This window comes from Lepisma saccharinum, chromosome 20 (assembly GCF_977018435.1).
Source record: "Lepisma saccharinum chromosome 20, izLepSacc3.1, whole genome shotgun sequence".
NCBI classification, from domain to species: Eukaryota; Metazoa; Arthropoda; class Insecta; order Zygentoma; family Lepismatidae; genus Lepisma; species Lepisma saccharinum.
In genome coordinates, this window is record NC_139248.1 from 59,467,133 (window position 1) to 59,539,221 (window position 72,089).

Consider the following 72,089-nt stretch of genomic DNA (forward strand, 5'->3'; position numbering starts at 1 on the left):
GGTGGTGATGTTTTCTCTTGCAAGTAACGGGAAATACATTTACACATCTTAAACTGTACACTTTCGTATTAACAATAGGAATTTCTGTGCATAGTGTTCAATGGCTTAATTGAGAATGTACTGTCGCGTGGAATGCTTTGTATGTCATTTCACCCTAATAGAGAAAATGAGGAAACATTTATCTTATACTTAGCGTCGTCGCCTTGAAATCAAGGGGTCCCGGGTTCGATACCCAATGGAGGCACATAGTGGATCGGATCCCCTTTAAACTGTAGGTCCAGTCCCGATTTGCCTTTCTGTGTATAAAGTGGACTTAAAACAACAATTCAATCAAAATTACACAGTATGTCATTCTACCATCACTTACTATGTCATTTCAGGTGTACTACGTATTTCAGCACTTGAAAAATTGCATCTTGCACTTCAAACGATTATTACTAGTTGTTCTTTGAGCATATATCATTTTAATTATTCTTATATTGTAGCTAAAGAATGTAAGAATGAGTTACAATAAAAACAGCTTTCTAACCTGTAGCCTTGTCCTATTTTTAGGCGTTCTACAAAAAGTATGTCATTTTAGGCCAGTTTCCCCTAAATAGAAGGCATACTCGAAAAAAATTGGTAACCATAGCTTAATGCAGAATTTAATAAGGTAATTTTGATGTAACTCTTTTATGTATGTCTGCTAGTTAATTTTTAATTGAAGTCTAAACTCGAGTATTCATAATGTTTAACCCAAGAGTAAATCTACTTTTGAGATAAAACAACTGAATACGTCCCGAGTTCGATACCGTGGAGGCACATATAGTGGTTTGAATCCCACTTTAAACCGTAGGTCCAGTCCAGATTAGCCTATCTGTGCATTAAGTGGACTTTAAACAAAAACTCAAAGCTACTGAATAACATAAGCCTACGCAAAGAATAAAATCTGGTGCGACTACTTTGTTACAAGGTTATAGTGTGAGACATGAGGTCCGTCTCCACGGCCAAACACGTTAAATCTTTGAGTTGTAGACTCACCGAAGGTTTCGGGCTCAAATCCTAGACTGAACATGGATGTCTTTGTGAGTGTACATTCACCAGTTTGATATAATCCAGGAGTTCCAAAACTTTATGAGACTGCGCCGCCCTTCATATGTCACATTTTCCGAACGACGCCCCTGTACCATTTTTTAAAAAAATATGCCCAAATTCAGTTTGATTTGGTAGTATGTTTTAAGAAAAAAACATCTTGTCCTGTATTTTATGATTTAATTTTAACTTTTTCACTAACTACTAACATTTGAAAATGAGACAGATTGATACATGAAAAATGTTCTGGAAGAACAAAGACATTGAACGTGATATGTGACTGTGTATAATACAAACAACAACAATCACATAAAATCTTTCCCTCTTCATTTGGCTTTCACTTGCATTTAATGAGATGGGTGAGCTTGTTTCTCGTCACGCAAAACATCAAATCTGGGTGCAATGTTCGATACAGCTACGCGGAGCTCCTTCTCGACGTTAATTTTGCTTCTATATCTAGATTTTATTACTGCCAGAGCTGAAAATCCTGCCTCGCAAAGGTAGGATGTGGCAAGAGGGAGAATTACTCTCACGGCTATCTTACTCGGTTCTGGGTACTCCTTTGCCACACTGTTCCAAAACTGTGGCAGAGTCCCGGAAGAGAATTTCATTTTCAATGTGTAGTCTGAAGAAATGTCTACTAACTATTCCTGCTCGGCAGTAGTGAAGGTTGATGGTGGATCTGCTGTAAATGGATCTGTTTGTGGAGGAAAGTATTTGTCAAATTAAACGTGGAGTTTAGACAGATGCTCCAACATCACAGATTTCAATTTCACACTTAATAGAATTCTGTTTTCTTGTATACACTTGTGTAAAGTAGGAAAACACTCAAGATCACCTGAATTTGTATTGTTCTTCTACAGAAGTAACCTTCTTTTGAAAGCCTCAATCTTGTCGGACAGTTGTATGATGTATGATTGTCTTCCCTGGAGGCTGACATTCAGAGAATTCAGCCTCTCAAACATGTTGCACAAATACGCCAACATGAGAATGAAGTAATTATTAATAAAGCATTCAGCACTACTATGTCCTTCTTCTGTGAGGTACAAGAACATTTCATTCCGCAGTTCATATACAAGTTTCTAAAGAGCATTTGAGTCCGGGACTCATATGAAGAGAGCGCTTTCACAACAAGAAAAATTATGTTTTTTTTTTTGTTTTTTTTTTGTTTTTTAAATTCATTCTTTAAAATACATACATTACATGTTGAGATTCACGTTATAGATCTTAAGTTTCAGTTTTTCATTATAGCCGCGACGCCCCGGACCTAGACTGGCTACGCACCAGGGCGTCGCGACGCACAGTTTGGGAACCCCTGATATAATCAATCGTCACTCGTCCTCATCGTCGTTACCAAATGTGGCCGAAAAGCGACGAGAAATAAAAATACTGGGAGGATTCAGCACAACCTTTTCAAGTATTGAGTACCTAATGATACGAAAACGAGGGTTAACAATCAACATCGTAATGTAAATTTGTTTATTTTGGAGAGTGAAATATCAATAAGAGAAAAAATGGTAGCTAGAACGTTGGGCTATTTAGCACAAAGCTGTAAAAGCTAGTGCTGAGCCGATACCGATGCATCGGTATCGGTATCGGTTGGAATTCATATACCGATACCAGCCGATACTTTCCCGGCATATTGGTCATTCACGGGGTGCGCAAAAATGCTGAGCGACAATTTCGCAGTCAAATTATCCTGAAAACTATGCAAAATTCAAACTTTCTTTTTATTTGCACGAAAAACTGTATTTGATGATAATATAGCATCTATTTTAATATTCTAACGTAATTTTTGAATATTCTAAAGCAAATTTCTTCGTAAATGGATGCATATAATTGGAGAAGAATATTTACATTACATACCAATACTGATCAATATTTTGAACAAATTTTAATTATTGCAATTATCAAGTATCTGTATCGGTGGGAATCTGTAAGAGTATCGGCATCGGTTCAAAGTGGTATCGGCTCAGCCCTGGTAAAAACGGAGACGAGAATTCTCTGTTGCAAATTTTCTGTAGTGACCCATCTACTTTTTATTATTATTGGCATTTGCCTCGCTTTTTCGTCTCTTAAGGATAACCGCGATGATGAGAATGAATGGTGATTAAATACAATGGGCCTAGTGAACGAAATGTATTGTAGGTAGGTGGCGAAGCACTCCTGTTGTGTTCCCACGCTTTTGATGAGCATTTCTCCCATTTTCAAATTAATCGGAAACTTCATGCTGAATAGTGTTGCCCACGGGACGAGACGGGACAGGCTTTTAAAAATTCGAGACGAGACGAGATTGACCATGTGTCATAAGACAAACGAATATTTTCGAGAGATTTTCCACGAGGCTCCACGAGACGAGACAGGCCAAAGTCTCGTCTCGTGGGCAACACTAATGCTGAACCTGCTGCTATTATATTAAATTGCAAGTTTAATTTAAACTTAATCTCAGAAATTATGTCGGAACATGATAGATGAATAATCGGTGCTGTAGAAGTAGGGAAAAAAAGCTGATGAGGAACAACCGAAAAGATATCGGAACTTTAAAAAAAAAAAAATCCACAGTATTTGTTTACGTCACCTTCACTTTTCACAATTTAAGAGTTTTATTTGTGAATCCGCTATAATAATTCCGTGCGACTGTAATTTTATTTTCATAGTTGTTATTAAAAACCACAGTGCAAAGTGCCTCTTCCAGGTATCGAACCTGAGCACCTTGATTAGTAGTGATTTCGTGTGTGTGTGTGTGTGTGTGTAGTCCAAATGACGGAGACTGCCTACACCTGAGTGGTAAGTACCAACCATATAAGAACAACAAGCAGTAGTGGAGATTGTGTTCCCCAACTGGGGGGTAAAGGACAGTTTACTTTCCCTTGGTACATAAAATTTAGCATAGTGCGGGCACAAAAGTGGCGAAAAGTGAGGGAAACTGCCCCCAACGTCCCCTAATCGCCGCCACTGACAACAAGGATAACTATGACAAATCTCCCCTTTTATATTTTCCGGGACAATGCATACACGAACCTATCCGTGGTAAGAAGACTCTTCGGTGTGCCTCAAAGGAGTAAAGAATAGTTTATTTGTTTATTAACGCCACAAATTGAGTGCATCCTCAATAAACTAACAAAATTAACACACATCAAAAGAGTTATGCCAGTCGCACACGGCACTTAAGTCCGTCTTCACTTCCTGATCGACTTCTAGCTTCGCTAGATCGGGAAAAAAGTAAAGAGAGAAACAACATCAACAAAAAGAACAGCAGTGAAACAATATGGCCAAAAGTCGTCAAACTAGGTGAAGGCCACTAAAGAAGCAAGCAAGCAGTAATCTGTGACAAGGATAGTGTGGTAGTCTGTGGGTGGGTGGAATACTGTAGCAACAGCAGACGACTCGTCACTTGTTATTCATTCTTGAATTTTGGTTGGAATTTCGAATACGTGTACCATGGCGGAGGTAAGAATATTATAATAATAATATATTACTTGTTTAAAATTTATTCTAAATTCCAAATATTTAATTTTTGGTTCTGATTATGTTCATAATTGTTTGATATATTCAGGTGGTGAGAACTACCATATCTGGCTATTTGCACCAGAAAATGTAATTACCTGAATTATGCCATAACATTGTATTTTTTTGTCTTATTATATTCATTGGCAATTTTGCTGAAAGTATTTACAGAAGTAATTTTAATGCTAATCAAACTGACCTACCTAACCTAAGAACTAAATCATTTAGGAACGTATTACCCCTTCATACTTATGTCATGTGACACATTAGCAGCCTCAGTCCATATCAGAACACCTTGTGGTTTTAAACATCATGGTGTGGGGGAAAAAATACTAGTCTCCTGCATGAAAATAAATGCACACCGGCCCACGAGTGTTTTCCTCGATGTCGATAAAGTATAAAACGTTGATTTATATACATTTCGGTGTGTTAATTCACACACAGAGACAAAAGAGATTAACTCACGAATGTCCTTTAGTGCAAGGCTAAAATATTCTCGCTGATAGATTGTCTGGGAAAACTACTCTCAACGTGTGATGTCCCGGTTTTCCTCAAAATGACTTTTGGCATAGGGTTACCAGACGTCTGGTTTTTCCCGGACATGTCCTGCATTTTACCCTTGTGTCCAGCGTCCGGGAGGAATTTGAAAAATATCATAGATGTCCTACATTTTGAGCATCACCTAATATTAATTAGGAAAATACGTAACAAAAAAAATCATGCAAGTTACAAGTCTGTGGACTGTGCTTCCAAACTCAATAGTGAAATTTATGTTGATTGTCTTTGCCCAAAAAGAAAAGAGAAATTTGTCCTGCTAGAAAACAAGCGGCAAAACGGAAGCTATTAATGAACAAAGTTTGGGACCACTTTCTGATGATGTCACTGTTCAATACCTGAGTGGAATTTCATGCCTTGGGGTTTATACTGATGCACAGTGGCGTAGCAAGGTGTGGGCAAAGTGGACGACCACCCGGGATCTCACGCCTGTAGGGCGTGCCTGAGGTTGATACGAAAAATATAATAAATAGAAGTGAGAGAAAAAAATGGAAAAGGCTAATTTTTGTGGGCATTAAACATTCTGTTTTTATGTAGTTTTATATTCTAGTTTAATGTTGTAGTTTGAACAAATATGTCAAATCAGGGGTGTAACATACAGGCAGGCGGGCCCTAAGCTTAAGGGGGCCCAAAAAAAGTAAAAATTATCACCGTATATGTCATGTGAAACATTTACGCAAAAATTCATTATAACTCGTTAGGACATGTTTACCCATTTATTCTTCTATTGAATAGAAAGTTCTTTGTCTTGTATTTTTGTGTTTCCCTTGACCTTGCACAATAAAGCACCTCCAACTACCACGAAGCAAATGTGCGGCATTAAAATGATTGCGTTGTTTCATTCCTTCCTGCTGCAGGCCCATACGAAAAATTGCTGATGGTATTCCAGAAGATTTTGTATCGATTCACATTGAGATATTTCAAATGTAAAAAAAAGGATGGGGGGGCCTCGCATTCTAATTTTGCCCAGGGTCTTGCAATATGTTGCTATGCTGTGCTGATGAAATAAGGTGTTTCCCATTGTTATTCAATATTTTGATTGTAAAGCAGGGACATAGAGAACAAAGTTATTCAGGGTGTGTCACAGCCAAGAATGTCATGGAAGTCAAGAAAAAGTACAGAAATCGACAAGTAGGTGAAGAAGTCAATAAAAAGGCAATAAATTATTCTTGTGGTCAAGATTGATTGGTTGATTTAGTTTATTTTATTTCACTTTACTGTCCCTTTGGCTAATCGCAAAGATGATGATGAATGATGCCAAGTTAAAATGGATGAAGGGACAGTCACAAACATATTGTAGGAACAACCGACCCAAGCCCCACATAAGATTATACTGGCTGTAAGTCCAGACACCAAAGCCTCGCTAGTCTGCCAAAACAGTCGAGGATGCATTAATAGATAAAGCAGGTCTAATTCTCTTCTTAAGTACAGTTTCAGTTTTCATGTTAACTGGCCCTTTAGTAGGGGTTTTCATTAAATAAATATTTGTTTTCTTAATTAATAATTTCCAACTTATTTAAGTAGGGGTTCAATAAATAAATGTTAAGAAAAACAGGGAAAAAGTTCAGAAAAAGTCAAGAATTTTGGAGTTTTTGTTGTTCTGTTATTGAACTAGAAACTACCCCAAGATGAAACTTCTGGAACCATTTCAAATTACGGTAATTGCTGAATATTTGTTTGTCTTTACAGGTAATAATGCAAATGTTGAGAGAGTACTTTCATTACCATCAGCACAACAGACTCACGAGAGAAATGATTTTTTTTTCATAATGTCTGTAAAATGCTTGGTACTGGTCCCTATAATTTCAAAGAGTTTGACTATCCACTGTCACATAAATATATTTTGACTAAACCTGAATTTTTTTGAGAAATTTGCTCCTCTGAGAGGTACCACTTAAATCACGTAGTAAAAGATGCATTGTTTAGTATAATTGCAAGTTTTGAAATTTTGCTTTTAAAAATTCATTTAGAATTAATTTCTTAAAACTGAAAAGTGTCATTTTTCAATTACTTTCTAACGTGTTCTATAGAAATATGTATTATTTATTGAGAATGTTTTGTGTCCTACATTTTGACTTAATGTCCTACATTTTGGGACAGCATATCCTACATTTCTCTTATATCGATCTGGTAAACTTATTTTGGCAACATAATACTCCAAATAAACGACGTAATTATATTACTCCCGATTGAAAATACAGAATGTTTGTGTTGCTGGCATGTTACGTGTTTTCAAAACCAGTTACAACATTTTAAGGGTTAGGAGGGGGGAGCTGGTTGATCTCCAGAGGAGGACATTGCGCAACGGTTCAGATCCCACTTTAATGCACGATCGCTTGCTCAGTTAGATAAAATCTAAAAATCCGTAATTTATAGTTTGTGGCATATCTTGTTTGTTGTTATGCAAGTGATTGCTAGCTGTGCCCTCTACCATGTCTGTACTTGTATTAGAAATAAAATAGATATTCGAAATGGAGCGGCATCTGCCGCCACCACCCGGGGAGGCAAAATGACTAGCGCCGGCCCTGGTTCATAGTAAAAGAAAAAGCCGCGCAGCTTATCGTCTAGTGGCAGTATATGTTGTTATTATTTTGGAAGCCGGCATCATTTGTAAATGTACAACAAAGGCAACCGACTGTCGCCGATCACAGAGAGGAAATAATAATACTGCTTGAGGCGGAGTGTTGTGGTCCAATTGTCGAGGTTTAACACGTTGGCATGTTATTATCTGCCATTGCAGTTCCGTACCAGTGTATACGGGTTTTGGGAGTGAACAGTTAGAACGCCACCAGTGCAATAATGCAATGGAAAATAATATATTTTTTATTTTGTTTGAAGTCACTCAAATAAAGAATCGTATGAAGAAGTCTTCTTTGCAGCATTTTTGGTAATTTTACGTATGTGTTAGTTCATATTTTGCGAATTTTTAGTCCGTATGTATGTAGCTACATACAAAGCCACTTGTTAGTACATATTAATCCTAGTCCTGGTATAATGCATGACGTTTAAGACTCAACGTTAGATAGACCTGAATTCTCTAATTTTCTTGTTGTACGTAACAGCTGTGCATCGGCGCACTGCAGCGATTATTCTATCTGCTCCATTAGCAACACTGCTTCTTGAGTTGTGTCGCGCAACACACGGCAGAAATATCTGTGCTGGACTCTACAGGAACATGTAATACTGTAAACCCATTTTTCATCTTCAGTTTTATTTTTCCTTTCTTTTCCATCCTTTTTATATTGTGTGAAATATTACTCAACGGTTCGTGGTCCCCTCATCCTGCAATGTACGCTATATTCTTTGGCTACTCTTTCTATCTTTTCCGAAATTCCTTTAAAATACGGAATACCGATATATTTGTGTTTCTTATTCTCCAAGTTGGTTTCATTATCCTGCGTCTTTCATCCCTTGTTATCATTCATTCTTCCCCCATCTTTTTTGCATATTTTATATGCTTTCCTACGTATCTTATTCAAGTTTTCCTCTTTATATCCATTCTTTTTTCCCATTCTATAGATCCATTCTTCTTATTCTTCTCTCTCCTTCTTTTGACTGCATAATCGTATTTCTCGGATGAAAAAGTTAAGAAAAACGTTGTGTTTTGTTCTTTTGGCATGTTCTGATTTGCTATGGATGTATAAATCTCCGGTGAGGGTTTATGAAAAACCCCGGTTCTAATTTTTTTTCTGGTTTTGTTGATTTTTAGGTCTAAAAAGTCCATTTCATCCTTTACCATCTCTTCCTTTGTGAATTTAATTCAGGCATCTTGTTTCCCCAGTTCGTCAAATAGTTTCAGAAGATCAGCCTTTCCCCCTATTACTAAAACGTCATCGACGTATCTCCCGAAATGTTTAATACTTCCTACCATTTGATCTAGGGCAGGTTTTTTTTTTTTTTTTGTGAAGTGCATGAATACCCCCGATGCGATCTCCGAAATAGGGTTGCCCATGGCCAATCCCTCTTTTTGGATGTATACTTCTTCGTTGAAACTGAAATAGTTAAATCTTGTATATAAGTCAAACCACTGTACATATTCCCAAGCTACGACTATTTCCACTCCTTTTTCTCTCAGCCATCTGAATAAACAGTCCGCCGCTTTGTCTGGAACGCTGGGATAGAGATTTACCATGTCAAAGCTCATTATTTGATCGTTTTTGTCTAATTCTAGTTTTTCAATCTTCTCCTTTACTTCCCTTGAGTTATTAATACTGAATTCTGTGTTATTTCCTACTTCTTTAATTTTAGTTACAAGAGTTTTCGCTAAGTTATATCCGAGGTGGGAATACATAGGGATGATCGGTCTTAATGCTACCCCCTCTTTGTGAGTTTTTGGAATTCCAAAAGCAACCGGGATTTCTCCCCTTTTACAACATTCAATTAGTTTATTTTTCTCTGTTCTTGCAAGCGTTATACTAGTTTCAATTCCTTTTTTAATTTCCCTTCCTTTTATTGATGGGGTTGCCTCTTACAGTTTCAAAATCGCTACTACGGAAATATTCTTTCATTTTTGATCTGTATTCGTCCCTATTAATAACTATCATTTTATTTTCTTTGTCTGATCTTATAAGGAAGACATTATTGTCTTTTATCCATGTTCTGACATTACTTAGTTTCTTTTTGAATTCTTTTCGGGTGTCTTTCCTAATTCTATCTATTCTTTCTCGTCCCCTTATCACATTCTGTTTGTTTCTGATTTGATTTTCAATAAGGTACCCATGCAATTTCCTGGCCAAATACTTTCACAAGGAAAACTATTAAATATAACTGTCCAACATAGCAACAATATGGTTGAAAACATTGCATTAGGCAAAATAATTGCATTGTTCACTACCCATTATTCTGTCCTGTCAGTCTTGCCACCACTGTTATGAGAAGTGTAACAAGAGTTAGGTATTTTACATCATGAAAGTTTGATTGACAAGAAGTACTACATGTGGTTACCATTGAGTGAGTATAAAAATAATAATTCAAAAAATAAATCCATTATTTCTAACAGTGATGCAAGATAGCTACAATTTTTTATGAACAGTAAATTGCATTTTTATCTGGTAGTAATTTTGGGAAGTGGAGGGAGATATTGTGTAACGAATAATGTAGAATGTTGCAAATTGCAACAGATTTACATGTAGAATTGTTGGAAGGGGTGATATTTTAAGGGGGATCTCAGACCGAAGCGACAAGAGACGCATAACAAATGTTGTTTAGGAAGGAGCCAATCAGCAGCAACATAACAGGCCATAAAAGCCTCCATTTGATTGGTGAAATCCGTAAGTGACACATATTGCTTGTTGCTACAATGTGAAATCTTTCTTACATTATTATGGGAGACAATAGGACTTGGAAGGGTTACAAAACACAGCTCCTTACACTATTAGCATGTCATACTACTTATAGTTTGTGATACATTTTCCCACAACACATTATTACTATTTCATAATTTTTATGTCATTTCAGGAAATGAAGAAGTACCTGCAGAAGCTTTTGGCTAGGTGAGTGCATTTATAACATTTCTGTGCCATGGTGTGAGTAGATTGTTAAAACATGTTTGCTAAGTGATATTTCAAATCACCAAGTTATTGTTTGTTGATTGATTGATTTGGTGGTTTAAGTCCACTTTATGCACAGTAAGGCTAATCAGGACTGGGCCAACAGCTTAAAGTGGGATCCGAACCACTACGTGACTCCACCAGGTATCGAACCCGGGACCCCAGTTATTGTTTGTGTTCAGTGAGAGATAAAGAATTATTAAATCATTTCTTGAATTTATGTACGTCCAACTTCATATGCTACACTTAGGGTTTCCCAGATGCCTTGTAATACCAGAACACCATGTTTTTTTTTTATTACGGTAACCTAAAATTCCACAAAGATCTTCCAGATGGGCCTTTTCCCATATTTCAAAATGGGATGCTATTCTCCTTAACTCCATTTCATAGCAAATAGAACACCTTTTGTGCCTAACCTCTTTGAATTGAGATGCATAGTGCAACTCCAGTTACTATCACAGTGTAAATTTTAGACAATAACCAACTGTAGGTGCAGCATTTCATTATAGAGAAGAATACAAGGTCTGTCCCAAAAGTAATGAGAGTATTTCTGGTGGGCTGCTCAGAAGGGTTGGGTGATGGATCTGTTGGGCAGGGTGGTTGGTGGGGGATGTCAGGTATCTATACTGTCGGATGCAACTCAGTTGCCTCTTGAGCCGTTCCGGCATTCTGATCACCAGCAAAGTGAGAAGCGGTTTCAGTGTAGCATCACAGTCGAAAATGCAGCGCAGTTTGGAGCAGCGGCATGCAATAAATTTTTCTTGCATCAAACAGTAAATTCGCTATTGACATGTTTGAAATGTTAAGATAAACTTGTGGGGACAAGATTTTGTCGAAAGCACAAGTGTGCTGGTGGCACAAGGTGTTGAAAGAAGAAAGAGAAGATGCAATGGACAAACAATTCTCAGGGTGCCGAATGAGCAAATCAATCCATGCTCATTGTCTTGTTTGACTCAAAGGATCGCTGGAGAAAAAGAGTCGCGTACATCTGCCCTGAGATCACAGACACCTGGTTCCTCCCCCACGACAACACACCATTCCACTCATCGCTGCAAGTGAGGGAATTTCTGGCCAAAAAAATGTGGCAATGCTTGCCCACCACACGACCTGGACCTGGCCCCGGCTGACTTCTTTTTCTTCCCGAGGCTCTAATTCGGACTGAAAGCATACCGTTTTGTGGTGACTGAAAAGGTTCAAAGGTCCCAGCAGGTGTGATGAGTGCTCTGCAAGGCACCTCAGGTCAAGACTTCCTGTGCTGCTATGAAGAATGGTAGGAATGCTGGAACGGCTGTATTGACACTCAAGGACCCTACTTAGAAGATTGTTAAGTGTATTTGAACATAGTTATAACAAAACTATTTTTCCAGAATTAGTCTGATTACTTTTGGGACAGACATTGTATGCCAGCCTCTGTGGTGGAGTTGTTATCACATCATGCTATGATGCCAGGTGATACAGGTTCGAATTCCAGTCTGGGCATAATGTTCTTTGTGAGTGTTCCTTCTTCATATCATTGCTCATCCGTGTTGTTGCGGATAGCCAAAAGTGGCAGAAGAGTAATGCTAAAATAACAAAAAAAAGGATCAAATATTGTTATTAGTCTGGCCCCCCACACTTTTCCTCCGCACTCGAGGTTCGGTGCACTTTGTACTCGGCTTAGATTTGTCTAGGGGTATCTTTCTTTGTACGACAATACACGTGGGTTGCTACAAGTCAACATAATTATATAATTAACTACAAGAGTCAACGGTTAACCTTTGCGAAACCTTATTGCTATGGGGGATAAATTACCTTGTCCAGCATTTGTGAAATTATAAACGGAAATTTTGGGTATTTTCTATAATTTTAATTAACGTAAAATTTGAAGTATATACATGTCGTATTCGAATGTTCATTTCTCTAATTATCGGGCCAAAACTCTAATTTTGATGTTGGAATATCTATTGTTTGTGCCTGGATGCTTTACATTTCATGAATTACATCTGGAGTACGCTTGTCACAAGGTAGACTCGCGTTACTCCAAGAAACGTCTTCATAGGCACTAGGTCGCCCGACGTGTACACTTCTCAACATCCACGGTGACAAGGCACTAGGCTGCCTGGCGCACCGTAATTACTTCGAAATAACATCCAGTACAAACTACCTTTTTACCTGTAAACTGGACACCAAGGCACTAGCTTGCCCGGCAATTCAATCTCTTACAGCATCTGTTTCAGGAGACCTGTCCTCCGGTCCTAGCTGACCGAAGCAAAAACAGCCTCTCCCTTCCAAGTCTCAGTTCCAACAGCCGACCTCCCCCACTCTCATCTGAGAGTTTATATATGTTTGGTTGGCTTCAGTTGCCAACCGCTCTTCTTTCAAAATTTTTAATCTTTAACAGCTAAACTGCCCACCTTTCTTTTGAACGTTCGAAACATGAAGAAAGAACAGAGCTACATGGTTTTTATACATAGAATATATACTAAGCTAAAAATGCATAATAAATTGAGATACCCTTATCACATAATATACACGTAATTACCTAATTAATTAACATATTAATAAAATATTTAAATAAGGAAAAAACACTGTTGCCGTGACATGGGGCAGGGTAACAATATAGAGAATTATTTTTAATTAGGGTAACCCAGGGTAAATATTGGACAAAAATCAAACTTTTACCATAGCTCCCACATTTATGTACTTTTCTAGCCAGTAATTTTTTTGGTAATGACTATTTGATATATCTGTGGGGTACCATTGTTGAAATTTACTAATTCCTTTCAGGAGTAAAATTAAAAATAAAACATTGTCCAAAAATTACCCTGCCCTTTGGGTAATTGTTGGACACAGCGGGGTAAATATTGGACAGTAGTTAGTTTTCAATCTGTTCTGCACAGTGTAGAGATGAGCTATAGGGGGCAAATGCTGGACAATGGTGTGTACTGTAGGTGCTGTGCGTGGGGTTAATTATTGAACACTACATGACTGATGTAAAAAATGTATGACAGTGAAATCTAGTAAAATTAGCAAAACTTTTAATTTTTCGGGCAACCTTTTAATAATTTCTGCTTTGTTCAAGTACAAACATTGCACAATTGGTGTTTTTTAAATCACACAAACTATAACAAGTAACCTTAAGCATATTGAGGTGCTGTCACCAAACTACAACTAACTAACTGAAACCAAGTACATAGCTTTTCAAAACTTTAAAACTTTTTAGACAGCTTCTTTGTTCAAGTACACCTACAAACATTGCACAAATGTCTTTTAATCAAACACACTGCAACAAAGCATATTGAGATGCTATAGGCTTACACTAGGTTGTCACTTTCCACATCATCTTCAATAATTACACGATCAGACTGCAGAGTAGGGAATATTTCATTCCTGAGTCTAGAAAAACTTCGAAACATTGACCTTACTTCATCATTACAAGTTATTTGAAATGAATTAACTGATAGGTTTGCACAAGACCATAAAACACACACATACAGTGTTTTCAATTTCAATCTGTGGTTTCGCTGGCCACCAGTACCTGTTGTTTCCAAACCATTTGAGAAATTTCATTTCAATGCTAAGTAATTTGTCAGGTTTCTTCTTCATCTTCATAAAATATATTTTGTACTTTTCCATAATAGTAACTTGTATCGTAGTACTTATCATATATACCATCTTCTTCAATATGTTCACGCACACTCTGAATGTGAAGTTTCAGTTATCGAACACTTCGTGGTGTACGTTTTCCATATTGTGCTAGTACACTGGTTTCATCATCAGACTCGCCAAAAGAAATATCTGTCGAGTCCTGTGATTCAATTTCATCCGTCTTCACTCTCAGAAACTGAAGAAATAGGCGTATGTAGGGCTAACTTCTTTTTCTTTTTGGATTGTTCAGAACTCTTGGGGTTATTTTTTGCATTCTTCTTACATAAAGCTTTCTTTACCTGATCTGCTTTCTTTTTTTCCAATGCAATCCACCTTTGCTTTTTTCGCTTCTTGAAGTTTTCATTTGTCTTCTTTTTCAAGCTGCTTTCCTTAATTTCCTTTTCTTTTTCTTGGATTTTCTTTGTCTATTCTTCTGATGTACAGAGGTTGTTCGCTTTATATCCGACCATTTTCGATTCGGTGCTGCCACCTGGTGTATCATGCTGGAACTATGGGTCTGCTGGCAGGAGCAGTGTTGTGTCTGACCTTGTAGGTGCGTGAGTCTTGGTAGTGAATGTTATCAAATGGGGCCGAAACTCAACCGGTATTGGGAGGGTTACGTAATGGCCCTTTTCCATGCGAAGTTTTCATATGTACACATTGTGAAACAGTGTCGGGAGAATGGGTTAACACTCGGGGTGACTACTGCGAAAGCCATTGTGGCCCGTTACACACAACAGGCTCTCCTTGCGAAACATTCACCCACGAAAACCACCAGGAGAAGGGCTGCAAGCAAAGTGTTACCCGTAGTGCGAAGGGGGATCCCTCAATTGGCGTGCCAAGAAAATCACCCGACTCAACGTGATATGGCCCACAGATTTCACCTCGCGCTGTCAACTGTGAACAAAATAATTCGCAAGCGCCTCAGGTTGAAGTGTGTGCGGAAGGCCCGTGTACACCACCTTCTACCGCGTCACATTGCCGAACGTAAGACGAACTGCAGGAAACTGTATGAAAAGTACCTGGCGGGTTCCAAATGGAAGAAAGTTGTCACGATGGATGAATCATATGTCCATCTCACTGCTGGTGGTCACATTTGGGCGATCACATACCGTGACATTGACGGCAAGGGGTGCAGCAACTTTGTTCATCAGTGCAGGGAAAGTTTCCCTCGTGGCTTTATGGTTGTGACGGGATTCGGATATGAGGGTAAGTTGATGATACGCAAGGTGGACAAAAACGTGAAGGTGAATGCCAGATACTTCCAAGACTCCATTCTGACACCTATCTATCGGAGAGACATCCCACAATTGTATGGAATGGACGCGAACCAGGTGATGATCCACATGGACAAGGCTTCGAGGCATACCGCCAGAACATCACTACGTTTTTATCAGGAAATTGCAGAGGAATTAGGAATTTGTGTCATTCCGTTTGAAGACATTCCTGTGAAAAGCCCAGATGCCTGTCCAATGGATTTTTGCGCATTTGGACTGTTGGAACGATGTCTTCAACATCGCCACCCGTGCACCCTGGATGGTCTATGGAAAACTTGCAGGGAGGGGTGGGACAGAATTCCCATGCCTGTCTTGCACTGGAGCTTGCTGCAATGGAAACTGCGATGCCGGGCGATAGTTCACAATGCTGGGGGTCCAATAGAACATGATTGGTGGTGGCGGCGCTGTATCTCTTAAGGTGAGTACCCGTCAAAAATGTTTTGATATAAAGCAAACCTTCTGTAATGACAGCTGCTTTCTGATCAAGTTTCCGTATGTCCAACAATTACCCTGCTGTGTCCAATAATTACCCCATAACTTAAACATTCACGTCATACTGTTACTGTTCATCCTACAATGGTGTTTTTCAGTACAAACCACCTTCATACACATATCCAAGACTGGGCATTACAAAATTCAAGATCAAGTAAGAGAAAACAAACATTTACACAATTTTGTTTCACTTGAAAAAAAGTTAAAACCATTTCTTTCAAGTGCTTTGGGTTATTAATATATTTTTTGAGAAAATGTACTAATCTCATCCCAATAATTAATCAGAGCATTGCTGGATATGCAATTAACAAATGTTGGTTGGTTAGATGTAACAAATTATGATACAACATGGTTTTTGGTCCCTGTGCAATATTTACCCTGATTTTCTGTGTCCAATAATTACCCTCGGCCACCCTTCAAGCTTTTTCATTGGTGAAATTTAAGCTATTCTTTTGGTTTTCTTCTCACTCATTGTGGTTTATCCAGCTGCACGCTGGATCGGACATGATGCAACACAACGACAAGAGGAAACTTCTAAACTATCGCAGGTTATCTGAAACAGAATGAAACTAGCTACTGGTGTTTTCAGTCAACGTGGCAACTGGTGAGGTGACAATTATGGCATCTGTGTATTTGTTGTATTGAGGAAAGACCCCTCCCTACACAGTTGCTGGATACTTCCAATAAACAAAGCAAGGAATGTATAAAAGCAATTATTATATGAGTTTTTATTATTATTATTAAGTTTGCTAAGATAAAGTCAAGTTCTTTAATTTCACAAGAGAATTTACACCAAAGGCCTTGCTTGCACCAGTACAGTTAACTTCTTTGAATCAAGCTCCAGATTTTTGGTTTGTATGTATTGACCAATGATGCAGTGTCCTAGTGAGCTGGCTAACATGCAGGTGTCACTAGAGAAGAATGCTTACACATAACATTTTGTCATATGCATAAGACAAAATTCCAGACACCATTGTTGTTTTGCCTTAAACTCTTTGTGCAAATATTTGTTCCAGTATGCCACATCATTTTTTAAATACGTTCCTCAGGTGGACTTCAATAAAAACTTCATGTCAGGTCTCACACAATTATAACCTAGGTACATACCCCAAAGAATATGGAACCAGTACGAGTTTCCATTGAGAGGAGCCCTCGTCGCTCCGTTCAACAACATGATCACCTCTACAGTTGAGTCGAAGAAGCGTGCGAAGAATAATGCATAAATTACAGTTCCACCCCTCTAAGTTACAGATTGTGCAGCAATTACATCCTCACGACCCTGTGTTGCATAAGGGTTTTTGCGAACTGGTGTTGGCTAAGGTTAACAAGAATTCTAATTTCCTTAACAATTTGTGTATGTCAGACGAAGCCAGTTTCCACCTTTTCGGTTACTTTAACAAGCAGAATTTCCATTAGCGGGCAAAGGAAAATCCTTGTCAGCTTCACTTGCATCCATTACATAGCACCAATCTTACAGTATGGTGTGCAGTCTCATATCATGGTGTCATCGGCCCTTAGTTTTTTTAAAGTGAGGAGGACATTGCAACAATAGTGACATCGGCTCAGTATGTTGCTATGCTTGAAACATTCTTTGCACCGAAATTGCACAATGCACATCTTGACATCGAAAACATGTGGTTTCAACTGCTCAACAGTCGATGAAAGCCATTCGCAAATAGTTTGCAAGCTGGGTCATTTCACATATCAGTGATATTCCGTGGCCTCCAAGGTCCCCTGATCTCAGTGTTTGCGATTTCTTTGTGTGGGAACATCTCAAAAGCTAATTGTATAGCACACGTGCTGCAATCCTCACTGAACTGAAACAGAAGATTGAAGAAATCACAGACATTCCTCGAGACATTATACACTGAGCATTTCAGAGTTTCCACAGCAGACTTATCAGAATGTGTACGCCAAGATGTCATCTTCAAGAAGTAAAGTAACATGTAAGTGCCATAGTTAATGCATTTCAATCATGCATACTCTGTACATGCATTTCTATGCATTATATGTATTTTTTCTGTATTTTTTCGTGCATTTACGTTAATTAAAATTTTCTCATTTCCCTCCGCCACCCTGTAGTAGCTAACCTCAAAGCAAGCTCCCAAACATCATAAGGGCCTCCCTGATTACGCAGTGATAGCTTCGTTACCTTATAATCAAAGGGGTCCCAGGTTCGGTACCCGGTGGAGGCACATAGTGGTTCGGATCCTACTTTCAACTGGTTCGGATCCCACTTTCAACTATAGGTCCAGTCTCGATTAGGCTTACTGTGCATAAAGTGAAGTGGTCAAGTCAATCAACCAAGCATCATAGTATGGAAGTAGGTGATAGGTGTTTTGATAAGGTGTGGTCCTATTCATGTTGTCACTGAATTATAGAAAAATGAGGAAGTATAGAAGCAACAGGAAATCAGTTTGATATCTAAGAATAGCAACAAGCAACTGCCATAACAAAACTTCAACATGCATTAAAGATGTGTGTATATATATATAAAAATAGCTGATAAAGTTTGATATATTATTGCAGCTTACAATCATGTGAAATAATCTTTCAACAATGTTTGCAGCAGGCTTACTTTCATCTCAACATAGCATTCATGAACGATTTATGGCTGATGTTTACAATTAGTATTTACTAATTACTTTGATAAATTTTCATTTTTTTTATATGCATAAGTTGAGTTTATCACTTCTTGTTTAACATTTCTACAGTTTTGAAATTCTGAAGGGATAATTTGCTGGCAGGTGGCAGCCAATAACCACACTGCATCAAGGTTAACTCCACCTTTATCTGTCAATCTTGGAGAGGAAAGGTGACTCGTCCCCCTTATATTCATGGGGTACTGTGAGTACTTGCACATAAATTGACTTTGGTGCAAATGGACATTAATGGTAATTTCAGAATTAAAATATATACCACCCCTTGAAAACAGACATTGCACCCAAATTTGGTGAAGTGACCAAGGCAGGATTTTTCTCAGGGGGGGGGGCAACAGTGCTCAAAGTGGTAGAAATATGGAGTGATGCTCATGCAAGTTATCCTAGCTGGGGTGTATCCTGTATGTAAGTTTTCTTAACCGGAAGGATATCATAACCCCCCCCCTCCCCCCAAGTTGAGCACTGGGCAAAATAGAAGTACTCTATTGTCATGCAGCATGTTGCAACATACAATTTTTTTAAAAAAAAAACAGCATCATTACAGGAAAAATGTTGGTGATAGAAATATTTCAATTGCATATTTGAATTCAGTGTGAAATGTTCTATTAGAAACACACTTTCACTTCTACTGTATGTGCCAAAAATCATATTGACCAATGTAATTATAGATTAAGGTTTTGTGTCATGTATGCAAGTTTACAGCCAAGGTTTTATAGCATGTTGTATTACAATTTGTTTCTATTTGCTTTCAGAATTGATGGACTTTATTGCGTATTAATAACTGATAGGGATGGAGTACCTGTTGTGAAAGGTATGTATTTGCATTTATAATTTGATTAATGTTGACATTATTATTATTATTTTTATCTTTTATTGAAATTAGTAAGAGAAAGGTTAAAAAGATCAAAGATAATTACTTACGTGTGTGAGTACGAAATGTCGATCAAAACAACGTTTCAGAGGTCATGACTGCCTCCTTCTTCAGGTTAAGGCGTATTCCTAGACACCTGACATGGTGTCACGTTAAAAAATAAATAATTGGAATAAACTTAACAGAGACGGCAATTTGGAAGACGTATGGATTGCATTTTTCAAAAAAATGGGATAAAGCTGTAAATAATAACGCCAAGATGGGTTTCCATGTACATCCGAGGTCAAGAGGGCTGCCGAGGTGGAAATTGAGTTCACCTTGGACTGGTGACGCACCAGTTTCAAGAGGGGGAATCTACGGAGGGGAAGGTAGCTTCCTTCTCCGTGTTGAGCATACGCTGCACTATCGCTTCTCCCAAGCACTGGGCAGGTGGCTTCTAACAGCCATTTAAGACGCTTCTTTTAAGTGTTTTTAGAATAGGGAACGCGTGGTTTTAGATTTGAGTTTTATTAGTATGAAGGTTACAGCTACAATGCAGGATTTTTTCCATAAGTGTTTTTTACCATAACCTTTTACCTGTATCCTCAACTAACACCTTTTTAACGTGACAGCATGTCAGTTGTCTAGGAATACGCATTAACGTGAAGAAGGAGGCAGTCATGATCTCTGAAACGTTGTTTTGATCAACATTTCGTACTCGCACACATAAGCAATTGATATTTTTAACAATTCTCTTAATTAGCTGTGAGTTATACGCACATCACAATATGTTATTTTTGAAATTAGTATTTAACTTTTCATAAATAGTGTGTATAATAGCTGCGGTAGGCTCAGTCATTATGGTGTCTGACTACCATACGATCTCATCTCCTGCGGGGAGAATTGGGATTTCTTCCACCTGTTCAAGCGGCTCGAGCACCCACCCAGCATCATATAAAGTGGGTACCTGGAGGAAACTGGGGGGTAAAGGCAGCCAGGGGCATGGTGCTGATCACCTCACCCCCACTTTCTGCCGTGATCAAGAAAGTGTGGGGCCCTATACGACTTCATGGCATGGTGCAAAATACAGGGAAGAACTTTACTTTTACCTTTTAAATAACATGTGCATATTTTGTAAGAACTTGGTATCAGTCATAAAATTGCATGTGAACATCTATTTTTCATGCTCTATATAATAATTATATTAATAAAAAAACAGTTGTTGGTTCATTCAGTTACAAACCATAATTTGTTTTCTCAATTAAATTTTAGTATTTTTCATTTTGATTAGCCTTGTTGAATGCATAATTATGTGAAGCAAAGGTGCACGGCCACTGTACATGGGGAACAAGACTTATCGATTGCTTGGTACAGAACTAACAAATAACTTACAAGTGTCTAATAACATTTGTAACATTATGGGCTAAATAGGTAATGGTAAAGTTCCCCGTGCATATAGGACCGTACCATGAAGGCACATTTTCAATCTCAGCCATTTTTGGAGGTGCTGCTTTATCCCCCCTCCCCAGGGTTGCCCCCCAGGTAGCCATTGATTTGTGGCTGGGTGAACTCCAGAGTCACTTCATAGCCGGAAAAATTCTGACCTTAGATCACCCATCCTGGGAATCGAACCTGGGTCTCATGCACGGCAGTCAGACACCCTACCAACTAGACCATGAAAATAGAGAAGCTTCATAACTTTTGCACATACTGTACATGTAACATTATGCACAATTTTCATGCAACTTCTAATACGTATACACTACGTGTGTATGTAGCCAGAAGTCACTTGTCACCTATTTCTGTTGATTCCGAAAGCACCAGTCATGTAATTAATAGATTGTTGAACCTCCCTTTCCTGTCATTACAGCATTTACCTTTTAGGGTAGGCAAAGTAAGTAAGTAAGTTCTGGTAAACTACTGGTGGAATTTGTTTCCATTCTTCCTGTAGCATGGTGAATAGTTGATGAGCGTTTTTTTCCCATTACTTTGGATCATAACATTGCAAATCTACATTTGTACAGCCAACGGCAGAGAGAAGTGGCAAATTGTCCATAACTATTTTCATTCTTTTTTTTTACTCTATATCTTGTGTTGTTTTAAGGGATGGAATTCTGTTGATACAAAGCAGTTGTTGACATCTGCTTAGTGGCATTTTTATTTCAATCCACAATCATTACACTGTAAAAACAGACTGATGAAAATATGAATGGACAACTCACCTGCTGTTACTTCTACCTTTGGGTGTATGCTTAGCTCTAGGTGCAATACTACCATAACATTGGTGGTCACATCTAATACTCCAACAGCAATTTGCCGACCACCGTGGTGGTGTGGTTAGCACAGCATGCTATGATGCCATGGGTCCCAGGTTCGAATCCCAACCTGGGCATGGGTGTTCTTTGTGAATGTTCCTTAATCAATTGCATCTTATCACTCATCCTAATCGTCGCCATTAGCTAAAAATTCCAGAAAAATGATTTAGAATAACCTAATTCAATCAATCTAATGCATTTTGGATCTTCTCTTTGTTCCACGTTTTCAGATCTGTCCCCTCTCCTCCTCCAAAAAAAAGTCCCGGGTACGGGCCCCAGCTCCAAGCCAAGAAAAATAGCCCCGGACTATTACTCTGTTGTCATCAAATTTCACTGTGAACGCAACACACACTGACAAATGCCATTCGCCAGGTATCTGCCAGACACCCACTTGTCCATCAGACTGCCAGATCATGTGCAGTGAGTAATCGTTACATAAGACCTTCTTCCACTGCCCCATAGTCCAATTATGGAGTTTGCACCACTTCAAATGACAGCAGGCATTGGTGTGCATGATAAATGGCTTCGTAGCAGCAGCGTGACCATGAAATCCAAGTTCTATCACCTCCTGGCAGGTAATTCTATCACTTGACTCTGTACCTGAGCTGGGATAGAAATATTTAATTGTTGATAAGGCTGTCTGATGATTGGTTTGCACAACATGCTTCGGAGTTTGCAGGTCACGATCAGGTAATGCCGTGGGCCTACCAGAGTGATGATTGGGTTCAGTGCTTCCATGACATTTTCACTTGATGGTGACATTACTAACAGTGGACCAGGGCACATTTAATTGCGGAGAAAACTCTGTGATGAAAGGTATGGGCCCTGAGGAACATGTCTCATTCGAAAGCATGTAACTCAATTTACTCATTGATAGGTTCGAGTGAGGGACAAGGTAATGCAGGTTAATACTAGTTACACAAGATAAAAACCAGACGGTGAACAAACAACATATTTCATTGTAAACTGGACGTGTGTCCGAAATAATCATGAACACTGAAGCACAATACAGAAAAGCTATACACATGCTTATGATTTCTCTTCTTCTGGCCGTGACGGCCAAACCTAGTAGCCATGCACTAATACCTGGACTGTATCACTCATTGTGACAGCAAAGGCATCTAGTGTGTTCTTGCATTCCTGCCTTTACTTATACAACATTAGTCATGTTTGTTGACATCATACTGGGCAAGCTCACTTGTAGCACAGGGGTGTCCAATGACTTTTGGCTATTTAGTGTAGTGCTCTGTTACATGCATCCTTGGTACTTTAGTTGAAAACTTAATATCTATGTTGAGTCATTCCATTTCAAATAAAGCAGGTGTTCAACCTTGTTCTCGGATTTTTGTGCTATTTTTAAGAATTTTACTAAACTCTGTGTTTTCAGATGCATATATGTTTGGAATGAATCAAAGTAAAAATATGGAAGTTGTTTTGAAGGTAAACGATTCAATAACGCACATCATCTGTTGGTTGAGCATTTGGCTACCATGCAGAACACCCAAGTTCGAATCCCGGGGCAGGTGATCTGGACCAAAAATTTTTCCAGTCATTTCTCTGTTTCTCCATGACTCTGAGGTCCACCCAGCCTCGTAAATGGGTACCAGGAGGTGGGGGGTAAAGGAGGCTGGGCATGATGCTGATCACATCACCCCATATGCCTTCGTGGCATGTGTGCAGATGCACAGGGGTACCTTTACCTTTATTGCCTTACCTGTATTTCAGTGTCGTGAGATGATGTGGAAAAAGTAATACACATGTCAAACATCACTGGCAACATGTTTCTCAAGAGTTCAGTATTCAAAGTTGAATGTTGCTCATTTCCAAATATTTTGAACTCTCCACATCCTACTAAATTTGGTGATGATATTTTCCATATAAGGGGTTTCTTGTGTTAAACATGCCCAAGAGGGTTCCAGTTTTGCCTCATATTATACGTAGCCATTAGTTCTAAAACAAAGCAGGAGCATGAGGGAATCAGAGACGAGAAATCGGAACAATTCAGTATGAATAAAGAAGTAAAGTATGCAGATAGTCACTAGATATCATGCAGATTGTATGTGTAATATTGGAAAATGTAAAATCCTCTAGATGTCATGGAGATTGAATGTGTAATACTAGAAAATATAAAATCCATGAACGTGAAATTAGATTTCCACTGTTATTCTCTACTCAAGAGTGTGAGTACATTGGGCACAGTACATGTAATTTTCAAAGTTATTTTGTACCATATTTTGTAGGGTGATGGAGACTTTATGGGGGTTCAAAACATCAAGAAATGATCAAAATCAATTGTAAATTTTTTCATACTTTGAACACATGGTTATAAAATAATTGAAATCCAGTTTGGACAAGATCATGTGTACTCTCACCTTTCTGTACAGTATGTATTTGAAAACACTATGGTTGGGTTTTTTTTTTAATAATTAGTAGAAGTCTGACAAAATTGAGAGAAGTGGAAGAGTAGATGGGGAAATAAACAGAAGAGGACAAATGGGTGGTGAACTATATCAAGTGTTCGAAGATTGAAATGGAACAGGGATGTACCTATAAAATGCAAGAAGGTAATATACAACACATACTATGTGCCAATAGTTATTTATGGAGCAGAGACTTGGACAATGACAGAGAAAGACAAAAGAAAGATGCAGGCAATGGAGATGAAATTTTTAAGGAGTATATTGGGGAAGACTAGAAGTGATAAAATAAGGAATGAGGAGATCCGACAGACAGTAGGTGTGGTGAAGCTCCAGGAGAGAATAGATCAGGCACAGATGAGGTTGTTCAGATACATGAAGAGGATGGATGCAGAAATACTACCAGTAAGAGCTTACAGTGCACAAGGAGTGGGAATAAGGCCAAGGGGGAGACCAAGATGTTGGTGGAGAGAGTAGATAGTGGAGAGTGTTAGGAGAAGAGGACAAGATTGGAACACCGTGGAAAGAGAGGAGTGGTGGAAGACCAGGAAAAGATGGAGAGGCTTCACTTCTATGCTGACCCTGCCAGAGGCAGGAAACTGCAAAGGATGATGATGACAAAATTGATTTTTTATTAGAAACCCTTGCAGATTTTATATAAGTAGGATCCACAGAGTTTCATAAAAAAATTCAGTACCAAAGGTCAACATCTACTTGTTTTGACATGGAACCAACCTAATGTCTTTTTGATTGTTGTACATCAGCTGTACTTCAGAATGGCATTAGCATTAATGGGTGTTATTTTGTGACGTCCATTTCACTAAATCTGTTGACTCACTCTCTTGTCATTGAAAATTCCAGGTGGAAATCCCAAACTGGGCACTGGCCTCTCTTTGTGAATGTCCCTTCAACAATTTCATCTAATCCTGAATCGTCATAAAGGGGTAGAAAATTGACACACGATAAGAAACAATGTACAAATCCATGAAAGTCCATTTTTATGTGGTTACGCTAGAGCCACATATTTTTGGTAAATAAAGAAGCAAAATTTCGGTACAAAAACTGAGTCAATTTCAGGTTCAAAAGCGGTAAATATAATAAAATATCGGTGTTATAGCGGTGAAAAATTGGATGAAGAGATATATAAAAAAAAAGGCATTTTGGTTTTAAAATTGTGAATATAATCCTAAATTTGATTTAAAAACTACACTTATTCCACTGAATTAACATTTCACGTCTAATAGCACATTTATGTAGTTATCAGAGTATTAAGTTTATTTCTGTGTAAAGGAGTCCATTTTTGCTTCTCCAATATTAATAGCAGGAATAATCAATTTTACGGGAATTGCATAACTTTCAGGATAATTCAGACCTCAGACGGTGTCACGTCTGTGAATAAACCCTAAATTTCGTGTTTAAGAGTTAATTTCGCTTTTTGCAGTTCATTTCGCATTATTTCATGACAAAACATGGTCACAAAATGCATCTAACACCTTTCAAAAACATGAAAAATTAACACTACAATGTGTTTTTTCACATTTCATTTTTTCGTCAAGAAACGAAAATGCATCCCCCTAGGTTACGCCAATGTTCATGATTGTTGGCAGGCACACATGTCAATTTTGGATGTCGATGAAAAAAATTCAAAACTATTTCTTAATGTGGCCGCGGTGGCTCAGTTGGTAACGCGTCTGACTACCATGCTAAAGGTCCCGGGTTCGATCCCCGGCCGGTTCAAATCCGGGAACTTTTCTAACGATGGAAGCGGCCCCGGCGCCCACCCAGCGTCGAATAACATGGGTACCTGGGGGAAACCCTGGGGGGTAAAGGCGGTCAGGGGCGTGATGCTGATCACATCACCCCCACTCACGACCGGATCAAGAAAGTGTGGGGCGTTACCCCCACACCCCCTATACGCCTTCATGGTGTGGTGCTATGCACAGGGGAACACTTTACCTTTTTTTTTTTCTTAATCATGTATATGTTTTAATATGTGGGTAATTTAACCCAGTGGTTGAAGGACAATATTTACAAACCAAATATGATATTATTTGATAGTCTCAAAACAACACAGTGCACTCATTCATGTGGAGAACCTTTATTTGGCTGCTTTTTACTTAAGGCTTTAGAGTTGTAGGGATCAATAAAAAGAAAATCAAAATTCAGACATTCAAAGGAAAACCAAACATACAGATTTTTATTTCTTCTTATGTTTGTAATTATTTTATAACAATAACTATGTTGTACCATCAATTCCTACATATATGACTGCTTTCACCAAAAGTTATTCACAAAATTATGTACTAATGATGTATTGTTTATCACTAACAACACTGTATGCCAGGGATTCCCAAACTTTTTCGTTTCAAAGTGCCCTTAGTGTTTCAAGATTTGCCCACAGTGCCCAGGTCAGAATGTAGGCCTTTTTAACACTTGCAACGCTCAGTTAGTGTGGGTAGTTAGCTTGCCTTACAGGTAAGTTAAAAAATAAACACATGCTTCAAATTCAGAAACATTTTATGTGTGAAAACTACTAAATAAGCACATATTTGGAACAATCATATCATTTGAGTGAAAATATTGGAACATTTCGTGGCACCCCTGTAAGCTAGCTGCAGCGCACACTTTTGGAACCAGTGCTGTATATAATGAAAATGTTAATTTTGAACAATTTTCAACATTTTGAAATCAATTAGTTTTGTAGACAATCAGTTATCATTCTTGATTTTTTTTATATTGAAAAATGGTTTCCTAGAATTGTGTAATGTGCTATTTTAATATTATATGAATTTCTATATTCAGTTTCCTTCAAAGATTCAGATTATGTTGTTATAATGATTTCATTTAGACTTCTTTACCATAACCACCATTGTGATTTATCTAAAGTAACATAATGTAAAATGTGAAAAAAAAAATATATAAAATTAATGTATTGCAGCAACAACTGATGAAGTTCCAGAGCTAGCAATGCGACCAAGCTTTCTTTCAACCTTTGCTATGGCAACTGATCAAGCAGGCAAGCTGGGTTTGGGAAAAAACAAGACAATGATATGCATGTATTCATCCTATCAGGTAAATATGAGGATTTTAGGATACAAAATCAACATTATAGCTTATATTTTTGTTGTTAATTATATTTCTCACTATTTAGTTGCTACTATACAGGGTGATTCTAAAGGTATAGTACAAACGAAAACCACAGATACCTCCCATGAAATAGAGACGAAAGTTCCCCTTCCACTTTGCCGAGAGATACCTCCGTGAGGAGCTAGACAACGCCGAAAACGTGTGAAAATGAACTTCACACCTTGGTACAAAACAAATGCATTTAGTGCACTTATGTCAATCATGTCACGAAATATAACCATTGGCCATCTCCCAAGTTTTTCGTTCTAGTTTCGCACCATTTGGTCCAATTTGTCAACACCAAATTTTGTTTTATTATACGTAATTATAACATCAGGCTTTAGCTGTGCTGTGGAAGCGTCGATTTTCGGCTGTTCATGCAACGTAGAAAGTAGAATCACCAATTTGTTCTTCTTGGGGCAATATTATTGTATCATGATCATCTTGTAACTCAAACAAAGTGAAGCAACACACTCGCTATTTTGTGGCAGTAAACTTTGTTCTTTCGCATCGTGCCGACCAGAGTAAGTTTCTTGGCAAGTAGATTCCTTGCAAGAGATACACTGGTGAAGAAATTATCGCATGTGATGTTTTTTCCACTGCCTTCGATTTCCTTCACTACTCTCTCTCCTTGATTTTTCTCCCTATTATCTCCAGCTTCCTTTCCCTTGTAGATTTGAGCCTTCCAAACATAATCTGTTTGAGAATCACAAATCAGCCACAGCTTGATTCCGTATTTACCAGGTTTCGACGGCATGTACTGTCTAAAAGGGCATTGCCCTCTAAAAGTGACCAGTTGTTTGTCTACAGTCATGCTGCAACCAGGAATGTACGCTTCTCGGAGGTAAACAGTCCAAGTCTTGAACACATCTCTTATAGGTTCAAGCTTATCTGGAGACGTATGCTTTCTTCTATTCTCAGCGTTGTCAAAATGCATTACTCGAGTTATTGCCTTTCTTCTGTTGTCAGTTCCTTCCACTGGTCGACATACACTAAACGGCCTTCCTTATTGGTCCACGAGCAAATCTTCTGAAGTGGTTCTTGAAAGAAGAGAAGAAATGTCGATGCAGGAGATTCACTTTTTCTATCTTTGATGAAGTTGCATGCTTTGAGTCGCCCCATTAGGTTAGCAACGGAGTAATGTTTCTTCCTCGTCGTCCATATTCCTTTCTGCTTGCTCCCGGTCCTCTGTAACATCTCCTTCTCCATCGTCACTTGAGAGAATCGAATCGGAATCTTCAGAATTTTCCAATTCCTCCATTATTATGCATTGCAGCTCATCCGCAGTAACGCTTCGTGTGTTTGGTACACGAGCCATTGTATTTCTTCAATTATACACAAGATCTCGTGAGAACTAACAAATTTGTCATCCTAACTACACAGATGCTCTGCACCAAACAATGTGTGCATGCAGACTCATTCAGAAAGTTCAGGAAAATTGCAGCACCTGTGCTTTGAAACCAACAAACTGAAATAAGCAACAAAGGTTATGCAGACTATTGTCGACAAACAAAAGAAAATCCTTTTCCACAGTATCCGTCTGCAACTTAGGATATTTGTTTTTCCTGGGTAAGCTGAACAGGCAAATGGTACCGTATACGCTTTTCAATTGATTGATTTGTTTTATTTTACTTCGCAGTTTGTGCCTCTTGGCTAATTTGCAAAGATGCGGATGAGTGATGAAATTGATGAATGGACATTTACAAACAACCATGCCCGAGCAGGATTCGAACCCGGGACCCCTGGCATCACAGTGCGATGTGCTAACCACTCAGCCACGGGGTCCGGTTATACGCTTTTCAAGGTTGAGGTTGTGACAATCGTTGAAAAGGCACAGAGACAAAGCGGGATATTTCTGCAGTAGAAAAAAATAATATATTTAAAAATAAAAATCGGGCCTAAAGGACCCGTCCGTCAGCAACGCGAGTAATACATTTTTCTGACCAAACTTAATAAATAACCAAATATTACGATAAATGATTTGAAGGGCCTTTGAAATTTATGAAAAGTCACGGAAGGAGAACACATTCATTTGCAGCATTAAAAAATTAAACAGGTATAAAAATTGAAACCGGGCCTAAAAGACCCATCCGTCATTACAGAGTTTAAACACACTTTACAGCACAATACAGTTAATGGCTGTATTTAGAATAGTATAAAATCTGTACCTGGGAGCTGCCCTTGAAAACTTAAATCGTAAGTGAAGCTAATAATCCTTCATTCTCAATCAAACTTAATTCATAGGGGTGGTAAAGGAACATTAACCTTTAGTTGATGGTATGTGCCTCATATATTGCACTATGTACAGGCAGGAAGTATATAACCAACCACCACGTGACAGCAAATTAATGCATCATTTCTCCAAAACTACACATATTTGTTATGTCTGTCTTGTTTATTTGTACATATGCAGTTACGACATACTCGAATCTTAAAAATAGACATATCTATCCATTGCCACTACTATTAACAAAAGTTTGGTTACTTTTTGCTGGTATATTTCCCTTTTACATGTAATAATGAGAATAAAAGAACACATCCACAGCATGGGACAATTACAGGTCCAGCAGAAAATAATCAATTTTCAAAATTTCCTGAAAATTGTGACTTTTGAAAACGTTGCATATATTCTGTTAACCCCTCAAAATTGGGGACGGACATATTACATGTCCTCAAACACTGGTCTTTTTTCATGTTTTCCTTCAAATTTGGCCCATTCAACATCCATTAGGCTGATGATAGAAGCAAAATTTCTGAAACTTTTTGTGTAATCTGGCAACAATGCTACTACAGTGAAGGAGACAGTAAACACTTACCACATTAAAATAAAACGTTTGATATAGTGACGGCCTGTGCCTCTACTCCTTGTAACCACGATCTCTTTCTTCTCTGTTGAAAATGCGACCTGGGTCGCGAAATATCAAGCTTTTTCTTTTAATGTGGTAAGTGTTTACTGTCTCCTTCTTCATTTATGTTTATCCACCCTTCTGGCACCCATCATATATATATATATATATACACACACTCCTCACAAAAAGTTTGGAATATTGTTATATTAAACACAATAAGATTTGAATATTATTATGTTAGGCAATAGGTGATAGACACGGTGGCATATGTCCGTGAAAAGACGAGAGCGTCCACCAGACAGATACCATGTGTTGTTGCATTCCAAGGCCGTGTCTATCGTCTATTGTCTAATATAACAATATTCCAAACTTTTTGTGAGAAGTGTATAATATATTGTTACTTTTCTGCTCAAGAATTAGCATATTTTCAACAAAACTTTGCATGGTTGTAGAAATGTACCACTAGGGTGACCAGACACATACATGTAAAAAGGAGGACAGAGCATGGTGAAAAAGGAGGACAAAGTCATAAAAAAGAGGACACCACAAAAATGGCAACTAATTTGCCATTACTCATAATTTAATGAATATATAAGAAAAAAGCTACCAAGATATTGCTCTCATATAATTCTGATGATTTTTTAAATAATTTCCTCGTACCTTTAAGCAACGAAAGAAATCTCCTAATCTATTATTTAATACATTACAATCATAACTAAGAATATATGTAGTTTGAAGGACAGAATTTTAATTTTTTTACAATTGTTTGATATTAGAATGCAATATCACCATAAGTGAATGCAAATGTAGCAAGAAAGCTTCCCTTTAACTTATTTCCAAAAAAACGAATTTAAATTTTACGTAGTTTAGATTAGGTCAAAAAATATGACGTTAATGCCACAAACATTTCTAGCACTCTTTCAACGGCAGGGAAAGGTGACAGCCACCTTACACTTTACCTCATATTCGTTTCTTCCATCCTTCAAAAGCTGGATATTTTCTTTCAAGATCATTGATGAATTTACACTTTCGCTTCATTATTTCATAAAAGTAAATATGAATTAATAATCAAAATTCTCATTACGCGTTTCTGTATCGCATATGTATGACTCGAAAATGAACTGATCGACCTCTGTGGTGGAGTGGTTAACACCGCGCCACAACGCCATAGGTCCCGGGTTCGAATCCCAGCCTGGGCATGGGTGTTCTTTGAGAGTGTCCCTTCATCAAAATCATCACTCATCTTCGGGATTAGCCAAAAGTGGCAGAAAAGCGAATTAAAATAAACCATATCAGTCAATCAAAAAGGAACTGCTCAAATTACATGTGTTTCACAAGTCTCAGATTGCGAAGCAACGAGTTAGGGTAATACATACTCATGACTAGGGGTGTGCGGGACAGAACTTTTTTTGGTTGGAACGGTGATTTTTTTTTAAATCTCGACGTTCGGGATGGGTAAAATCCGCAATTTCCCGACCGGGAAATGATAAAAATTTTCCGGCGCTGTGGAAATCGCGAATTTTACGTCATTTCCCTATTTTTAAATTTCTGAAATAATAGCTAACAATTTTCGAGATGTGTCAAGACACTTATAATGCAGAAAACATCAAGAATTAACCACTTTTAAAAACGACCATTTGAAAGTTTCGAACTGTTCGGGATCCCGAAATGTCTGGAAATCATTTCCCGAAGTCGGAATCGGGAAGGGAATGTTTTCTTTACTGACTTTTCTGGATCCCGCACAACCCTACTAATGAGTCAGTTGGGAAAGTAATCACGTTCAGCTCATAGATGCTAGGTGAGCATTGCTCTGATATTTAAAGTGCCCCAAGTGATATGAATATCATTATGTGTGGAAACATTCTGTATGCAGAACATTTGCTACGGTCGATGCTATATTCTTTCCAAAAAAAAAGAGGACATTTACCAATTTCTAAAAAATCCGCCCGGATGCCGGATAGACACCTAAAAAGGAGGACATGTCTGGATAAAAGAGGACGTCTGGTCACCCTATGTACCACTGCTACATACTACATTTTTTTTCATCCACTTTGGTCTATTGTGGTGGCCACAGGGGCATGCCGAATACAATTAAAAAAAAAACAACATCTTTTAACTTTCATTATTGGGAGGTATTTGGTCTAGGAATTAATTCCTGCGCCTGGACAAGAGATGGCGTAACAAGCGTATCGTCCCACAGTTCCGTGTAGCCACACATGCGTTGAAAACTCCTGTCAGCGTGCATCGTTCGTAGTATAGGGCAGTTGATTGACGCGTCAACAACAGCATTTTGTAGTCAACTGAACATGGCGTAGTTCGTGCGAGATAAAGTGTTTTTACGGGGTGTTCTGCTTCATTACTTTAACATGCAGAAAAGTGCTACTGAAAGTCATCGTATTTTGGTGGAAGTGTATAGTGACCATGCACTAGCTGAGCGAACGTGTCAGAAGTGGTTTGCACGGTTTAGAAGTGGTGATTTCGGCCTTGAAGAGCAAGAGCGACCTGGACAGCCAAAAAAATTTGAAGACTAAGAATTGAGAGCATTGCTCGATCAGGATTCATGTCAAATGCAGGAAGAACTTGCAGAAGCATTAGGTGTTGATCAAACAACAGTTTCCAAATGCCTCAAAGCCATGGGAATGATTCAAAAGATGTCACATTGGGTTCCACATGAATTGAAAGACAGAGACGTTGAAAGACGAAAAACCATTTGCGAATTGCTGCTTCAAAGACAGAAAAGAAAGGGGTTTTTGCATCGCATTGTTACTGGCGATGAGAAGTGGATCCATTACGAGAACCCGAAACGAAAAAAGGCCTGGGTGAAGCCAGGTGAACCAGGTCCATCACAACCGAAACGAGATATTCACTGGGCAAAGGTTATGCTGTGCATATGGTGGGATATGAAAGGTGTGGTGTACTATGAGCTGCTGCAACCAGGTGAAACTATTAATGGAGAACGTTATCGACGACAATTAATGCGTTTGAAGCAAGCTCTGGCCAGGAAACGACCAGAATGGGAGAACAGACATGATGAACTTATTTTTCAACATGATAACGCTCGCCCATATGTCGCAAAACCGGTCAAAACCTATTTAGAAAATGTCGGATGGGAAGTTTTACGCCACCCGCCATATTCACCAGACGTTGCTCCTTTGGACTACTACTTGTTCGATTGCATGAATAACGATTTGATTGGACAGCGGTTCACTTCTTCAGAAGATATCGAAAAATGGGTCTCTGACTGGATCGCTTCAAAGGATGAGGACTTCTTTCGCCACAGAATCCGTAACTTGCCAGACAGATGGGCGAAAGTTGTGGCTCGCGATGGACAATATTTTTCTTAAGGTATTTATGTATTTTGTGTTTGAACTACAGCTTCAATGTGTGCGTAACAACCGCATGAATTAATTCCTAGACCAAATACAATGTATAAATTTTACCTCCCCGAAAGACACTGTCATTTGAAAGAAAACAAAACCAATTTAATATATCTATGACAATTAGTTCTCAAGTTAAGATTTTTTTGTATATCATTTGTGGCCAGTTTGAGACGTGCATGCTCTGGAAATTCCTTGTCTGGAGAGGCAAGACACACACACACACACGCGGGGCTCAATTCGCTAAAGGTTAAATAAATAAATAAAAAAAAAAATGCACCTTGTGCCCTCCCTTTTTTCTTTATCACTATTTCTCCCTGTAACTACTAATTTGATAAATATGTGTAACTGTGTTCATTAATCAATGCTATTTATTTTCATCTAAGATATTGTTTTATTATACTATTTCCATTTTATTCGCAGGTGGTGCATATAAATCGGTTGCCGTTAGTGATCAGTATGATTGGCAGTAGTGATTGCAACACGGGTCACATGTTGTCTCTCCAGGATCACATCGAACCTTTGGTACATGATTTGAATGGTGCTGTCTCCGAGTCGTGATAGTTATATACAGCCAGAACAGACACTGTATAAAGTGACACATACATGTTTCCGTTGTTTCATGATTCTGAAGGGACTTAATACTTATTGTATATTTTCTATATGAATTGTACAGTCTGCTTACATGGAAATCCATTGTCATGACTTTTCTTGGTTTATTTAAAAATAATTTGAATTTGAAAAAACTAAAGAAGAGAAGTGTGCTGTACAAATATATTGTAAACAAAAATTAGCACAGTGTTGTTTAATCATGAATATGATTTACCAGGTGATCCGTTTGAGATGTCAGAAAAGTAAACCATTATCTACAAGAGGTTAATGTAGATATCTGTGAGTTTTAATAGAAGCAGATAGGATGTAAGTTTCGACTGAGTGGAGGTTTACAGTCTTCAGCTGCATGGTGGCAGTAGCATGCATGGAATAATCAAAAATTTTGCATACCATATGACACACTGTGTATGCTGTTGTGACATGACCACCACCTTTGTTACCATGCACATTAGCGCCGCCATGTGGCTGAAGTCTGTAAACCTCCACTCACTCAAAACTTACATCCTTTCTGCTTCTATTACAACAAACTGCTCGCAGATATCTACATTAACCTCTTGTAGATAACGGTTTACTTTTCTGACATGTCAAACAGATCACCCGGTAGATTTTGAAGTGATTTGTGTATCAATATGAGAATGAGATAGTGGTAGATTCATATATATTTTTCTACCATGTGCTGGATAGGATAATATTTTCTTACCTACTAATGAAAGAAAAGGGTTAATTACCCTGTTGTATCGTAAGTTTTTAATTAAATATGTACACAGTTTTGACATCATCTTAATTTCCTTTTTACATGGCTCATTCCATCTGAAATCAACCAACGAAGAAACACTTTCCAACCTCTCATATTTTGTTTCATTTGAAATTTAGCATGAAAGGGCCTCTTGGAATAGAAAAATATGCAAAGTTGCAATCCATACCAATGCAATGGTAATGTTCGAAAACTTATTTACATCTAGGGAAAGAAGTTTACATGCCATTGCACATGATTTTAATCAGTGACATTCCCGAAGAGTTGAATATTTTGAATGGTTGTCTCACGCAATTACAGTGTGATGGATGCTTCATTTGGAATAAAAAGTCCTTCACAGTAACAAGGTTAATTTTTGTGTTCATGGTGAATATGGAGAAACTAGTACTCTCTTTATGTGCGAAATTGTTTTTTCTTCTTCGTCCTATTAATTTCAGTGGCCACTGCCACCATCCTTTAATTGAAGAAAACTGTCGTATCCTACAGGAAATTTAAAAACTCCTCGTACCTTTTTATACAGTATCACCTCTTATATTGCAGAAATTGGCGTGTAAACCACAGTGTTCTAAACGTTCGTTCATTCATTCATTCATTTATTTTCCGTTCATTAGATCATAATGTACATGATGTTGAACAGGTCAATTCATTTACAATTACATATATCAACACACTATTACAAGGTTTTAACATTTCTAGTAATTACATATGGTAGAATACATCAAAATTATTTAACAGTTTGTAAAAAAATATGAAAAAAAATAATATTGAAAAATGTTATCATACATAACTTTGAAATGAGAAATAGTAGAGTATTATATTTTAAAATTTGCAAAGACAATATTATGACGAAATTAATTGTAATTCTGGAAAAGGCATTCCTATAACAATAAGTTCTTGCCAGTCAGAACCAACCTATGTATTCGCAATGAACAAGGCTGTTCACGTGTTCAGCCATTGACTGTTACAATTTTTGCTTTGTCAGCCTAATGAGAAAACCCCATACCGAGTTGGTGAATTATAGTAAATACTGCTATACTTTTAGGACATAATTCATCTCCAAGAAACGGAGCACACATTTTTGCACTGGAAGTTAGAAGACTTTACTTTCGCTTTCACGGTTCATGCTAAGTTGACGGGACGAGCAGAAGCCCTGCCTGCACACATTTCTAAGTGATGACGTCAGGCCAAACAGAGGACGTTTTCAAATCAGTGACGTAGGAGGTGACTTTCAGCAGTGTTTGAAGGCATGTTTCTCGAGAACCGGAACAAATATCGCCGAGATATTTTGCACATCTCATGTTTGTCATTATCCGTAAAATGAATGGATTTAATGTCATTTAATTTTTCATGTCATAGTGGAAATGTCCATTACAAATATCTTATCACAGTGCAACAAGTACTTTTACATCATTGTGCACTTACCGAAAAGGATCATATTCTGGGAAATAATAAAATGCAGTTATAACATTCATTAATGTACAATAATCCTAGAAACATAAAATGTCAGCCTACGCAGTTTCAGCTCATAATCGTCTATTTCATTTTCACACATACAAAACTGCATTTTAATGGAGATGATGACTATGTTCACTTATTTTTCAATGTCACTTCTGTCTTTTACTTCACGATCCATATTTGAGGACCCACTATCATAGACAAATGACATAAAATTTGTGTACTAATAAGGCTCGAGAGTTTGAGTATATTTCACTCGTTCAAGGGTTTTTGCTAGAGCGGAAGAACTATCAATTCTGTATGCCATCTAGCATTGTAGTACTCTAACGGTGAGCAACAAATAGTCTTAACATTTTACACAGGTAGGCTAATCAGCATTGGGCTTACAGTTCAAAGTGGATCTTATTGAATTGATGATTTTCTCATATCTGAAAGTCTTCAATCTCAGTAATGTCGTCATTATGTACTTGGTATTGGTGTAAATTAGTGTCATCCTTAGAATGAAAATCTATTAGGAAAACACACACGTTGAAATGATAACATGCCCTGTCCCCACCCCCACTGTTTGATATGCCCTTGGGAGTGTTTCTCCCTCTCCTGAAACTGAAATGCAGATTGATAGGCTACAATTACCATCGAAAGGGAGGAAAAGCAACCCCTAGGGTGGAGGGTTTCCTACCAGTGTACAGTATGAAAACTACAGTCTAAATTGAAAAGTAAACCACATATTTCCAAAACTTTCCCTTCTCTTCCATTTTTCGCCAACTACACCAATAACAGAGTTGTCCAATGGGCCAAACTTTTCAGTCACCCACATTTTTTTTGCAAACAAAAATCTTTTGTACAGGGTAAGTCAAAATGATGGACCCGATTACAGAAACTTATTCTGTGAAATCTAATAAACATACGTTATTGTGAGACATGCGCTTCGAAAGGTTAACTTTCAAAGTTTAGTTTCCATGCAGTGTTTCCACTTTCTACCGCTAGGAGTCAGGAGCGAGCAGGAAAATAGCGTTGACTGGAGAACAGAGATCTTTCTGTATGCTTGATTATCATGTGAACAAATCTGTGATTAGTGTGCAACGGCATTTACGTACCAAATATCAGAGATAACCACCTACGGGGAAGGCCATTCATTAGTGGTATGAACATTTCAGAGATTTGGGCTGCACCTGTAAACGAAAATCGACTGGAAGTCCGTCGACTGGGGAAGAGACAGTGGAACGAGTGCACACATGTTTCATGCGGAGTCCACAGAAGTCCACCTACCGGGCAGCGAGATAACTTCAACTTCAACTTCCACAGAAAACTGTCTGGCAGGTTCTGCGGAAGTGTTTACAAATGAAACCCTACCGCTTGCAACTAGTTTAAGCCTTAAAATACACTGATTATGCTTTGCACGCATCCTGTGCTGATTTCCTCGCATTAATGGAAATGAATGGGTTCTCTGAGAGGTTAATTACAGTGATGAAGCAACTTTTCACCTTTCAGGGAAAGTGAATAGACACAACGTAAGGAATTGGGGAACTGATACCCCCATGAATTTGTGGAACACGAACGCGATTCTTCCAAAGTGAATGCCTTTTGTGCCATTTCCCATGAAAAGATTTATGGGCCCTTTTTCTTCCATGAACGTACTGTGACAGGACTTGTTTTCCTTGATATGCTGCAACTATGGCTCCTTCCACAGCTTGCAGAGGATAGCGCAGATTTCATTCTCCAATTGGATGGTGCCCCTGCGCATTACCATGGCAGCGTTCGGGACCATCTCAATGGGGCATTGGAACAATGTTGGATAGGCCGTGCATCTCTGGAAGATCGACCTCTCCTTCATTGGCCACCTTGTTCCCCCAACTTGACCCCATGTGATTTCTTCATGTGGGGTTTTGTCAAGGATCATGTTTATGTACCACTACTTCCAACAACATTGTATTACCTGCGTGCCCGCGTCACAGCAGCCATTGCTGATATTGACCGCAACATGCTACACAAGGTTTGGCAGGAGATAGACTATCGGCTTGATGTGTGCAGTGTTACGCAAAATGCTCACATAGAACACTTGTGATTTGTTTGAAAAAAACTTTGACAGTTTACTTTTCTTAGCACATGTCTCACAATAACATTTGTTTATTATATTTCACAGAATAAATGTCTGAAATCGGGTCCATCATTTTGACTTACCCTGTACAATTAAAAAGGAGTAAAATGTGTACTATAACACAAAGTTTCATAAAATGTTATGTTTCTAATTATGCTCTCTTATTTCTCTCTAGTTATTCCCCAAGTTCATCACTGCTTTTATTTGAAAATTATGATTTTCTCAAAATTTCAGAGGGGGCTGCAGGCCCATCAGTCCCCTTCCCCTCTGCATATGCCAGTGTTCACAGCTGATTTAAGGTCATAACATTCGGAAGGGTTCACTGGAAAGGTACTGAGAAGGGTCGCATCAGGCACTCATTGGAAGAGATGAAAAATATATTTCAATATTGCTAGGATAATTTTTAACCATTCACGTATCCTTACGGGTTAATGGTGGTCCATCATAGAAATCCACAAAAGATTCTTCATGAAAAATCTGGTGAAGATAGGAGTGATCAAATTAAGCATTTGCTTCATTTGTGTTATCTTCTGTAAATATTGATAGTATCACTAAAGACTGTGTTAAAAAGATTAGTGTTGATGTGTCACGGTTCTGCAACAAAGTATTTTAAAGATATGAAAATTGTCGCCGAAGATAAATTTCTTATTAAAAATTATTTGAGTTGAGTTTTTAAAAATGAGGTGTTTGTAGTTGCTTCTTCTTCTACTCTATGCACTTTTAAAAGTAGTGTCAGTTTTGAATAAAGTAGGGGCAGAAATAAAAAAGCGATAAACTGAAGAACATCACCAGGAAAATAAATCCAAGGAACTCACATTCACAACCAAAGCACATTTAAAGAAGACAGGATACGGAAATTCTTTGGAAACTTGTAAATAAATATTATTTGATGCCTTAAAAGGCATTAATTTTTCTTGAAAATGATTTGATAGGAAGTCTGTTTTCCTGGAGTTAAATATTTATTGTGCATAAGTTCATTTTAACAATACTTTTCACAATAATTAGTATTAATATTATTATTATTTTTATTATTACTTAATCTATTTTTTGAAATGTATTTCAGTCTTCCAAGAGTATTATTTACTATTACTGTGGTCACAAATGTGTATTGAAATAGGTCAAAATTATACTTTTTGTATGAAAATCTAAATAATCAATCTCATGTCAATTCTGTGGACCCAAAATGTCAATTTTTCCTGAGTATACACAACTTCTTGGTTGAACAGCATTTCTGAAAGAAAATATGGTTTGCTGAACAAAAATAAAGTAAAATTAAAGTCTTCATTTTTAAGTTGGGCCTACAGGTTTTTTTTTTTGGTTTTTTTAAATTTAAATTTAAAATTTTGGGTGCATCAGCACTTAGGCTATTTTGTACCCTTCACTTTATACGGGGTCCAGCCCCTTACATAAACTAAATAACATAACTGTAACGTTGGAAGACTAAAATATTCTGACTCCAGTTAACAGAACTAAAATAAACATTACTGTAATGTCGTGTTGTAACTAAAAAATTAAAATATTCTGACTTTGGTTAAAAGCTGAGGCTGTAAAGAGGCACTCGGCACACACAACGACAAGACACAGGACAACACACAGAATTATACTGGCCATAGGACCAGTCACCAGAGCCTCGTTCGTCTGCAAAATGCAGTCCACGGTGTACTATGTGGAAGTGAGGTTGACGATTGGGTGAACCATGTGGAAGTTCACCCCATACACCCCTGTTATAGGGGTTCATTTGATTTTATTACCCCTGTATTTTAATATATTGCATGTATACAGGGTGGGCACAAAGTTGCTTTCCCCAATAAATACAATCATACTAATTTTGGGGAAATTGACTTTGTGCCCACCCTGTATTTGTGTGTGAACTAAATTATAATTTTATGAAAATGTCTTTTTCTCGTGGTCATTGGTCAAAAAGAAAGTTATCTTCAAATTCATGTTAGGAAACTTAATCTGGAATAAAGTAACCATAAAAGTAATATACTTAGATACTTTGTAACCTAAGTAACTTTTAATGAATAGGTATGAACTGAATAGGAAACAATGTAACTAGTTTACTCAAACAACATATTTTTTTTCATTAGTTTAAAGTTGCACAGCACAAAGATCGTCGCTAACTGAAACTACTAAAATTATATATATATATATATATAAATTACATAGAAAATACACAGCACAACCAGTTTACTCAAACAATATGATAATTTTCATTGGTATAAAAGTGAACCAGTAGAAAGATCACTAACTGAGACTACTGAAATTAGATCACTAACTGAGACTACTGAAATTATATATTCAGGCTCTCATAAGAGTTTCTGTTTCCAAACATTATAGGGTTCTCTGAGATACATGGTTCTTGTTATCCGAGAATCATCCAATTCAAATTGCAACTGGAAAATATATCAGTTATTCATTGATAGACAAAAACAAATTGCACTATGTGTTCTAGTACATAATTCACAATTGCTGACTACTTGCAACCAGATATTAATCAAAATAATGTCTTCAAACGAAGTTGTGTGGGCTACAGTGGTGTGAAAAAGTTTATCAACATGACTTTTTTTTCCAATAGGTGTTCTCGAGTTACCAGCCAGGTTAAATCAACGTTTAGTTTCCAATGTTTTGAATGCATACATTGCTCTTCACAGTCTCTGAAGATGAGAGCAACGTATACACTCAAAATGTTGGAAGCTAATGTCGATTTAACCTTGCTGGTAACCCGAGAACACCTGTTCGAATCACATCACCAGGAAAGCTACAATTCCCATAACTTTTTTTGCTATTTAAAACTTCAAGTGGATTTTTTATATGTTGGGCTGCAAGGTAAGTGCATCCATATCAACAGGTTGTAGATCAGTTAGCTCAGTAAAAATCTTTATTCAATTTTTTCAATCTGGGGAAAAAAAATAACACTGCTATTCTTATCACCATTAATACATGATCACTTCGAGCACAATCACTAAACTAGTTACCGGTATCATCCACGCTTTACTTCAATTCATTTTTAATTATATGTGAAAACTTCAGTGTTTTTGGTGGTCTGCTGCATTCATTTGGAATGTGGTTCTCCAGCTAGGAAAAAGTCATTGTCAAAGGAGTGGACCTTGTTGATCTTGGAATGGAGGAGAAAGAAATAGGTGCAAGTGGAATCAATGACACCATATTCAAAATACCATGGTTAGCATACTAATGATTTCTTAATTAAAATCGTTCAAGCAAAGCTGACTCTTATCATTTATTTGCAGTAGTAATGTAAATATATGAAGGCATATTTTGTACTAGAAACATAAATAAAACACTCAAGTCTTCATGATCATTGATTTTGTGTAATTTTTACACAAATCGATGATCAATTACTGTAAGTTACTTTCACAGTACTTGTAAAGTAACTGATAATTACTTTCAAAGTACCAGTAACTGTAACTCTGTTACTTGTAAAAAGTAACTTAGCCTAAGTTCAAAATAGTGCATACTTAATTTTCATGGTTATGTTGTTTAGTAGTTTGCAATCGCTGACGCATCGTACTGCGCATTTTGTCATTTCACCTTACAGGATTAATAAGAAATTTATGCCTTGAATACTATTTCTAATTGGTACATCATTGCTGCACTTGTTACTTGATACTGTAGAAGTCTATACAAGTGGTTTAACTGTTCCAACCAGCCCGTCACAAGAGTTTCTGTGGTATATGGCAAAAGCTCCATGGAAAACTTCGATCAGCACAAATGTGTATTATTAATTCTAACTTCATATTACGTATCCCCGTGAAGAGTAGCCAAAAAAAGAACTTCCATATTGAGATAAAATGAACAAAAAGAATGTTCTCGAAGATAATTTGCTAAACTTGGGAATGCTAATAATGATGATTATATTTATTTTAAAAAATGAAGACAGTTGAAACTGTATTAGATATAGTGGAACCTCGATTTTATGTTATTCAGGCGACCAAGCTGAAAAAACTTAAAATGTGAGAAAATGTAAAACGGAGGAAGATTTCTTAGCAATTTGCTATGTTGGGACCACCAAGATTGAATATAAAATGCAGGACAATGTAAAATCAAGGATCTTGAAATTGGGGTTCCACTGCAATTATTATTTGCAAATTGTAATTAATTTATGAATTTTGGAGGGGGCAAATACTTCCTTCCCTTTGCCCCTGCCAGGTTACACCTATGCTTACCTTCACACATATTGAACAGAAATTTTGAATATTATACCTTAAAACATATTGTACTTCAGGCTTTGTGCTAAATACATAAGCATTTTTAATAAGATTAACTTTTAATGTCATTTGATGCAAATGATTTTCTTATCACCCTCTGTCTGAACTGCCCATCCCAATTTTTCCATCAGGCATTAGTATACAGTTTGAGCTACCTACGAGTCATTCCATGCCAAATCAGCACAGATATGTGCAATTTTTAACCTGACCATCTCCGATTTTCATGAAATTTGGGGAGTTGAAACTATGCATAGAACTTAGTAACTATGAAAAGTTTTAGTTTCGTGCGTCTTGTAATTGTTAAATTATTCAAGGTCAAAGTTTGCAGAAATTGCCCTTTTTGAGCCCGCTTAGCTATACTAAATCTGCTGTAACTCCGCCCCTATTTTGCCTAGGAAGCTCAAATAAAGCTTATTGTACAGGGAATTGAACAAGCTTTCCAGTGATATATAAAAAGCTTACCTTTGGATAAAAATATAATTTTGTCACGTGACCTTGACTTTTGACCTTGAATATCTCAAAACATGTCATCACCAAAAATCGTGAAAAAAATATATTTGGTGCCTCATTCCATACTATAAAACATATCAAAAAATCATTCTGGGACTGCAATGGGATCAGAAGATACAAAATAATATGTGTAACTATGTGACTGATAATAGCCCGATTACATGAACTATGAAGAGTCAAGTGTCCCTTAACACTCCCTACAAAATGTGAAGGAGTTATCCTGGGTATAATTGGTCATGAAAGAAATAGGTTAGGCACAGGGAGATCCCTAGCCGTGTGTGTCAATCGCAGATCCAGCATATTGTTGACCGCCATATTGAATTCAACGCAAACATTTCAAAGGAAAGGGGGTGATGTGATATATCAAATGAGGCTAGAATTTCACAAGAAATGAAGTGACGAAGGATTTTCCAACGTATCTTACGCCAGCAGAAAGTTATACACATATCTTTCACTTACGATATATGCACATTACAATGTTGTCAATGTTCCTGTGAGCACACTCGTTGACGTCTCTCACACTCGCATAGAACATTTGGTAATGTAGCATGTGCAACAACATCGCAAGCAGCAACTATGCATTTTCTCAGATGGTCAATATCAGGGACTTTTAGTGCATGCACCATTTTCCAACATATATTTAACCAGCAAAAATTTATTACTCCATGCTTGTACCATTTTCTCCTTTTCGAGGTGTTAAAAACAAAGCATTGGAATGCTCCTAACGTTGTAGGAACTCACCGAGATCACGCTGACATCTTGGGAGAGAAAGAAGTATACGCACCATTGCATATGATTTTAATCAGCTACATTCACCAAATAGTTGAATATTGAAGAATATTGGGAAAAGTATCTCAAACAATTACGTGACACTTCCTTTGGAATGAAAAATTCTTCATTGACGAGGCTAATTTTTATGTTCACGGTGAAGTTAATAAAAATAATATGCAATACCTGTGATTTGCTCAGTCGAATGGTTGTTGCTGGTAAGCTAATTATGTGGTATAACGTATGGCGAACGGAAATGGTTGGTCCATATTCAACAACGGAACCTTAAATGGTGAGGGCTTCTTGGATTTGTTAAGTGAACAGGTTTTTTCATCCTTGGTTACGGGATATGGCACTTTTCGAGAGTTTTGAGACAGGACAGAGTGTGACCACACTATGTAGACATTTTCGCAATTTCTTCATGGTAATTTTCTAGGTAGATTGATGGGCACACGGGGATCTATTAAAAGGCCTGCACATTCCCCAGATCTAACATCTTAGGAGAACTTTTACCTTCAGAAACATTTGAAGAGAATGGTGCATGCACTAAAAATCCCTGATATTGACCATCTGAGAAAATGCATAGTTGCTGCTTGCGATGTTGTTGCACATGCTACATTACCAAATGTTCTATGCGAGTGTGAGAGACGTCAACGAGTGTGCTCACAGGAACATTGACAACATTGTAATGTGCATATATCGTAAGTGAAAGATATGTGTATAACTTTTTGCTGGCGTAAGATACGTTGGAAAATCCTTCGTCACTTCATTTCTTGTGAAATTCTAGCCTCATTTGATATATCACATCACCCCCTTTCCTTTGAAATGTTTGCGTTGAATTCAATATGGCGGTCAACAATATGCTGGATCTGCGATTGACACACACGGCTAGGGATCTCCCTGTGCCTAACCTATTTCTTTCATGACCAATTATACCCAGGATAACTCCTTCACATTTTGTAGGGAGTGTTAAGGGACACTTGACTCTTCATAGTTCATGTAATCGGGCTATTATCAGTCACATAGTTACACATATTATTTTGTATCTTCTGATCCCATTGCAGTCCCAGAATGATTTTTTGATATGTTTTATAGTATGGAATGAGGCACCAAATATATTTTTTTCACGATTTTTGGTGATGACATGTTTTGAGATATTCAAGGTCAAAAGTCAAGGTCACGTGACAAAATTATATTTTTATCCAAAGGTAAGCTTTTTATATATCACTGGAAAGCTTGTTCAATTCCCTGTACAATAAGCTTTATTTGAACTTCCTAGGCAAAATAGGGGCGGAGTTACAGCAGATTTAGTATAGCTAAGCGGGCTCAAAAAGGGCAATTTCTGCAAACTTTGACCTTGAATAATTTAACAATTACAAGACGCACGAAACTAAAACTTTTCATAGTTACTAAGTTCCATGCATAGTTTCAACTCCCCAAATTTCATGAAAATCGGAGATGGTCAGGTCAAAGGCTGTGTTGATTTCGCATGGAATGACTCCTACATATAAAATTGGGGGAAATTGAAGGGGGGCATTGCACAATTTGTTTATTCTTCTAAAAATACAAGAAACTATACATAAAAATACATGGTTATTAATGCAATCATCTGAAACCTTACACTATTTTGAACAAAAGAAAATAAACTTGAAGTTTCTACGGCAAACCTGAGGGAAGATACCATCATTTATAACCTAATGCATGTCATTTAAAGTGGAGCCGCAAGTGGCAGACACGGAGATTTTAAAAAGCGTGTAACTTCTGAACCCTTTGAGCAATCTAAAAAAAAATGTCATTTTTGTAATCAGCATTAAAAATTCTATAACTATACCAAATTTCATCAAGATCGGAAATGGTGGGTGACATTTTCACAAAATTCTGGATGATTTGACATGGAATGGGCCAGGAGCAATATCAACAGAAAGAATAAAATTGGCATGGAAATTTTGTTGGGAAGATTGAGTATTAAATTTGAGGTGGACGGGAGGGGAATGAAGTTTTGATAAAGTGTTATGTCTTATATTGTGAAGAGATTTCTGAAGATTACGAAATTGACGAAGGTCCAGGTTGGACTCGAACCCGGAACATTTGGTGTCTCGATCGTTAGTCCACCACTAACCGCGCTTGGCCGCAGCTCTCTGTTACTCTTCGGGCTTGGTGGCCAAGCTCGATAAGTCGTCCACTTCCGATCCCACAAAATTTCCGGGTAACAAAAGATACAAAAACAACTTTAACACACTAGTAATTTCCGATCAACAGATGCGTTAGCTTTGATTGTTGACTCTTTAATGATAAGCTTACGATTATTATGAATTGCCGTCCATCAACAGAAGGATGGACCAATCCGATCATTTAATTCATGTCGCTATTTTAGTATTTTTTGTCCCTTCAGATAGCTTCGAAACCTAAGGAAATTCGTAGATGTTTGTCTGAAGGTTAGTGACAATGGTTCTTTAAATTCCCATCACTCTTTCAGCTGGCGCGGGAACCACCTTTATGGCAGTGATCCTCTGTTGCCACGTTTACCTACGAAGGAACTCGTGGCCGAACAACGAATTAGGCCTACCACTTGGGCAAGAAGCGGCAACTTTACAAAGCCTTCCTCCCCGATGCAGCCAGCAGGAAAACAGGATTTTGTCAAAATAACCCTTCTGCTCTGTGAATGAACATCGGTTCTAACAGCGTCCCGACTTAATTGGACATTATCCATTGTTTTTCTTTTTGATTGACATCTTCTCTCATCTTCAGGCTAACAAATTTTGCTATGTCTGTTGTGTGATTGGAACTATGACAGTCCGTGATTTTGCTCCAAATCCGGCGTGATAACCAACCACTCTTAGATGCCCATTCGAAATTGACAGCTGTAGAGCAGAATATGTTTGAAGTGAAGAGTCTTATTGAATGAAACATATAGCTCGACTCACCCTCACCACCCTCACATTTGAAATTTTTTAGATAACTCGCGTGCACTACGTATAGAAGGCACTACGAAACTGAAAATACACATTATTTGACATGACAAATAGACCTTATTCCAGAGACGCTGAAATTTCAATGTATATAATAATTGTCAGTCATTAAGTTCAATGCCCTCTGTACGTATGTTGTGATGGGTTACAGTGTTCCAATTTTGTTTAGATTCCATTTCATGCTCAGAAAGGCTACCCGAGGTGGGGCATACAGTTTAAAATGGGATCCGAACCACTAGGCGCTTGGGCCTCCACTGGGTATCGAACTTGGGACTCCTTGATTATAGGTGGTTAACGTGTTAATAGCTTTACAATTTTGTGTGTGTGCATCCATTTTTCTACTTTCATTTTATTATCATTACGTTGAATTGTGCACTAGTGATTTTTCACTACGTTCTAGTTCACATCACTTTGAGTCGTAAAGTATTGTCTGCAATTCAGTTTTAGTATAGTTGGTAGGATCTCACCCAAGAATTTTTAAGAGGGAAGTGGGGCTCAACTTCTGGAAAAAATAGTGCGAGTTCAATTGAGAATATGAAAATGGAGCGGAATGATTATAGTGCTACAATATCTTCAGGAAAGTAAAGCGTAATATTGAACTCTGCCTCAAACATCGCCTCTGAGTAACCATATGGTATTATTTATGTTCGTAGATAATATATTGACCATGAATATCAACATAACCGAACGCATATAACGAGATGATTTATTAGTGTTACCAAGCTAAAGGTGTGGAGTGTGGCCTGTTTCCTCTTTCATTACGGAATTTCACACGTAAGAATTGGTCAGCTGTTATTGCGAGTAATCGTTATAGGAAGGCACTACACAGACCAAATTCTGGTGCTTATATTTCAATTCACTTCCTCGACAACTCCTTTCTCCATTGACTAAATTTTTAAGCGGAGCATCATTCAGTTGTCTGTGAGTGTTCTTTTTGCAGTAGCAACAGCAGCTCTCTCGCACCCACAGTGCCCCGCCCACTCGACGAGACATGTTGTCTGTGCAGTGCAGAACAGTGACAGTGTTGCGCCTCTATTCAATCTTTGTATTCTCTTTTGTCTGCCACTACACACACATTTCAGACAATGCTTCCCATACAACAAATAATGGAAAAGCAGACAGACAACTGTTAAATGACTCTTTTCTTGGTTTTGTATTAACGCTTTCCACAGTCAAACTATCAAGATATGTTAACTTGGTTCTGTTTCATATTCCCACAATTTGGCTTTGTGCAGTAGGGGTTTATATTGCAAGCTAAAAAAAAAACATAGGCAGGTATTTTAACATTTTAAATTTCATCCGTTTCATGATTGTATGAAAGAATATTGCGACGGGCTAAATAAGATTATTAGCTTTACAAAATTTTGCCTGATAGCGCTGGTGATGCGTGCAGATCGCTGGAAATTTAATTTCTATACCTTCAGATTCCAAATAGTAAATACTTGATTTACAACTAACAATATCCACTTTCCATTACGACACTAACCCAATTTACTGACACATGCGCTATTCCCCCCTCTGAAAAGGAAGAATTAAACATTGTCACGAATAACCAAATACAGATGAAAGTATATGTTAAAGACTGCAAATATGAACACAAAGAAACAATAAACTCATTTATTGAGTTGAATAATTACACCTGTATCATATTTATGAGAGCATTATCAGTCAGCTGATTTGCAAATACTTTAACAGAATTTTTCAACCTTATTGAAGCATGTATTGTTTTTAGTATGAAGGAGAGTATCTCCTTATTGAACTATAATATACGAATCAACTGTCAATATGTTGATCGTGAAAGCCACCATATATGGTCATGTGATCTTCAAGAACTTATCAATACCAAATGCACATCATGCAATACATACTGCGAAAATATATACATATGGTATTTGTGATCGATGAGAAATTAACAATATCAAATATACATCAAACCAAGCAATTCTGTGACATATAACGTCCAATATGTATCATGGCCAAATTATCACTTTATATATTATCAAATGTCAAACGTGTTTCGCTCAAGCTGTCAAGAATTCAAATTTCAGACTTCAATGGCGTCCATTTACTTCGCGCTCATTCACGCGGTGCAAATAACGATTTGTTCGTTATCCAAAGAACCACACTGACCACACGCTAGCATGCTTCGAAGTACATTGACCGACGGGTAGATCTACCTACAAGCGTTGAAACATGAGCTCATGCAATACTAAAAGTACATATGCAGCTTACCTCACTTGAGATATCACGAGGCAGAATTCGCTCCTCATACCACCTTGTTTTGTTTCAGTATTCCAAATCCAGCTCGCATTCCCAATGACCTGTGCTTACTCCAAAACATTGGCTCATCGCTTCTAGCCCTATGGCCAGGTAAAGTAATCGTGCAACTCAGGCGTCCATGCCGAAATTTGCAGATCTTGGTCACCGTATATTCATACCGATGCCGTTTGTTCAGCGTCCATTCTGCCGGAATCCCGCTTTCTTCTCCCCTTTTTTCTTCTTCTTTTAGTCCTCGTTGCCCCAACCTTTCGTGCAGAGCACGATTGTCTTTACCAAATCAACAATTTACTTGATTAAGAAACCACACGTTAACAAATATGCGTATGTGTTAAGAATCTAATGTAATACTTTTTGAGATAAACCTTTTGCTGTCAACTATACGATGGCACCTAGACCAAAATGCTGTAAATTTTATAATTTTGCGCCATTACTGCGAATTGCCCATGCGTGCAGTGGCCGGCACATCAAAATGGCCCTGTGCATAAGCGAACCGGATAACAAACAAAGGAATTTACAATTTAAATACGCACAACGGTCAGAGCCATCTAGCGACACCTCGCGAAAGCACGAAAGCAACAAAGTTTTTATACTGCATAGGCATTCCACCTATCGTGAATTCTCTACACTAGACGAGGTCATCGTCTTAGGACATAAGTTGGGCTTCTTACCCACACCCGAAACTCAAGTTACTAGAATGCCTTATGACAGTTCGTCATAATATGTTGTTAAAATACACTACTTGACACAGTATCACTAATAACAATTGGCTGCCGCTGTTCCCGAGCATGGTATGCAGACAGCTTTTGATCTCGCTGCCGAAATTCCTGGGTTCAAGTCCCGGCCTGGGTATGGTTATTTATAAGTGTCCCTTCACGAATTTTATCATACCCTAATCCTCATTGTTGCGATTAGCCAAAAGTAGCATAAATGTGAAGTAAAATTAAAGAAAGGTAATAATAATAGTAGTAATAATAATATCAACCTATCCTCCATTGTTCCTTTATGAGTGTCCGTTTATCAATTTCATCAATTCATCATTCATACGCATTGATGCGATTCACTAATAAATGGTAGAGAAGCTGCAAAAAATAAGATGTAAAATAATAACAGAATTTTCTCCGCAGAAGGAAGAAATAAATGCTCCCGAAAACATGCAATACAGGAAAAGTGTGTCCTGTAATGCGAGTCTGTAAACAAAATATAACTCACGAATGAAGAAGTTTACGTGAAGGTTTCGTCTTCTACGAAGCAATACTGGCTTGGATGGCATAGTTGTATCGTCATCCCCTTGTAATCAAGGGGTCCCGGGTTTGATACCCGTTGGAGACACAAGTGGTTCGGATCCCACTTTAAACTGTAGGTCGAGTCCTGATTAGCCTTACTGTGCATTGTGGAACACCAAATCAACAACCAACCAACCAATACAGGGTTGGAAACACTACGGTTATAGGTTTGGAAACACGGCACTTCTCGGGAACTGCTCTACCAGGCGAAACTAGATTATATAAAATTCCGGGTTGCATAACTGTAAGGGTGAGCATTTCTTTATTTTTCCAGTGTACAATATAGTCTCTACTCAACTGAATACACTTTCCGGAATTTCGATAATGGGCTACCCAGGTTTTTGGAATTGCATTGATCAGACTTGCATCTCTGGCTCATGGTAATAGTCATGTCTCATCGCTGGTCACATGTGTAGATATAAAACCCACATGGTCCTACTTATGGCATTCTAGGAGATTACTGCTCACGCCCATGTGCTTTTACTCCTTTTTTTTTCCTCTCTCTCTTTCTTCCCAAAGAACATACTTTTCTTCCTTCCTCTTTATCCCTCTTCTTCAATTCGAGAGAGCAATAGAGAGAGAGAGAGAGAGAGAGAGAGTAATAGAGAAAGGTTGTTCTTATCATATTTTTCTATTTTTTCTTATCATTCTTATTCACGTAGGGGTGAAAGAAACAGAAAGATGAGAAACTTCTCTCTCTCTGTCTCCCTATTCTCTGCTTTCTTGACCTATTTCGCTTCCTTTCAAGAGAGACAGAGAGATATGGCTGATGGAAAAGAGAGGGAGAGTGAGCGAGAACTTTCTTCAACCCAGTTGTAAACCACTTTCTGTCCCATTCCAATAAGCACCTCTGCCCACTTCTGTCCAGCACTGCCATCAGGTGACAAACCAAGTTACTACAGCACAGAAGGAATAACTTGGCAGTGATGTCATCTCCCACCTTCAAGGCATGCAAACCCCCCACACTGCTACATTAGTCTAACAAACCGCACTACGAGCGAGGGATTGCAGGCTATTTTGTTTCTTTGTTAGCAAGGTTTTTTTTGCTGGTTTTGTCATTGTTGTACAATAAGCAGTGGTGTAAAGAAATAGTTTTCAAAAGGCATTGTTGTCACCGTACATAAACTGATGAACGAACTGCAAGAAAATATTAACTTTAAGGGTTCGCGTTGGCCGTTGCGTATGATCATAAAAAAATTAGGGTTCAGATTTAAAAAGCATAGCGTAAGCAGCAGGAAGCTACTCCTTGAACGAAACAGCATCGTTGCATTGCAGGTGGTGATCATTTTTTCGTGAAGTTAAAAAACTGTGCAGAGAGCAAACCATCGGTCTTTCATTTACATGGATGAAAGTTTTGTGAACAAACACCACACTGTCCCCAAAGTTTGGCTGGATTCCAAAGATTTGGGGGGTTTAAAAGTGCCAACAGGAAAGGGTCCCAGGTTTATTATTGTGCATGCCGGTGGTGAAAGTGGATTTGTTGAGGGAGCGAAGTTAGTGTTCCTTTCAAAAACAACTGGGGACTATCATGGGGAGATGAACACTAACAATTTTATGTTGTGGTTTGACGAACAACTTCTTCTCAATCTGCCCCCAAACTCTGTTATTGTGTGTAACAATGCTCCGTACCACAACAAGTTAGTAAAAAAAATCCAAACATCAAACAGCAGGAAGGATGAAATGAAGTCATGGCTGTCATCTCAAAATATTCCGCATGCAGAAGGTTTGCTGAAAGTCGAATTATATGAAATAATTAAAATAAACATCTAACAGTGCTAATATTAAATTGAAGATTGGTAGTTTGCACCGCGATATTTACTGTTTGTACTCTTACTCGTGCCATGATTCCTTTCATAGTAGTTAGCAACACTGACTTAGCAGGGAGTGACGTCACTGCCAGGTTATTCTTTCCCGACTGTAGCTACCAATGACTGCATGGGATGCAGGACATTAGACTCCGTCAATCAATATGATATGCCCCTCATTTCTTTCAATATTCCCATCAGTGATTTATGTCATAATCAAATAAATAAGAATCAATATACACATGAAACTATACAACAAGAACACAAGTAAGAAGTCAACAAGAATTCTAAATATGAAATAGACTACTGAAAGGGATTTCTAATCTCAGTGTCAAATAAGTCGCAGAAAAGTTAGTGCTGTGAATTATTATGTGCAATATGAAAAACTACATGGTTCTCTATCCCTTTGTAAGTCCATAGTGTACAATAAGTCATTGGTGATGTATTGAAGATGCAATATACATGTGACTAAGTTAGGGTATGCCATTGGCTAGGCTTCTGCGCTGGGTGAGCGAGGAGTTTTGCGTGGGAGATCCTTGCCGACTGGGGTAGACGTAGGACTAACTGGACACAGGCTGAGTATACTGTATATCCGTGTATCACCCTTTTTGGGCCTGCATGGCCTGGTGTAATTTGCCTAACGTTGATATAGTTATGTCTACCTTATGAAAATGCTAAAGAGGATATTTAATTTTTAAGGGTAGATTGCTCCTGGTCATGTAGGCTGTGGGGGTTTTGGGCAGGGTAGCAGTTGACTCATATAGCCGTTACATACTGACTTTTGACGATTTAATTGGACAGACTGTTACAATTTAATGGGGAGATTATACATGGTTATTGTTGAATAAACTAAAATGTTGTTCTTAGGTGTTTGTTTATATGAGTTGTGAATGAATCTTGTGATACATATATAAATGTGGAAATTATAATCTGATTTGTTAATAAATATTATGGTTGAATGAATATTAAGCTTTACATTAAATAGTTTAATTACCTAATGAAAGATAATTAACTTCCACTGCACCGATAATATAATCAACATCTCACTTCTTTATTATTTATAAAGGGGAAATAAGAGACGTACAGGATTATACCTTCCATGGCAGTCAGCACAAAGGATACCAGTATTTACATATAAATTTAAATATACTTTTGATAATGTAGTTTATTTAAAGAGTAGCTTGAACTTTGGAACTGGTAAATATGAAAGGAAGAGAAAAATATATAAATTTAACAGAACAATATAAAAACCTATGGTAATCATGTCTTGATGCAGTTGAAACGTATGCAAGGTATGGAAATCTTGTTCAAGATTTAGTCATTACATTACATTATGAATAATGTTGTGTTACACGGAAAACTTCTGATGGTAAGAAGGCAGAAAGTCAAATTTTGTAATGTTCAAGAAAGTTTGACCTGAGAAAGAATAAGCTTACTTCTTCATTTATTAATCGTTCTTAGTATGAATACCGTACAACTGCTTTGTCACATAAAACTGCTAATGCTGTTCCATTATGGATTAAAATTCTTTGACCGATATCCAGTTCATTATGTAAGTATAAGATACAAGATGATTATCACTTAGAATTAGAATTATCAAGTAGTATGCAATTAAAATTATAAATATGTGAAGTTCTTTACATTTCCTTTAACTAAACAGTTCTCATGGCTATCAGAGGAATCAAGAGGTTCTGGGTTCGATTCCCGGTGGAGGCAAAAGTGGTTGTTCAGATATCACTTTAAACTGTAGGCCCAGTTGTGATTAGCCTTACTGTGCATAAAGTGTACTTAAACCAACAATTCAATCCAATCAACACGGATATGAGAAGTTTTCTCAAGTGACAAATCTTTGTATTAAGGGCTGGAATTACACCTAGTAAAGGGTCTTCCAATAAGGGCGGGTCGATGTTGGCAGCCTGTGGCGGCCATGCTGTTTTGGTGGTGTCTGTCTAATCTGTTGTTTCTTTTTCAGGCACTAATGCCAAATCACCATGGCAAGTTACACGATTGAGCAGCGCGTCCAAATGATAAAACTTTATTATCAAAATGAGTGTTCGTTTGTGCAAACGCGAGACGACCGGTTCAGTAAACAATCAGCCAACACCCGTACGTCAAAGGAAAGCCAGATCGGCTGAGAACATCGCTGCGGTCTGTGAAAGTGTGCAGGAGAACCCGAGGCAGTCAATTCCTCTCTGTGCACAAGAACTCGGCCTTTCGCAGACTTCAACTTGGCGAATTTTGCGTCGGGACTTGGGCCTACACCCGTACAAGATCCAACTGACCCAGGAGCTCAAAGTTAATGACCATAGACAACGCCGTTTGTTCGCTGACTGGGCTTCGGAGCATTTGGAAGAGGACCCCAATTTTGGCCGAAAAATCATCTTTAGCGACGAGGCGCATTTTTGGATGTGGCATTGCATCCACAAAAAGTTACTGTTTGGTGCGGATTTTGGGCCGGCGGCATCATTTGTTCGTACTTTTTTGAAAACTACGTTGGTGAGGCCATCACCGTCAACGGCGAGCGCTACAGAACGATGATAACCGATTTCTTTTGGCGCAAATTGAACGATATGGATGTAGACGACATGTGGTTCCAGCAGGACGGCGCTACATGCCACACAGCGGATGCCACGATGGACATTCTGCATGAACGATTTGAGGGTATGGTTATCTCTCGCAGAGGTGACGTGAATTGGCCACCAAGATCGTGCAATTTGACCCCACTAGACTTTTTCTTGTGGGGTTTCCTGAAGTTGCAGGTCTATGCCAATAAACCACAATCGACCGATGCCCTTAAAGTCAACATCACCCAGGCCATCGCTCAAATTCAGCCGGATCTATGCGGCAGAGTCATTGAAAATTGGACCACTCGGATACGTGCCACCGTGAGAAGCCACGGCGGACATTTGAACGATGTTATATTCCATACATAATGGCATACATTAGGGATGGCCAGATCCGGATCCTGGCGGATCCAAAATCTGGATCCGGTTGATTCCGGATCCTTAGGATACGGATACTAAAATTTTTCGAATCTGGAACCACGGATCCGGAATTTTCAGATCCGGATCCGGATCCAGATCCAGAATTTTTGGATCCAGATCCAGAACTTTCGAATCCGGGATAGGTACTTTTGGATCCGGAATTTTCGGATGTTTTGCCATCCCACATGTGCTTCTTGGGAAAGTAAGAAAGTGCTTATAACATATTGTTACCTGCTAATATACATATATATATATATATATATAATATACATACACATATATACACAAGAAAGTGTGGGGCATTACCCCCACACCCCCTATACGCCTTCATGGCATGGTGCTAAGCACAGGGGAACACTTTACTTTTTACTTTTTTTTACTTACACATATATATAGTGTGTGTGCCCGCATGCGCGATTTGTAATTAATTAATACACTTACAAGGGAGGTCTAAGTCTCCCCCTCCGATTTCCATGAAACTTGGCATATGTATAGAGCCCCCCCCCCCCCGCCTCAAATGTCAAGATGATGAGAAATTGAAGTGGGGATCTGACCCCGAAACCACGTAAATATGCCATAGGAAGAAACAGGGGGCATAGGCCTCTCTATACACCTGTCAAATTTCATGGGAATCGGAGGGGGACACAAGGTTCAGATGATCCCCATGTCAATTTGTCCTCATCTTGACTTTTGAGGCGGGTTTTGCCCCCTAAAACACTTTTTTAGCCGAAACAAAAAAAAACATGTATTTCTTCCTTTGGGCCCCTCTATACATCTGCCAAGTTTCATGAAAATCGGTGGGGGACACAGGGGTCAGACTCTTACTTCAATTTGTCCTCATCTTGACATTTGAGGGGATTTTGCCCCCTAAAACAGTTTTTAGCTGAAACAAAAAACACGTAATTCTTCCTTTGGGCCCTTCTATACACATTTGAGAGGAGGTTGCCCTCTAGAACAAATTTTTTGCCGAAACAAGAAAATACGTATTTCTTCATTTGGGCCCTGCAAGTTTCATGGAAATCGGAGGGGAACACAGGGGTCAGATCCCCACTTCAATTTGTCCTCATCTTGACATTTGAGAGGAGGTTGCCCCCTAGAACAAATTTTTTGACTAAAGAAAAAATCACGTATTTCTTCATTTGGGCCCGTTTATACACACACCTGCCAAGTTTCATGGAAATCGGAGGGACACAGGAGTCAGATCCTCACTTCAATTAGTCCTCATCTTGACATTTGAGGGGGTTTTGCCCCCTAAAACCGTTTTTTAGCTGAAACAAAAAAAAAAAAAAATACGTAATTCTTCCTTTGGGCCTCACTATACTGCCAAGTTTCATGGAAATCGGAGGGGGACACTTAGGTAACCTCCCTTGTTAGTCTTACACTTTGTAATTATATAACACTGCATATATTATAATGTTTTATTTTAATTTGTAAAACTGTAACTGTAGAACAATTGTATAATTTTTGTATAACATTTCTATCTTGTTATATGTGTTAAATGTTTCATCCTGGAATGGAATGTCTCACATTTATGTGTGTTTTCATTTCCAATATATTCGAATGAATACATATTCGTTTCAATGGCATTTACAAAATCACCTCTGACATTTTATGTTAAACAAGTAAGATTATTTTTGTGCACGAGTGTGTTAGCCGATGCGTAGCAAAGTATTTTAGGAACAACACTTGAAAAAAATTCTTGTAGGACTAACTAATGAAAAATTTCTTTGTAATCGAAGATCATAATACCTTTTAAGGTGTGGTAATATTATAATGGGATTGAGATACGAAACTCTCGGATCCGGATCCGGAATTTTCGGATCCGGATCCAGAATTTTCGGATCTGGATCCAGAATTTTCGGATCCGGAATTTTTGGATCCGGATCCAGATCCGGAACTCTCAGATCTGGATCCAAATCCGGAACTTTCGGATCCGGATCCAGATCCAAAATTTTCGGATCCGGAACTCTCGGATCCAGATCCAGATCTGGACCTTTCGGATCTGGATCCAGATCTTGAACTTTCAGACCCGGATCCAGATCCGAAACTTTCAGACCCGGATCCGGATCTGGATCCAGATCCATAACTTTTGGATCCGGATCCAAACGGATCCGGATTTGTCGGATCCGGATCTGTTTGGCCATCCCTAGCATACATGGGCCTTTCAAATAAAAAAGGAATTTCGTTTATACCTCACACACAGCTTGTTTTATTCCATTTCAACATCGACCCGCCCTTATTGGAAAACCCTATATATAGCAGCTGATATTTAGGTAATGTTTGTAACCCTACGTGCCAGCATTCCATACAAGGTGTGTGTATTATTCTACGCTCGTGAAAAGTTAATGCAAAGTAATGTAAATACATCATTATCATCTTAAAATGTTAAAAGGTTTGGTTCCTTTTCAAGCATGACTTGAAGGTCTCATCTACGATGAACAAAGCAAAGTATGATTCCGAATTCCATCATTGTTAGATTACAAGATATTCAATTGAATAGTGACATTAGATAAATATGAGATGTGCATGTTAATTTAAAATCTAGTATCTTCTCAGAAAGAAAAAGTAACAATTAATGAATTCCTTTACAAGACTGAACCATAAAACTGCTGATGGCAGATATTGTACTAACCCGGAAATGTTGGCGCCATCTATGTAGGTGCAGGGGTGATAAAAATTTTAATATTTTGTGGAAAAAAAAAGTTTCATAATTTCATCGTCTAACATTGTGACACACAGACACTTTGTGAGCATGCTATTTCAGCCTTATCTATGCCATACAAAACAAGGTATGAACATACACAGTTTCTGAGATTATAATGTTGGTTAGAATATCGTCCTTCCACTGCCAAAGACCACGAAAGTGTATATTTTCACCTTATGCAGTTCCTCACTACTTTTTGTTGATACATTTGGATGCTAACTTTTGTGGCCTAATAAAAATTCATGAGTAGGTATGTATTTTACCAATGACCAACATTTATCCAAATTGAAACAAGTTTTTTCTGGGATATTGAATATTAAAATGCTTTCATCCGAAAAGTAAGATTTAGTAGATGTGCAATTTTCACATTGGAATGACAATATGGTATAAGGTGGAACTCCGATTTCACGTTCTTGTATTTTACATTTTTCTACTTTTATATAGTGAATCTTGATGGTGCCAACATAGCAAAATGTTATAAAATTATCTTAGATTTTAAATTTTCCCACATTTCATAAGTTATTTCTCAGGTTGGTTTCCTGAAAGACGTAAAATCGAGGTTCAACTGAATTTTCAAATCTCATGCTGAGTAGAGTTTTTGAACTGAACTGCACGAAATCACCTTCACCATCCATGGATTAAAAAATAATCAAAATAAACAACAAATGGCAGCACAAAATATTAAAAACAGAAAGGTAATTACCTTGTAGATCCATCTTCATTTTTACAGGACTGTTCAATTTCTCAAATTCACAATACTTTTCTCTTCTGTTTCTATGTTCATGGTGTTTTCATCATAGAATTTGACATCATTCCCCTTTAAAATATCTTTGTTTTCAACAAAAAAGATTGCTGTTTTCATTTTCAATTTTACTTTCTTGCAATTTGAATGTATCCTTACTTTCATTGACTTGTGACATGTTCACCATATTTATATTTTCAATTAAATCTGCTTTTGAATATGACCATATTATTGGAACAAGAGTACCCAATACACCTTCAGAATTCACATCTTCTATTTTAGCGGAGAAGTTGGATTTTGACATTTGGAACAGATTGTTGCTTTCTTCACTATGAATTTCCTGTGATGATGTGTTCCATTTAATCTCTCTCTCACATTCTGATGTGTTGTTACACATTATATTTTCCCTGAAAAAACAGACAGAAAAAAAAATAAAACACCATATTTGAATGAAGGAAAGAGAATAACGTTTAAAAATTAGAATGTTACTGAGAACGTATTGTAAAGAAAATGTACTATCAAGGTCAACACTTGTTAGTTAATTGCTGATAAATAACATGATTTTACAAGACAATGACTGATTGAAGTGCATATCTTTATTGCAGAACTCAAAATTATTTGAAGCAGTAATAATTTCATAATTCATAAAGAACCGGACTTGATGTGGACAAGAAAACATACTGTTGCATTTCTTCTTAAAATGTATTTGTTTCATGTGGAATTTCCTTCAGCAGAGAAAAGTATAAAATAAGTAAGATCATAAAGACAAAGTATCTACATCATCATTTGGTATTCATACAAATTACACAGGCAACTAGGAAGCTGTGCACAAAAGGTTACACTTGTACGCATCCAAGGTGCAATTGTTACATGAAATTAACACAGATGACAAGTCGAAAAGACATTCATTTGCCATTGACATTCTTCAGAAGATTGATAATGACCCAGAGTTTCCATCAAGGATTGATTGTTATGTAAGATGAGGCAACTTTCCACTTGTCAGGTTTTTTATTATTATTATTATTATTATTTGGTGTTTTAAGTTCACTTTATGCACAGTAAGGCTAATTGGGACTGGACCTACAGTTTAAAGTGGGATTCGAACCACCATGTGCCTCCACCGGGTATCGAACCTGGGACCCCTTGATTACAAGGTGACGATGATACCACTGCACCATCGGGGAGGCCCTGTCAGGTTGCGTTAACAGACACAATGTTAGAATATGGGTTCAGAGAAGCCACATACGTATTTGGAACATATCAAGACAGTCCAAAATTGAATATTTGGTGTGCTTTAATCCATTAGTGCATAGAGTGCAATATATTGTATATTCACTAATATTCTTCTAGTATCAAATTCTTAAAATGATTCTGTATTTGTATAAGACAGTTTTCAAAACATCAAGAATCACATTTTTAATAACGTCCTGGCAATTGTGATTGTTGAAGCTGAAGAACAAGAACAAGTTTTAAAAATGGCTCAAAGAAATTTTCAAGTAACACGCACTGGGTAAGCAAATTTCAAATTATAAATTTTATTTTACATTTCATGTAACTATTTTTTGTTTACCAGGAAGCTGTGTATTGCATGTTTGTACAATATATTGTACGCTATGCATACCAACCTCTTTGAAAACCATTGTTTCATGATTGTGGCTTGCATTCTGCTTGAAATGTTGCACTAGCTTTTCCTTCATGACTTATTTATCTAATTGTTGAGCCTTGTTATACAACAATGTATGTAGCTTGTTTTTGTTTATTGTTAGAAAATAATGAAATTTATTCATAAAGAGGGCATATACTGTTCTCGTTTTTTTACTTCAAACACTAATTTATCAATACGTACATATGTTCTTCATTCTCAATAAATTTTTTCCTTGTTTTGTGCACGAAATTCTAGCAACTCTGGAGGAGGTGGATTGCAAAGAAGAACAACTCTTATGAAAGAGCTATCTGCATATGGCATATGCACTACAGGGACAATACAGGATGGAAGAAGAATGAAATGCACTCTAGTGGAAAAGGACATGAGAAAGAAGGATAGAGGAGAGCATGATTATTGTTCGTGTGATGATGTACTTCTTGTACGGTGGAACGACAATAGCGTCGTTATCATAGCTACAAACTTTGAGGAACTCTCAACTGGCCAAGCCAATCTTTGGTCTCAGGCAAAAAGAACAAAAATTACAGTCACGCAACCGACTCTTATATCTCGCTACAATAAAGGGATGGGAGGAGTGGACCAAATGGACCAAAATGTTGCTGCCTACCGCACACGAATTAGGCAGAAAAAGTGGTGGTGGCCCTTATTTGCATATTTTTTGGATGTTTCTGTTTCCAACGCTTGGATTGTGGCTAAAAGGTTGAATTCAAGAAACAGTACAGAATCCCTTTTCTCCTTTCGACGATACATAGTTCTTGCTTTGTTAAAAATGTTTGGAACAGCTACACACCAGGGAAAGCAAGCAGCAACTCCATTAGTCGATGTGCGGTATGACAGGATGAATCACTGGGCAGTGAAAATACCTAAAGTCATTAGATGTGCAAATGAAAAGTGTTCAGGGAGAGCTAAATACATATGTAACAAATGTAATGTGGGACTCCATCCTGAGTGTTTCCTACAATACCAAGTGAAAACTGATAACCAGTTATAATATATGATTATAATTATTGTTATTATTCAAACAATGTTAAAGTGTACAAATGGTTAAAGCTTGTAACAATTTGTAGTATTAAGTAAAGTCATAGGTTTCAGTGAAAAAATGTTCTGAGTTGAAACCAAGTTCTTAATTGAGATGTGAATAAACAATACACATGTTAACTATGCAACAAACAATGTTACAAACAATAAAACTGAAATTATGGTATTTGTTTCATATTTGCACCCCATGAGTACCAAAATTATGAAAAAATGCAAAGAACATTATTAGTAAACTTTATGCACTAATGGGTTAATTTGATGAAGTCATAGACCATACTTTTTCAAGGAGCAAACGGTAACAGAAAATACGTTCTTAAACATGCTGAAATTACGTCAAACACAACCGTGAGTGGGAACTGGATGGGGCCCTGCCACATTGGAATCGACACGTGAAGAATCTTGCTAGGAAATGTTTGTCACACATTCTGGGCCAATTCCCTGGCCACCCCACTCTGTTACCCATCAGGACTTCTTTCTTTCGGGGTTCATGAAAGACATGGTGTATTCTGGCTAAAAAAGTAGATGATCTACAAGAACTGCAGGACCAAATTTCAAATGCTCTTGATTCTGTAACCCCTCAGATGTTACAGAACACCTGAAGAGATATTGAATACAGGCTGGACAATATCCGTGCAACAAATAGAGCTCATGTGGAGCTAAAGTTCATTGTCATTAAAATTTAGAAGTTGGGGAGGTTGTTTTCCCCTTTGATATTGTTGAGTTAAAGTATTAGATAAGCATAATGGAATTAAATGGCGTTAACAGATGAAGAATTCACATAGGTCACAGACACACACAGTAAAAATAAAAATTTTTACTCTATAAGAAACACATGAGATGAAAGATTACAATCTGTATTTCACCAAAAAAAAAAAAAAAAAAAAAAAATTGGATAACAAAGTTGTACAAATTCACAGAATTTTCAAGTTTTATGATCCTATGTTAAGCTCTTATCACTGTGTGTCACACCCGAAACACCCGTTATTCTTTAATTGCCCCAAAACAACGTTGTTCAAACAGCTTATCCTTCGGGACAGTAACATTGTCATCATTCTCAATACTATAATTATGATATGGATGAGCTCAATGTCTTAGTTTACAAAATATTTACATTTGAAATGTGTGATTGCCACACCAAGAACTCATGGATTGGCTGTTAAATGCCATTTATAATGACACAGTTTCTTTGAAATTCATTAAAGGTTTAAATTGATTGATTGATTGAGTTGTTGTTTTAAGTCCACTTTATGCACAGTAAGGCTAATGGGGACAAGACCTACAGTTTAAAGTGGATCTGAACCCCTTGATTACAAGGCGACAACGCTTCCACGGCGCCATCGGGGAGGCCCTTAAAGGTTTAACGTAAAATAGTTTAAACCCATTTTGAATTGTTTAAAACACTTTTTATGAATATTCTTCAGGTTGTAATTTTGGCAAGATATACATACTATCTGTTATTTACTCGGGCTGTGTCCGAAAGGTACAAAGTGCAGACTTGAAGTATAGTCTTGATGGAAGTGATGTCATCTAGTGTAGTTCAAAAGTACCAAGTACACGAGAAATCGAGACAGCAGGGCAGAGCACACCAAGTTGCAGGCTTGTTCACGTGACAAGTGGACTTGTTGTTTATTTGTTTGAAATCGTGGAGGTAGAAAGCCAGTAAGTTGTTGGTTGCAGTTCTTCTAATGTATGGAAATGTATGTATCAGAACATTTGCAAATGCTATATGATTTCTGTGGTGAAAAACAAGTGTTTAAAAAGTGGAAAACCAATGTGTCCTCGGTTATATCTACTGATCATATTTGGCGCTGCAGTCAAAGTGCAGTTCAAAAGATTTTCACTTTCAGCCCACGACTTCCAAGACCGCACTGCGAGACCATTCTCTAAGTATGCTCGCTTCAAGTACGGTATTGCATCTTTCGGACATGGCCTCAATTAAAATGAAATATTTACAGGAGAAAATGAGAGACATTTGTTCTTAATGATTGAAGATTTATTGTTCAAAAATATGTAAGATTAGAACAGAGTGGCTACTCCAGGACCATAACAAAATTCAAATATAATTCCCGGATTTCAAGACGAACTCACTACTCACACAAATATTACTTAACAATATGATGAGTCTGTGCAATTCCAACATATCCAAAAATCAGGCCCATAGCCAGGTAGAGGCAAGGGACTGAGCCCCCAGTCAGCCATATACAATGGATGTTTCATGAATGGTCTTGTGGATCCTAAGGGAACATTTTATGTTGCAGGAGACCCATATAAAAAATACATGAAAAATATTCAACACAAAAAAAATTATGAAGTACAATAAAATAAATAGAATTTTCACTTATATTCTCAAGGCATATACAGGTACAGATGAGGAAAAGGTAGTAAACTGCATGCTGTCGACTTGTTGATTCCTCAGAAGGTGCTCGTATCTGGTAATTATAAAATTAACAAATAAAGAAAATAAATACTACAAAAAATTCTATATTACCTTGTGGAATTAAAAGTGATGAATTATACAATAGATAACCTTTTACTTTTACAATTGTAGTGCATCAGCAGTGATGTTCAAAAACATTACATCTAAATAAAATAGAGAATAAAGTAGAAATGTGTTCACTTTATCCTTCTTTAGATTGAGTCAATACATATGTGGAATGAAACAGTGGTTCATGAAAATGATAGTGGACAAGTGGCATATTCTGAAAATTTTACCTGATTTATCACAATTCTTATTTAATGCACATATTTATTACACAGTAATTAGATTCAACAATGCAGGCATGCAAGTAAGACAAAAACGGAAGTCTGACAACTTCAAATCATCCAGCAATTTCTACAGAGTGGTGCAAAGAAAAGGTAAACAAAATTAGTATGTTTCAGAATTTCGGTTGCCTTTTTTGCACCACCCTGTATATACATGAACAAAGTTGGTTTACTGGCAGTAATAACATTGTAGTACACAACAAACAAAATATCTAAAAAATTCAGTACAGAGCCCTGGTGTCAATTATACTGGGCTGTGAAAGGTTCTCCTGAAGTTTCCAATTTGCAGTCCAACCTGGCAACCACTTGGAAAGACAGCCTTTCATTGGGGTTTCACTAAGTGATAAAGAGGAAATTCTTTCTTGCCAGTGTTGGTGAGAAATCAAAGTCGCTGAGAAGTGACTGTCACCCCTGCAGCCTCCAGATTTGAATTATAACTGTGAGCACTTCTCAAGTTAGGACAAGAAGAGTGAAATGACATGCAGCCTTTCATTCGGGTTTCGGCTGCGATAACAGGAAATGCTTTCATGACAATGGTGGTGAGCAATCAAATGCTTACGGTCACCACAGACAATTTAATTTTGCGCAGCACTTTTTATTAACAAATATACTGAAGCGGATATATTCTGATTAATTGGAATTTTTCAATGTCTGAAATGGAACATGCTAATGATAACCTGTAGTTATCAAATTAATTGAACGATGTTGGTCAGAGGAAACTAAAAGTTCGCATTAGATCCAGTCATCAACTAATTTAAATCAAATGACATATTTGGCAACAAGTCTGAACATAATGAACTAATATGCTCTATGATTATGCCATAATTTACGTGGGTGTTTTGAAAAGTTTTGCCTCCTATGCAATAACTCTGGCAACACTGCTCAAAGACACTTGAAATTGGTGTGAGAATAATCGCTGATTCACTGACTGTTACGACATCTAGCAGCGTTCGTCTGCAATATCATGCATGTGAACAATAGTGATTAAAATGGTAACGTACATGGATGTGAGGTTCAAACAATGTGCTGTTATTGAATTCTTGTTGTTATTAGCATCTCACTCTTTTCTGCACTGAATTTCATTCCTGCTCTTCTGATTTCCTCATTCCAACTATCAAACTGTCTGTGTACTACTTCTTCCCTGTTTCCCCATATTACTAAATCATCAGCAAACAACAGGGCCTTCATCTCTTCCTCTCCTATCTTCTTCCCCACCTCTTTGTCCATTGTAATTATGAGGAGCAGTGGGGAAAGAGCACTTCCCTGTTTTAGTCCATTACTTATACTGAACCACTCCGTTCTTCCCACTGGTGTCTTCACACAGCTTTGGTTGGCCTTGTATGTGCTCTGCACTCTGCACACTATCTCTTCCTCGACTCCTTTCTCTCTTAGAGCCTTCAAAATCTTTGTTCTGTCCATGCTATCGTATGCCTTTCTATATCTAGGAATGCCATAATCAAATCATTTCCATACTCGTAGTGCCTTTCCTGCATTTGCCTAATGGTGAATATCATGTCTACTGTTGATCTGCCTCTTCTAAAGCCATACTGTTCCTCTCTCATATTCAGCTCTGTTACCTCCTTTATTCTTTTCTCTAATATTCCTAGTTGAAATGGAGGAGCCATGTTTCCTAGACATAAAAAAAAAATACGACCTTTGATTTTCTTTCAAGATGGAGTGATGGACTTGAGTTTACTGCCTCAATAAACATACAGATAAGTATTTGCCAATAGTTCCCCAGAAACACAGGTTACCATTAATTTAAACCTTGCATACACTTTTCTACCTACATAGTAAGTATGCTAGTATCTATGCTTATAATTGAAAGTTAATTGTCTCAAATCTAATTTTGATATTGAACACAAATCAATATTCCTCCATGTTAAAATGTGAATCCAAACTATAAGATAATTATATATGTCAGCTGAATAGATGTCGGACTGGGACTGTTCCTGTAGGTTCGACTTGCATTGTTAAGGGTACTGTGATGCTTAGACTTAATCCAATTTTTTTGCAAATTTTTCTGCATCGAAGAAATGAACTGGAGGTCCATTTATTGAAAGGAAAAGCAGGTTTGAAAGTATTAAACTTCTAAATGATATCTCTGATCAGCTAAGGTTAGATTCATTACACTGAACTTACAATTTCGATTGGATATGCAAGGTCTTGGAGTGAAGTGGCAATGTGTTTTGGATTTTCTTTGTAGAAAATCTTCAGTTAATGATGTCGCACATGTTTTCACTTACCTTAAATTTCACCTTTTCACACAAACAACATTGACACTCATTAGAAGGTCATGTACCAGCATTTAATATGACTACATCCATTAAGAAACCCAAGCTTTCATACCAACTGTTCATATTACCCACCAAAGATTGAAAAAAAAAATCTTCTGAACATATAGTTTGCCCAGGGGCAGCACAAGAAATTTCCGACCAGGTGGGCAGAAGCTCCTTATTGATAGATTAGGGTGGGCAGTATAAATGTAAGACCATATATAGTACGATATGTGTATGTGAGACATATGTATCCCCCTCTCTCTCACACTCCCGATTTTCCTCTTACTTCTTTTCACTTTCCTTTTCTTGTTTTCCTCTTTATTCTTTTCTAGTCTATTGTCGCATCTTGTTCCATTTCCTTTCGCTTTGTCTCTGATGGACACAATTATTTCAAGGAAATGTTTACCCATGCGCAGCCATACCCCAGCCATACATTCTAATCACATTATTTCATGCATGTTAATACAGTGAAATAAATGTGAATTAGGTTTAAGCTTGTGTTGCAAATACAAATCATATACTTGAATTTATGTATTCGGCTACAATGATAGAAAATGCAATGGTAGACAATAGTGAAGTTTCTCTTAATTTAAATGCATGTTCCTGAGCATAGTATTTTCATCCTATGAGTTTTTAACTGAAACAGTTTTCTTACTCCTTGGGGGTCACTTTTCTTAGGTTACAAGGTTTGTACAACTGAGAAATCTATTATGAATGTTTCTAGTAGCGGCGATTGGGTGCCAACATTTGAGGGGCAAGGACAATATACTTTTTATTGGTAGAAAAGGCTTAGCATAAAGAGGCCATAGTGCGGGGGCAAAAAGTGGAAAATTATGCGGGGGAACTGCATCCCGCCACTTCCCAGACCTCCTAATCGCCAACACTGAATGTTTGGATTAAAATGAATGTCTTATTAGGAATGATTTAAATCACACAAGGAAAACAAATTCTTTGTTCATTGTCCATGAAGTATTCCTAGGCTAATGAAAGGGTATTTTGACAAAATATCACTCATAAGTAAAAAACAAGTAAGATTGAAAAATCTCTTCAGAATTGAAGAGATTATTAGCTAAGTTCCTATTCATTTTCTGAACTGTCATGTTACTAATACGGGAGAATCAATACATGTATGGTTACATGAACATATTTTTTGAGGTTATAAAATGATTTAGGACACAAGGAATTCATCAAAGTTGATCACCGTGCCAGTAATAATTCATCTATTTTTCTTAGATGACTTGTATGGTGTGAACATTTTGAACACACTAGAATGTCAACCTCTATCCTATGTAGTATATCCTGGAAACTTTATTCTTTCAGGGAAACGAGTCCCTGGCACTTGGAACAACTGTCAAAGTAATAATTTATGAGGGTTTGTATTTTGAGTGTTAACATGTGTTTGTTTTCGCCCCTTTGTTACTTTCATCTGATCACCAGTGAACCTTATCTTCGTCATTATCAAAATTAGCAGAAAATGACTTTAAATAAAACAAATCAGCCACAACTTACTCTTCCAAAAATTGAATTTCATTAGTCCATAGCTCTTAGAAAGTTGAGGTGGTAGTTTCAATTGCACAGTGTTTCATTAGTGGATCAAGGCAGCTAATTCCGTGAATAATGACGTTGTTTTCCTAAAGTCTCAAATATTTGTCTCATGCAATCACCCTCTTAAAATGGATGCATCTTCTGTGGTGATAAAATGCCACGTTTGGTGCAAGTTATTTCTGTATATTTTCCCCAATGGCATAATGCTGTCCCATTATAATGAAGAGGTCCTGTGTTCGACTACCCCCTCCTCTGGTGGAAGCACGATGCACACTGGTTCAGACCAGAGATGTCCAGCCTCTGGAAGCCAGACCTCATGAGGCCCGGCCTCAGCCTCGGCCTCCAGGAGCCTTGCGAGGCTGAGGCTGTGTGAGGCCTAGGCCGAGTTGGTGTTCAGAGGCTGAGGTTGTGTGAGGCTGGAGGCTGACTTTGAGCTTGGAGGCTGAGGCTGTAGGCCAAGATGGACTTCGGAGTCTGAGGCCCTGTGAGGCCAAGTTGGAGGTTGGAGGCTGAGGCCGACTTTGAGCTTGGAGGCTGAGGTGAGTTGAAGGTTGGAGGCTGGGGGCATGTGAGGCTGGAGGTTGGGCCTCGCAAGCAAATCAAATGAACATGATAGCAGAATCCGATCGGCATCTCGCTTCCAATGGATTTTGGACTTTGTGAAACTGTCTTTGTCCTTCAGAAAGGAAGCCTGCCTTCTACCAGTTGTTGATATCAGCCATGCCAGAGGTGATTTTTGGCCTCGAGGGTAGATTGCGTTCCTTTATTTGGCAACTTGCTTGGCTCTCTGTGGCGTAGGGTGCAGTCTTTTCCTTTTTCTCTGTTTTTCTTTTGTCAGATGTTATTTTGAGTGTATTCTGTAAAGAAAGTCCATAACTTCTGGACTATCTCGAAACCCTATCCAGAAATTGTACAGTCGTTGTCGCGTGCCTCCTGGAAAGGAAAGTATGCTCCTGTTCACCACATGTGTTAGGAAACGCGAGGACAGCAGACTGACTATAGCTGAGGTGCTTATGTTCTGAAAAAAGTGAAAATATAGACACGTTCCATGCCTCGTAAAATTCCATGTTAAATCTAACATGATTATTAATATTGTGTAATCGTTAGCCCCTTCTCTTAACACACACAGGATTTCCCATGAACTGTAGAAGAAATTGGCCAACTTCTTGTCAGTTCAGACCAGAGATGTCCAGCCTCCGGAGGTCAGGCCTCATGAGTAGACCTCGGATTTTAGGTTTTAAACCTATTTTCTCTTTTGCAGGTAATTAAGAAATAACAAGTTATATCGGTGTTTCATAAAAAAATGAAACAACTGACTAAGTTTTATAGTGCCTAAAATAACCTATTTTGCTTGTTAGAACCTGTTTTAGGTTTATGTGCCTAAATTAAACCTTTTTTTTAGGTTTTTATATATTTTTTTAGGTTTTTATATATATTTTTTTAGGTTTTAATATATTTTTAAAGTTTTACAGGATTTTTATATCTCACAGAGGTATTTACTAGGTTTGGTGGCAAAATAATTCAATGACTGGCATGTTTGAAACATGTTTTCTGTCGATTTCCCTCCCTCCAAGTATATGATGTTTATCAAAGCTTCAAACAAAACAAAAATGTCTGACGCCACTGTTACCTGCAGAGAGTGGCAGCGAAAGGGGACAGTTCCCCCCTACTTTTTACCCCTGCACTATAGACTCTTAATGCTAAGCCTCACCTACTAAGATAAAGTAAACTATCCTTGCCTCGTGCAAACTTCTGATCCATGTGGCCTTGCTCACTTTCACGTCAGTTTGGTCCTTTTTGGCATTCATGCCTTGCGAAGTAATATTTCAGCATTCAAATTAGCACTACTGACTATGGTTCTGTTGAAAGATAATTTTCAGAATATGAAATGATCCTCACAGACAAAAGGTGGAGTTTGAGTGTGGATAACGCAAAAAGATTCATGGTGGTCACTAGGACCATGATAAAATTCAAGTTTAATTCCTGGTTTTCAAGGTGAACTTTCCAAAAATTCAAGGATACAAGCAGATGTTTTCTCTATTCCAACCTTACGTATTACCGACTCTCTCATTCCTTCCATACACAAAAATATTGACAATATAAACGGTTTGTATGATTCCAATGTAACAAAAAATTTACCTAAGGGTCAATCCATACGAAGCCATACAACATGGTTGCTTGACCATTTTATAAAAAGTTTATTTTGGGGTGGTGTGAGTTTCATATGCTGACAGTTCAGAACCACTGTTATTTTATTTTTACTGTTACCGATTTGAAGATGGCGGGCATATTTTTAACATGGCATGCATCATTTTCTCCATTCGAAAGCATCAGCGGCAACTTTTTTATCTCAGCTCTGGTAAGTCCTACGACAATGAGACAAAATCTGTGATATTAAGCACATTATAGGCTACAATTATATTTGTGTAATTTTCTAAATATTATTCCTTCATAATAAATTTTAAGGTCAAAATTGTGTATTTTAAGCGCTGAAAATGACATTTTCGGACATTTTTTTGGGGGAGAAGGCAGTTTGTTTGACACTTGAATTTTTTTGTGCAACTACCTGTGTACCAATAGAGTATGTCAAAATTATTTGAAGCTTGAGACTTTAATATTTTTTTCTACAGGGTCATAAACATGTACTTTTTGTTTAAAAAATTCCAAGTTCAGGGTTAAATATCTCTAGTGAGTAGTTGTTTAAAAATCTGAAATTTGTACACAATACATTTCTCCATGATAAGTAACTTCAGTAAAAATTTTGAGTTTGAGATTCAATTGGTTTAAGAGATACAAACTTGTGAAAAATTCAATATTTTGCATTAAATATGGTATACCTAATTTAATTTCTTATTAACATTTTGTGTTAAAATTCTACAAACTGTAATTTGAAATGTCAATCAACAACATTACAATCCTGAAATGGCTCTGCAATAAAGTATATATACAAGGGCATACTGAAAAGTAAAGCTTCCTACGTTTTTTTTTTTTTTGTTACCTTGTAAAGGCATTTTGGATTTTGAGTAACCATACATTGCACTTATAGACTTTCCCGCTTATCCATTGAAGGTTTCAAACTTCTATCGCCAGGGTGTGATGAACTATTGCGAGGAAAATGACAGCATGTAACCATGCAATGTTGGTGAATCGCCTGAAGCAGCGTGCAGTGATTGAGTTTTTAACTGTAGAAAATGTGCTACAAATTGACATTCATCTGAGACTGAAGACATTTTATAGGGATGAATGCGTAGACATCAGTACTGTGCGATCTTGAGTTTATCATGCTCTTAAAGAAACCCTCAGCTGAAGAATCTCAGCTATGTGAGTGAATGGAGTTAAAGGCCGTGAACTGCAACTGATGGAGGTCATCGGAATCGTGCTCAGCTTGGGTTTTCCTTATGAGCATGAACAGTCCAAGATCGCACAGTACTGATGTCTACACATTCATCCCCATAAAATGCCTTCAGTCTCAGATGAATGTCAATTTGTAGCACATTTTCTGCGGTTAGAAACTCAATCACTGCACGCTACTTCAGGCGATTCACCAACATTGCATGGTTACATGCTGTCATTTTCCTCGCAATAGTTCAGCACTCCCTGGTGATAGAAGTTTGAAACCTTCAATGGAGAAGCGGGAAAGTCTATAAGTGCAATGTATGATTACTCAAAATCCAAAATGCATTTACAAGGTAAAAAAAAAAAAAATAGGAAGCTTTACTTTTCAGTATGCCCTTGTATATATACTTTATTGCAGAGCCATTTCAGGATTGTAATGTTGTTGATTGACATTGAAATTACAGTTTGCAGAATTTTAACACAAAATGTTAATAAGAAATGAAATTAGGCATACCAAATTTAATGCAAAATATTGAATTTTTCACGAGTTTTGTAACTCTTAAACCAATTTAATCTCAACCTCAAAATTTATCATGGAGT

At 37.6% G+C, this 72,089-nt stretch overlaps 1 protein-coding gene across 1 annotated transcript; it reads left to right on the plus strand.

The window, feature by feature from the left end:
* The first annotated feature begins 4,412 nt into the window (after window positions 1-4,412).
* Window positions 4,413-35,053, plus strand: Lamtor3 (Late endosomal/lysosomal adaptor, MAPK and MTOR activator 3). The gene is made up of 5 exons (XM_083141993.1): window positions 4,413-4,521; window positions 10,591-10,625; window positions 19,491-19,549; window positions 27,259-27,392; window positions 34,096-35,053. Exons 1-5 carry the CDS (start codon window positions 4,513-4,515, stop codon window positions 34,231-34,233), a joined length of 375 nt encoding a protein of 124 aa, XP_082998119.1. The 5' UTR covers window positions 4,413-4,512; the 3' UTR covers window positions 34,234-35,053.
* The last annotated feature ends 37,036 nt before the right edge of the window (window positions 35,054-72,089 follow it).

Coding starts and splice junctions, on each gene's coding strand:
- Lamtor3 (XM_083141993.1), top strand. Junction 10,626..19,490: donor CTGCAGAAGCTTTTGGCTAG/GTGAGTGCATTT, acceptor ATTTGCTTTCAG/AATTGATGGACTTTATTGCG. Junction 19,550..27,258: donor TGGAGTACCTGTTGTGAAAG/GTATGTATTTGC, acceptor AATGTATTGCAG/CAACAACTGATGAAGTTCCA.